Consider the following 72,089-nt stretch of genomic DNA (forward strand, 5'->3'; position numbering starts at 1 on the left):
AAAGGTCCAACATGCTGAATACTTTTGCCACTCCCAATAAAGACAACAACTCTGAAATATTTGGCAATGGTTGACAATCTACCTACATAGGTTTGTTTAGATCTCTAAGATCTGCACACATCCTTATGCATTTTTCCAAATCTTTAGGTGCCAAAACAACCAGAGCAAGACACTCTGAGGATCCAATATCTTCTATGACACCCTCTTCTATCAACCTGTTGATACCTTCCCTGAGAGGTTCTAGTATCAAATGAGGAGCCTTTCTGACTTTATAAACACATGGAATTACACTGTCCTGTGCTCAAATTCTTTCAAGAGAGCTGCTAAATCCTCATGGAATTTACCATACAGGTCTTTGTTCTAACCATCAACCAATACAATCATGACTTGTGCATCAATGGGATTAAAATAGTTCAAAAGTCTCACTGGTGTACCCACCCCAACAAATTATCACCACGTTTGGCTGTGTAGAATTTCCCATCCATTTTCTTATCTCCTGACTCAATTCTCATAACTAGGTAGCCAATCACATAAATCTTTTTCTCCTCCCTAACTCACAGGATTAATGTCAGGAGTTTGAAGTGTGATGCACTCATTAACAAAACCTCTTTCCCAATTTTTATCTCCCATCATTGTGTAGGGTGAACCCAAAATCCACTAAAACCCCCATCCAGCTGAATGCAACATTCGGGCATAATGACTGAACCAGCATTTACCTCACTCAAACTAGCTGTTAGATTGAATACAAATTTGTTTATACTCTTTGTGAGATTCTTACCATTTTGAGGTGTGTCATCTTTACAGACACAGGCATAGTGCCTTTTCTTCCCACATTTCCTATATGTAGCATTTCTCGCGTAACAGCTCACACTGTTTGAAGAGTGACCAGGATTACCACACCTATAACATATAAGTTTAGTGTCTTTAAACTCTCTGTTATGGCTGATGAGTTTACCTTCCTTGCTCACTTTACACACACCCTCTCTCACTTGTACTCTCAACATTCTTACAAGTAAGCTCGGCAACTGAGGCATCATATGCCACTATTACAGTGTCTCGCATCTCCCATCCCCACCAGCTGTGCTCTCCATACTCCCAATAATTGCAATAGCTTCCTTAAGATCAGTATCCTTCGCTAGCATCTGCTTTTGAACTTTAATAGTATTTAGGCACCTCACTAGTCGGTCCCCAATCATTTAGTCTGCTAGGAGACCAAAATCAAAAGTGTGTGCTAATGTTCTCAAACACACAACATATTTCCCAGTGCTCTCAATTTTTCCTTGGGTTCTTGAGAAGAATCTGTCATGAGTCAATACCCCATTTATCTTGGGGTCAAAATGTTTTTCCAGCATTAACAGAGACATGTAAAAAATTTCATTAGGTTCTCCTTCCCCATCGCAACAGGCGACAGTTCCAATACACACATATATATTGCGGCCTTCAACACCAACATTGTGTAAAAGGATTCCTTGCTTTCTGGCAGCAGAGACTTTTTACCCACCAATCAGCAACAAAGAGGAATCAAACAACTTTTTCCATCGTTTTCAAGGCAATAACTGCTCACCCCTATCTGAGAAAAAGGGTGGTGGTTGGGACATGCTAGCAACTGCCATAATTCTGAACATGCCAACACCAACAGATGAAATACCCATTAAAGTGACAATGATACGTGGCACTTGGTAGACTGTCTAATATTGCATAATCATATGCTGTAATACTCCTGATTGAGTACAAATCAAACAACACTATATTGACTTGGATAGTTTCTTTTGAAAATAAGTAGAATACTTACATTCACCCATTCATGAAAAGTACCTTGGTCTGGTAGATCACCTCAGTGCTCCACTGCACTTCTCCTCCAGTGAACTGCCACTTCCATGTTAAAATCTTCTTTCAGTATGTACACTCACAAGTTACAACAACAGATTGGAAAGGACCCTAATCCAAAATGGTGGCCACACGTTGGGCGTAGCACATGTATGATGCGTCACTTAACGTACCATGTGACACCTAGCAACCGGATGAGCTTCAGTGATATCACAATAGGAACCTTGCAAGCTTGCTTGCTAGTATGAGGCACATGCTCAGGCAGTCTCGCGCATATATGAAAGAAACCACGCGAGATAAGAGTAGCACATGCCAGCAGCGTTCACTTCATCCTTGACACCGTAAAATATCTTGGCTCCAGAAATGCTGGATTACCAACTATTCCTCATGACAATGGATGATGTGAAGTATCCTAGAAAACAGGAATCCAGTTGTCTGGAGTCATCGAGCTACTGTATATTTCTGTCTACATGCTCCTAAGCAGGGAACACCAGTGCCCCAGGGGATTAAGTCCTTGGGACATTTCACTCATTGAGCCCAGTTGGATGGAGTCCCCAGGGTGGTGAACGACTCAGGGAGTGGGGCCACATGCCCTCACCCCAAAATGTAAAACTCATAGTTGGGGGATGTGGTTCCAGGGGCCTTTATGAGGCTAGGGAAGAGGGGTGGACTCTCCCTCCACTAAATAAATTAATCAGCCCATGGGGATGGGCTCCTCAGGGGAGGTGCTGCACGCTCCTTCCCCTAAAATTAAAACTTAGCCTTGGGGGATGGAGTCCCCAGGGCCTTCTAAAGGCTCGCTATGGCTTATGCCTGCCCAATATCAGCCACAGGGGATGGGCCCCCATGGCCTCCAGAATTCTTGAGGAGAAGGCTGCACACACCCTTTCCAAAAATTACATTGCAGTGGGCGCACCTGGTGGGGCTTATTTTGAAAAAGCATGGTAGACTGCACTTTTATTTTTAAACTGGGCCATGGTCCAGTTTAAAAAAAAGTTATGCTTTTTGACTCTCTGACCACCCTCATCAAACATAGGGGCATAGGATATCCCTTCATGCCCCCCTATATATTTTATACTACTTTTCAGGACAGGGGACTGAGTCCCCTAGTCCTAATATGGCTACTGTCAAATCTTTGTTGATGTGGTGGCAGTCAGTCACATTTTATCATTAGATCTTTCGGCTCTACAAACCCTTTGCTGTATGATAAATATATACATGTTGAGTATATTTGCTCAAAAAATACTGACAGATTTACACCTAATCTCAAAAGCACACTTTTTGTACCAAGATCTAACTTTCTGCCCGGTTTTTTTGTACAATTTTTTTTTATTGAGAAGACATGGTTATGAAAAATCATCTCGATATAACAGAGAGGTAACATCATTGATAAAAACTAAATTGAATACAACTCCACAGTGGTGCTGATCGTAACAAACATTACTACAATGCAAAAGTATAACAATATTGGAGTCATGAGGAATGATGTAAGAGAAAACATTAGTACAAAGCAGATTTATCGACATGACCACCAAAAAAAAGAATAAATGATAACACCTGTGTACATGGGGATGGAAGTTATACAACTGTAATTTTTTTTTAAAAAAAGAGAAATGAAATGAGGAATCGGAGAGATGCAGGAGAAGAATGAGGGAAAATAGCTAGTTAATATTATCCCCAAAAAAGCATGAAACGGAAGAGTGAATAGTACAGGACAAAGAGGTAGGATACCATCATCCATTATCAGATATGGGACAGTATCTAGGCGTAGAGGGAACTACGATGGTTTCTACTCTTGTCAATTACATTCCACAGTTTCCTAGATGTTCAGAGGATATGGAATAGTTTGAAGCAAACTGTATCTGCACTTGTGATGAAGAAGACCCAAGGCCATCAAATGTGAGAGGAGATATTGATAGATCTTTTCCACTCAGAGAAAATCAGTTTGATACCAGTGGCCAAAAGTAAGTTGATAAGTTGAGTATCAGAGGGGGGGAAACTGGTATCTTGCGTCGAGGCATGTATAGCCAAAGTTCCATGGGGGCTTATATAGTTAACTGATTGTTAAAAGTCTTTTTGATTGTGTTTTCTATGTACTGCTAGAGGAGGAGACATAATTACAGATATAAAACATATGAGTGGTGTCTCTAGGAGCTAATTCACAGTTCCAACAAAGGTTCAAATCTAGTAACCCTAAACGGTGGAGTTTCAGAGCTGTCCAATAAACATTATGTATGGTCAATAATCACATTTGTGAGAGAGGTGACATAATTTTCACTATGAATGGAGAGCTCCAGATCCTTGTCAATGCTGAGAGAGAAACATAACAATTTGGAATAAAGTTAAAAATGGAAATCCATGATTTTTTGTAGGTATTTGTTTCAAATGTGTCTGGTGACTTGAGAAGGCTGTACATTCAGGAAGCGGCATGTCCTACCTTTCTGAAATTAGCCCAAATAAGTGAAAGAGAGGTGGTGAGTGGGTCCCAATTTTCTAATATCAGATTTTATTTTCAGAGAGGTACACATATCTAAATTAGATAACTTGTGTTTGTGTTGGAAGTCTGCAAAGGGAAGAGGATTTCTATCTGTACCAAGATCTTTAAGAAGGTCTTTCATCACCCAGTCCCACAAAAGACATCTTGTTCATCCATTCTGATCTGCTTATTAAACTACAGAGACACTAAGTCAGATTTGGGAAGTTGTTGTGAGATTTTCCTGCCTATGGAGTTTAGGGAATCGATGGTGGCACCTATGATTGCTAAAGAATGGGGTATATTAAGATAGGTGATATTTTGCATTGTCAAGAGGGCACATAATGGGAGAGGAGCAGGTGAATCACTTTCTATAGGTAGCCATGTAGGAACATTTGTAGCAGTGGTAGAAAACCAAGGCCTCTTGATATTTAGGGAAATCAGCAACTCTAATGACCCCTTCAGTTTTTTCCATTCTCAGTTTCTTTACTGAGAGCCTAGCTGTTTTGCTCTTCCATACAAAGTCCATCTGGGTGTTATCTAGTGCTTTGTAGAACTTGTCTGAAAATTTAAAGGGGAGAATTCTGATCGGGAAGTTGATAATGGGTGCTAACACCATTTTATTGGTTTCTAGTCTGTCCCACCAAGTGATACATTTCGGAGACCATTGCTTTATCAGTTCTTTGATTTTACTTTTTGAAAAACTTTTTATTATATTTGCATTCAAGGCACAAGCAAATCAGGTACATTATCCAAATATTTACAAACATTACATTTGCATTGTTCGACGTTATGGCACTTGGCGCTAGAGCCTCACAAATGTCTCGACAAATGAAACCCCTCCCCACATTACACTTCCAGCTCCCCTCATTTTCAGTGTCCGAGAACCCCTCCACTCTTATGTCTGGAGGTTCACAAATGTATCCCCTGTACTTATTCCAGGCCCCCCATACCCTGCTCCATTTCCTCGGGCAGCCACGATTGACAAACACTGCTTTTTCGGTCGCCATGGCAACATCAAGATCCCCACACCAGGCGGTAAGCGACAGTGTCTCTCTCGCACCCCATTTTTGTGCAATGTTGCGCTTTGCCACCATTATCCCCATTGTTGCCCATTCCTGTGCTGGGCGTGTAAGATCATTTGGCTCCCACACATTTAGTATACATCTCCTGGGCTCGGGAGCCAACGATACCTCCACCGTCTGTGATACGGTCCTCATCACTTTCACCCAGTATTCCATTATCTTGGGACATTCCCACAAAGTATGAAAGAAAGTACCTTCCTCCCCACAGCGCCTCAGGTAGTACGGGTGTGGTGCCGACCCTATTGTGTGAAGGAGAGATCTAGTGTAGTAAGTTCTATGCAAAATTTTGAGTTGCACTAGTTGAAGTCTAGACGGTATCCCCACCTCCTGCGGAGAGGCCAGCGCCTCCCGCCATTCAGAGTCGCCGAAATCGCCCACATCTCGGGACCATTTTCCCCTGAGTGCCACGTGGGGGTCTGGTAAATTGTTCACAAACTTTCGGTATGTGAAAGAAGTAGCCCGCTTATACATGCATTCTGTTAAAAACCTATCCTCTAAGGGGGTGGCCTCAGGGACCTCGGCGCCGGGTTGTAGGGCCGCCTGCAGCGCATTCCTGATCTGCAGGTATCTAAAGCTTTCAGAGGGCGCCAGGTCGTATTGCGCCCGAAGGTGCTCAAACGTGGCGATTCCTCTCTAATGCCACATATCGCCCACCGTCGATATTCCAATTGCATCCCGCTCGTACCACCCTTTGGTGAGTTTGCGCTGTGCGATGCGTGCAGGTTTGCTCCCCCACATTAGCCCAGAGACCTGAGCTGCAATGTGTTTAAAGTAGGTGGGTATTTCCGCCACCTCGTGACCCCGTTCCGCCCCGGCTTGTGCCGTTTGTGCAGAGGGTCAGCTCGAGGAGCGTCACTTCCTGTTCGCGACACCACTTCCGCCCTGCACGAAACCTTCGCAGGTTAGCGGTCTAGTGCTCCCTCGCTCTTAGCATAAAATGGCAGTATGGAGGAAGCGCAGCGGACGAGCGCAGCGGGAGCGCCGACTTCGCGCCGAAGTCGCGCACAAGTCAAGCCCGTCTGCGCCCGTCCGCGGCCGACCAGGCCCAGGGCCCTGCCATAATGCCCAATTTTATTCATATTCTTCCTCTGATCTCCTGAGACTCAAAACCTTAGGACCCATTCCTGCCCGCGCGGCAAGAGCGGCCCAGGCATGTGACATTCTTGTTCCCTCTAGCTGTCCGACACTCGATCCTCCCCTCAACCCCTCACTCCCTACACAGCAAACCACCACCTCTTTACTGATTTATTACCTTAATACCCGGTCACTCATTCGTAACCAGCTTGAGATCTTCCAGCTACTGCATCAGAGCACTATTGATATCCTACTTCTAGCAGAAACCTGGATCTCAGAAACTTCGGCCCCTGATATTCTTGCAGCAATCCCTATGGGATACTACATCATACACGCCAACCGGCCTGCAGGGAAGACCGGTGGTGGAGTGGCGGCGATTATCCGCTCGGTTCACATCTTTACCGAGATTACGGCAACCCTGATCCCCAAAACGGACTATTTAGTTCTAAAATTTTCTTCCCCTAAGTCGTCTTTCATTTGTATTCTTGTTTATAGACCTCCCGACCATATGCCCCTTTTTCCTAAACTTTTCAGCGATTCTATCGCCCAATTAGCAATCAGCCATGCTAATATCATGGTAATTGGCGATTTCAACTATTGGCCTTCGGATATCCATGAAAGCCAACTATCGCTGGAATTCACAGACCTCTTAAAAGGCATGAATCTCTCCCAACACATTCACACTCCCACCCACCAGAAAGGCCACATTCTTGACCAGGTCTGGACGTCCGACCTTCACATCTCACCTCCGTCAGTTTCTCCTTGCTCTTGGTCTGACCATTACTTTATCTCCTTTTTCCTGCACCTGCACACCCGGTGTCCCCCCCCCCCGTATTAAGAATCTCATGGCCCGAAACTGGAAAAGAGCGAATTTGTCTGAATTTCACGCCTCACTAGCCTCTACCGCACCCACCTCTTCGACCACACTTCAGGTTCAGGCCGATAATCTCGATAACTGGTTACGCCAGGCTAGTGACAAAGTAGCCCCTTTTAAGAAGATCAAAGCTAAGCGCCCCCATGACGCTCAACGCTGGTTCACGGACCAACTTAAAGGGGACAAACTCGCCCTGCGGCAAACTGAACGCCGCTGGCGTTGCCGCTACGACCCTCAGCTTAAACTAGTCTACACTGAGGCTCTGAAATCTTACAAACTATCGATCCTGGCAGCCAAAACGGCATATTTTTCTAAACTAATCTTGGACTCTAACAACAATTCGAAAACCATCTTTTCTATCGTAAATGAGCTATCCCTGCCGGATAGGGTTACCCCCCAGCCCCTGCCGACTCAATCCCTCTGTGATTCACTTAACTCTTATTTCACTGAGAAAATTACTACAATAAAGAACAATATCCCGACCCCGGCATCTCCCATCCCCCCTCCCCTTCCCCCAAAAAACACCAGCTCCCTGTCAAAGTTTCCCCCCATTTCGCCACAAGAATTCGCCTCACTCCTCCTTAAAGTCAAATCGGGTTCCCCTAATGACTGCTGCCCCCCGCAGATCCTGAGAGAAGCCTTCCTTACATGTCCAGGCCCCCCCCTTGCTCTTCTCAACAACTCTCTTGCCACGGGGGAGGTCCCTCTCTCCTTTAAGCAAGCAGCCATCGTTCCTATCTTAAAAAAACCCAACACCGATCCTTTAACACTCAGTAACTACAGACCTATTTCCCTCCTCCCTTACCTGGGAAAAATTCTAGAGACCTATGTCACCCGCTGCCTGAGCTCATTCATAGAGGAATCTTCCTTCTTGGACTCTCAGCAGGCGGGTTTCAGACCCCTCCACTCCACCGAGGCGGTCATAGTAGCAGTCATGGACACCCTTAGGAGGGGTGCCGACAATAACACTTCTCAGGCCCTTGTCCTTCTGGATCTCTCGGCGGCTTTTGACACGGTCGATCATACCATTTTGATCGACCGTGTCCATAATGCCGGAATCCAGGGAGTGGCCCTTGACTGGCTCAGATCCTTCCTTCACATGCGATCACAGTCCGTCCATCTCTCTTCCTTTTCTGCACCCTACACTTCCCTCCCTTGCGGCGTCCCACAGGGCTCTGCATTATCCCCTCTTCTTTTTAACTTGTACCTCCAACCCCTCCTAGTCTCCCTCCGCAACTCCCCAGTCACAATTTTTAACTATGCTGACGACCTTCAGTTAATCTTTTCTATAGATTCTTCTCCTTCCTCCCGTCTTAATTTCCAGTCTACTATGATGTCCATCTCGGAATGGATGTATCATAGTCACTTGAAGTTGAACCCTACCAAGACTGACCTTGTCTTGGTAGGTGGCTCCAATCACCCATGGAACTCCTCATTCTGGCCTTCATCTTTGGGGACCGCACCCGCTCCTGTGCGCTCAGTCAAAAGCCTGGGGGTGATCATCTCGGATGACCTTTCGATGAAGCCTCATATCAACTCGGTCACCTCAGCCTGTTTTTTCCATCTCAGGCGGATTCGTAAGATCAGTAGGTTTCTCACTAAAGAAGCCCTGACCCTTGTTGTTATGGCACTCATCACCTCCTGGCTCGACTACGCCAACATGCTGTACGCGGGCATCCCTGCCTGTCACCTTCACCGATTACAGCTGGTGCAGAATCAGGCTGCCCGCCTGATCTTCCACCAGCCCAAATATCGGCATGTTACTCCCCTCCTTCACAGTCTGCATTGGCTTCCTATTTCCAAGCGTTGCATTTTCAAATTGGCATGCTCTACCTTCAAGGCCCTTTCAGACGCAGCCCCGGTCTTTATTTCCTCAAGCCTGTCCCGTTACATCCCTCCTAGAGCTCTCCGATCTGCTTCTCTCAATCTCCTTGAGACCCCTAAGTATAAAAGGAAAAAACACGGTGGCCTATCCTTTTCTGTCCTGGCTCCCTCCACCTGGAACTCTCTTCCATCTTCACTTCGTATTTGCCCTAAGTACGACTGCTTCCGCAGACTTCTAAAGACCCTGCTTTTCCAATCTGCATACGACTAACTCTCTCATCCTGGCTCATTGTTACCTGTCATTCAGCGCCAAGAAACCGATGGTGAAAGTGCGCGGTATAAATATTTTAACATAACGTGGGTGGCATAATGATTGCTTTGTCTTAGTTAATTAAGAGGGTATCTTGCGTATTTTTCCTAAACCATATACCCATATATTTTACTGAGGATCTTTGCCATTTGAGGATAAAGGTTTGGATACAGGAAAGAAAACAATGTATGTTCATAGGGAAGACTTCATTCTTTTCTTTTTTAAGAGTGTATCCAGAGAACTTTGCATAATTCCATTTAATCTCTAGAAGTGACGAAATGGCCCTATCAGCTTCTTCTGCAAAGATTAAAATGTCATCAGCATACACCACAACTTTTTTCAGACCAAATGAAACGGGGATGCCCTTGATGCCGTTATCAGTCTTGATGAGTTCCATTGGAGGTTCAATGGAAAGAAGGAAAAAAGTGGGGTGAGGGGACAACCCTGATGTGTACCTTGTTTCAAGGAGAATTTATTGGATGAGCAGCTATTAATATGAACTGTTGCTTGCAGCTTGTAGTAGAGGGCATATGCCATCCTCATACAGTCTATAAAAACAATAGAGAAATCCTTATGGATTCATTAAAGTAATAACTTTTTATTTGAAGAGAGACATAAGTAAGGTTGAAAAAATGTATAGAAATTGTCAAGCTTCTTATATGCAATAATCCGCTTTAGTTCTATGCACACTGGGGTGATAAGTAGCAGAATATGAAGAAATAATGCTCAATAAAGCATTGGAAGATGTTTTGATTTATACGAAACCACTATAATAAAGCAGTGACATGTTCACAAATTAGAGGGAACAGAGAAAGCCAGCTTAATTCCTAGTTAGCTGAAAGGCAAACAAAGAAATAGAATGATAATCGTTTAACCTGGAAACAGATATTCATCATGAAGAACTCAATGCTCCACATCAGAGTGTTTGATGTTATTGAAGAAATTTCAGAATCTCAGCAGGATCCATGAAGAGTCTGGATTTATCATTAAGACAGTTTTGAACCTAGAGAGGCCTACGAAGAAGTGCTGGATGGAGAGAAATCTGAGTTGGTGCCTGAGGGCTACAAATCCCTTCCTGCGAACAATGGTTTCTTTGACATAATCCTGAGCGATGCCAATTTTTGCTCCATCCCAAGGGATATATTGGTGCCTTTTCATATATTTCAGAATCTCCTCCATGAGCTGATATCTTAAGGGTTTGAAGATCATAGTCCATTGGATGCTTTTTACTCCTAGAAGGGTTCAGTGGTTGTTTTCCTGGAGGAATCCTGTGATCTCTCGACTTCAAAATCTTTGGAAAAGGAAATTTTCAAAGTGTGAGGTATCAACGATTCAAGAAGTTCTACATAACAGTGGGCTGCATCCTCAGTGCCCTCCACCAAACCAAAAAGTTGCAAGTTCCCTCTTGCATTATGATTTTTAGATCTGTGACTTGCAGTGAAAGGGATTCCCGGTTAGAAAAAATTGATTTTGAAAGATTTGTGAGAACTTTCTGTCATCCTCCAGGCTAGTTATCTGGGATTCAGCTTCTGCAGTCCTGCTGGACAAGTCTATGAAATTATTCCTTAAGCCCTTAATGTCTGATTGAATCAAATCAGTGTTCTTTTTTATACTTTGTGTGGGATCACGTAAGGTGGTTAGTGATTGGAGAATGAGTTCTATATCCGTACATTGATACCATTTAGGTTTTAAAAGTGAATCTAAAAACTGTGGCGTGGACTGAGGTCTTTTCTTGCCTGTTTTAATTTCTTGAGAGTCTTTCAGTTTCTATTTTCAGCCATGGTGATGTGTATAAGTGGGGCACCCCAAATGTAAGGACTCTGATGCAAAATGGCACGTGGAGCAAAATAGAAAATGTTAATGAAAGGTGTGGTCCAGAAAATTAAAATCAGTGAGGTTGTGAAATAAGGCAAAGGATTATTGCATACAGCTTCCTGAACACCTGGTGAGCAGATTATAAAAGGCATATAAGTGAATATTTCAAGGTCCAGCAGAGTCTTAACAATGTCTAACACACCCTCAGAGTGATAAGCCACAGGTTTAATGAAAAAGCAAGTAAGAGTTTTGAATGGCGGCACTTTTGCCTCACCAGAAAGTGCCTGATTTTAACACTTGAACAAGAAGGAATTTGTAGTTTAGAAAGCAGAGTCACCACAGACAGAAGAAGGTAAATGGACAAAATATAAGTGGGAGACCCACTTTTCCAAAAAGTTTGGAAGTCACCCAGTAGATAATAAGGAATGCACAAAAAGCATGATGGCGGCCATATTGCTGCCTGACCTCGACGTCAAGTAAATCAGAGCTCCAATCTCACTAGAGTGAACTAGATGGGGAAAAAAGGTATTCACTGCTGTCAGATACTATGTGCAGTCAAGCGAAATTGAGGAATGCTCCTTTCCTCACTATCCAGTCCTATAATGAGGTGGAAATGCCCTTTATCATTTGGAGAGAGGGCTCAGGCAGCCATCTTGGTCACACTCTAGCCGCACCCACTCCTCAGGTTTCTGCCAAATTTGGTGTAATTCCGTTCAGCCATTTGCAGCATCACTGCTCAATTTTCTTATGGATAATTGCATGGGAAAATGTATTTTGGGCCCCATCCTAATCTCGGCCCCCTCTCGATGGGTCTCCCCGAGGACTTTCAGTAGGAGCTGAGGTGGATGAGACTTCTGTGGAAAGTTTCATGAGAATTCGTCAAACTGTGCCAAAGCTATTAACTAACCAAAAAATCAATTTTCTGTAGAAACGTGATCCTAGCCATAACTATACAGTAGTGACCTGCTGTGAGTAACATGTATTTGTTTATATATAGATAAAAATATATATAAATCAAAGTTCCAAGTAAAATGCACACACAGGGAAGATTATGTTCAATATATGAATTTACTTTCAGTTGCACGTTTTGAAAAGTCTTGAGCATAATCTTCCCTGAGTGTGCGTTTTACTTAGAACTTTGATTTCTGTAAATTGTCCAGCGCGCTCCGACGGCACAACGCACCAACTGTCCACTGGCCCCAGAGATCGGAAGGAGTTTTTTTGTAAGGGATAAATATATATATATATATAAATATATTATTATTTTTTTACTGAAAAAAACACAGATTGCAGGGACGCTATAGTTAGGAATTAACTTTTTTAAAACCTTCGAAATTCACAGAAAAAAACAAAGGTTACAGCAACTTTATAGTTAGGCGGGGGCCCAGAGGGCCCGCGGGGTAGGGTCATTGAACGGCATGTGCTGTCCTTCTCCTCCGGCTGGATCAGCTTACCCTTGAGGAGCGTACACTTCGCTTGTGCTGGATTCGGAGTCAGAAGCGAGCAGGCTTTGTAGCCCCGTATGCCCCGGAGATTCCGCTGGGCATGTGTACGGCCCTCCCTCATGGCGGGGATTGGTCGGCGTTGGCTGGCTGGGAAGAGCGGGGGGTCCACATGATAGGGGATTTATATAGGGATGGCGTATTGTTGCCGTTCCGGGAATTGCAAGGGGCGTATGACTTACCGAGGGGGGATTATCTTCTGCACACCACATTGGTGGCAGCGATCCAGAAACAGTGGAAGATGGGGCTGTCGGAGCCCCCGATTTCTTTGGGGTGTCAGTATGTCACCATGGCGGCGGGTACGTTCAAGGCTATCACCTGTCTATACAGGCGGCTGTCCACGGAGACGGTGCCACCTCTGGATGCCCTGAGGGGCAAATGGGAAGGGGATCTGGGTAGGCCAATTCCTGAGACGACGTGGGCGCAGATAGTGCGGCGGGCATGGAAGGGCACGCGCAATGCCGGATTCCAACTGGTCCAATTTTATACCTTACACAGGGCTTACTTAACTCCGGTCAAACTCCTGCAGTACTTCGGAGGCTCCCGATCACCGTGTCCTCGGTGCAGAGTGGAGGGTGCTGATTTTGGTCATATGTTTTGGTCTTGTGTGGGACTGGGCTCTTATTGGGCGGATGTGGTGGAGTGCCTGAACCAGGTGACGGAGCGAGAGCTGGAGGCAGAGATGGGAACTTGCCTGTTGTTGTGGTTTCCGCACACATCCAAAACCAAGATTACAAGCAAGTTTTGCGATCTAGGATTGATAATGGCGAAGAGGGAGCTCACTATGCATTGGAAGGCTCGATCTGGGCCGAGCTTTCGGAGATGGAAGGCGCCTGCAGATGGCCAGACGCGCGTCTAATGACAAAGCGCTGGAGGCGGCACGGGCTTGGGGGGCTCTGGTGGAAGGGCTTAGATCCTCGGAGGAGTTGCATGAGGAGGATAGGGATCCTGTGGACAGGGGTGGGTGTGTGGCGCCCGGGGTGGAGCCCCTTGGGGCGGCTGGGGAGTCCGCACTGAATAGAGCCACTTAGGTACATCTGGGGAGGTCTCAGCATTTGCACAATGTTTTGGTAACTGTCGAATAGTCGTGGTAGGTGGATGGGGTCTAGATGGGTGGTGGGGGGGTCTCCAGTATCTTGGGAACAGTGGACATGCCCTTGGGATTGCCTGGGGCTCGGACTTCCCGGACCCCTGGTCCCTCTCAGCAGAAGTGAAGAAGGGTTTGACGTGGGCGCACTGACAGGGGGGGGCGGGTGTAGAGTGGGTGGAGGGTTGGGGTCTAGGGGGGAAGCGTGGGAAGAACGGATTTCTCCTGATCTGTACACTGCGGATTGGGTCCTTTTATTTTTCTCTGTAATTGGCTTCATTGCGCTGATTGAAAACTTTAATAAAAAATATTTTTTAAAAAAACAACAACAAAAAACTTTATAGTTAGGCTGAAATTTCACTTGTACAAGACCAGAGAAATTCAGCAGTTATGGTTAGCTGAGCTAACTATAACTTGCGCCCCTGCAATGCACGGCTTATGACCTCACATATTACATCACTCATGACATGGTCAGTGACATCACTGATGACATCACTGATGACATCACTGATGACATCTCAAATGAAATGAAAAATTTTGGCAGGCTTCAAGGACCCACCCAAGAGGCCGAGGGGGCCAGGGTGTTTCTACTCTGCCCCCTTTTCTGTTTTTTTTTTTAATCTTTTTTCTTCTGACTCGGTTCAACCAACACTTCCTGGTTCAAAGTTTTGGCAGCCAATCAGATCTCAGGCACATGATCTCGAGGGTCTGCAGATCCACCACAGCCACAGTTGTATATCTGAGATCTCTTTAAATTTCCTAGCAACTACTGAACCGATTTACACCATTTAACAAAAAGAGTGCTTTGTGAACCAAGAGCTACCTTTCTGCCAAATTTGGTGTAATTCCGTTCAGCAGTTCGGGCTGTAGCCGTGTCTAAAGTTTCCTATGGAGATTAACGTAGGGAAAGAGCGTTTTGGGACACCCCCTTCTTCTCAGCCCCCGCTTGACAAATCACCCCAAAATTTTGAAGGCAGCAGCTGAAGTGACTGCACCGATAGTTTTGAAAATTTCACAAAGATTTGTCAAACGAGGCCAAAGATATTGGCAAATGAAAAAATGTTCTTCCTATGGAAGCTAGGTCCTAATTATCACTACATACTGGCGACCGCCAGTAAGTAATATATATATATGTGTATTCCACAAAGTTAAAGACTGTATCATGCAATTAGAGAGTTCCCTGGCCCCATTGACAAAGCTGGTCGGGGTGCAATGACAGGGCAGCAGGGGCTGTGCCATGGGTGTCTGGTCCCTTGGGGGGACCTTGGGTATTAAGAGAGAGACTGTTGCATGAGAGCTGTGCCAAACACTGAACAGGAGATGAGCTTCCACTCCATGTTTCTGTGTTTCACTGTCTGTGGAACACATATTTCTATGAAAGAAACTTCAGACATCAAAAAATTACCAAAGGTAATGAAGGGAAAGTGGAAATCTATAGGGTAGAAATACACTTGGTAGAACTTGTGGTGTCATGAAGGTGATCATTTTGTGATATTGTTGTGTGATAGAGATACTTTTAATGATTAATTAATGTATGCTTAACAACAGAAACTTTTATTTACAGAAAACAAGAAAGCTGCATTTTACATAACTGTGTGTTTTTTAAAATTGGCCAGACTAGGCTTAAACCAGGCTCAGCTCCATCTTGTGTTTCTGTGCATCCATGTTTTTGTTTCTCATTCTGACACCACACGCAGCTAAATGTGCAATGATGCTTTGTGATGACATGTTGTTCTTGAAGAACTCCGAGGGAAGTTTCCTTTCTCTTGTAAAAATTCATGGTCTCATCCTGTTCGATCATTGTAATCCTATTCATAAATCTAGTCTGTTATTGTTTTGTGTAACTCTATTTTTACTGACACATCATATTACTTTAGGACAGAATAGGGCATACAGATAATCAGTGCCGGTTCTGGTGGCTTAGTGGACTAATGCGTCCACTGTAGGGGCCTGTGTTCCCTCTAGCTCCACTCAGCCTTTAATTCTTCTGAGGTGGTTAAATAAGCACCATTGAGCTGGGTAGCAATAAACATCAGTATTTGCTGAGCCAAGATACACTTGGGTCAACACGCTCTTTAAAAATTCATGTTATGCTATTTAGGGGGATGTTGGTGTTAGATGATGCTATATTAATTCTGTATTCTGATTTGTCAATCTGAGTACAAATGTGATGACTTTATATCGACAGTGCGATTTCCATTGTGAATTTTGATATAAAAGACTTTGCCTCGACTATAGAGACAAGATACTAACTAGTCCGTCTCTTGCTGAGGTGGATCACTGACGAAATATCGAGAAGGAGAATATCGAATTGCCAAAATATCGAAGTAAAAATATAGAATGCCAAAATATCGAAGCCCTATCTACAAACAGATAAGTACAAAAATATAGAATCCAAAATATCGTTGTAAAAAATATAGTTAGTCAAAATATCAAATGTTTTAAATGTCTTAAAATTAATGTAAAATTAATTAAATAAAACATATAATTAACTGAAACATACTTAAAAATACTTAAATAACTTTAACATTATTAAATAATTATTGTAAGTAAAAAAAATAATAATAATACATATATATTAACGTAATATTAATTTAAAATATGCAATATTTTTTGCATAGGATAGCAGGCGGGTAAAATTTACTATTACCACTCCGGTAAGTGCAATAGTAGGGAAAGCGTTGGATAGCGGGAGGGTAAAAATTACTAGTCCCACTCCAGACAGTGCAATAATAGAGAAAGCATTGGATAGCGTAGGGGTAAAAATTAATATTCACACTACAGAGAGTGCAACAGTAGGGAAAGCGTTGGATAGCGGGAGGGTAAAATGTACCATTCCCACTCCAGTGAGTGCAACAGTAGGGAAAGCGTTCGATAGCGCAGGGGTAAAAAATTACTATTCCCACTCCAGAGAGTGCAACAGTAGGGAAAGCGTTGGTTAGCGGGAGGGTAAAATTTACTATTCCCACTCCAGTGAGTACAACTGTAGGGTAAGTGTTGGATACCGTAGGGGTAAAAATTATTATTCCCACTCCAGTGAGTGCAATAGTAGGGAAAGCGTTGGATAGCGTAGGGGTAAAAATTACTATTCCCTCTCCAGTGAGTGCAATAGTAAGGAAAATAATAATTTAATATTTGATTAAAAATAACTAAATTATTAATACCAAAAAAAGTATTAAAATTAATTACCAATCACACAATATTTGATAATTATTTAATTATAAAGACCAATATTTTTGTTATTAATTACCTATTAATAATTAACAGCCAATTAAGTGTCAATACCAAAAATTGATAAATAAAATTAATACCAATTAATAATTAAGAATAAATTCATTAGTAATATACAAAAAATATTTCAATAATTAATTATTTACAATTAAATTAATTCCCACCATATTCCCCTATAAACCCACAACCCGCTACAAATAAAAAATTAATACAATTAACATAATTAGCAATTAAACAATTAATAAAAATTAATTACCTATTAATACAAATTATTTACCAATTAATAATTAATAAACAACCAATTAATTTTCAATACCAATTAATAATTACCTAATAACAATTAAATTACTTCCTACCCTATTCCCCTATAAACCCACAACCCGCTACAGAAGTAAAACGCAAAATTAAATTAAAATTAATTAATAATTCCTAAAAATTATTATTTAATGTACTATAATTAAATTACTTCCCACCCTAATCCCCTATAAACCCACAACCCACTACGGAATTAAATTACACAAAAATTAAATAACATAAAATTCATTACTTTAAAAATATTCAAACATACATTCCAAAATTACTACATACTTTTAACACATATACTAACACTTAAAACACTATAAAAAAATCGATATTTTTAACAACTATATTATGACTGTCGATATTACTTACTTCTATATTATTTAAATCGATATTTCTTACCTTATTTTCGATATTCTTCACCACTATATTTTTGCAATTCGATATTCTGTCAATTCTATCTTAAAAACTCGATATTCTCTCCTGGAGATATTTTTAATTCGATATTATGTCTGTTTACCGGTTAGGTATTAGGATGTTTTGCTCTGTAACTTGACTCCATGTCAGACTCTTTGCTGCATGTCATTGACCCTTATGCTAATTACCTTTATCAACTAATATTTTGCCTTCTGTATTGCACTTTCAATATTGAACAAACCATCATGGTTTCTAACTTTTATACTAGTCTTGAGCTTATTCTTGAGACTTGAGGTTTGCTGATTGTTTTGATTATAATCTATTCTTGAGGTCAACACTGCCCCCATCCTGTGAAGACACGTTATCTATTATCTATCAGATTATCAAAGATGCATCAACATGTGCAACATAAAAAATCCTTCTGCCTGACTAACAATGGTACTGATGAACATAGTACACCCAGCAAGGTCAAGAAACCATGTAACCTGGGCTCCCGGGGCTTCGGAGAGGCTATCAGCAGACCAGCAGGGAGTCATGGTGAAATTTGCCGCTGGTCCATGAGCATGCAGAAGTTTTGCCTTGCATCTCCTGAGGGAGGGTGGGCTGAGGACACTACCTTCCTACAGTAAACAGATGGTTAATAGGAACAACAGCACGTAACCTTGGTCCGGGGACCCACTCTATGAGTGGAGTAGGAACAGGTTACCACCTGTGCAGTTACACTGTACTGTGCACAAGCAAATCAGAGCGTGGTGCTGCTGACATTTCTCCCATGCGATCATGCCACAATTGAATGCCCCAAGTGTAGCCAGTGGTCGAAGTGGGTGGGATATGAGGACCACGATGTGCCCATAGTTTTTTAATTTAAGGAAAAATAGTTTCCCTACTTTCTGTGAAAAGATAATTGTTCCGGGACAGTTAATTTAGAGAGCTGAAATGCTTCAGCGGCAGTGTAAGGCAGGGAGTCTCCTGTGCAGTGAAACAAAGCGGGCAGACAGCTTAACAAGCCTTCTTGCCAGGTTGCATGCTTACTTGAAAGACATGTAAATGTTCACAACGGGTCAATCTGCAAATATCACTTGATGCCTCCTGATGACACAGGTTTATTCTTTTTGTGTGGTATTGGAAATGAGTTACCCGCTGAACTGTGAAGCGTGGGCTCTTTAAAGGGGCTGCAGGAGCCTGTGTTGTGCTCCCAACTTTTCTCCACTGCTCCAACCAGAATTCAATTCCGTGGCTCTCTGGTTTCAGACACAGACCTCTGCAGTGGGTTTACTAATAGAGGTTTCATAAAGTATGATAGTGCATTTCCCACTGATTAACTTAACTTTTATTTATTTTACATTTAAGCTGTGTGTTATTTTAGAGATCAAAAGACCAGAAAAGTTACAGAATATATATATATTTTTTTACCACGCCTTTGACCCTGCTCCCATTGTCCATACATCATCACAGTTCCCTTACTTTTTTTAATGATGAGTGCACCACGCACATATAAGGCCAGGCCTGGGTGGACCATACATCAGAAGCAGCAGTGCAGAAGGATTCAATACTGAAACACTACTGAGGCTTGCTTGGCTTTGTGGGCAGTTGCGGACCAGCAGATTGGCCACCCGTGGGAGGAGCAAAGCAAGTGCTGCACCCTAAAACTAAGTGTGGGTGAGACCCAATGGCACCTATTAACCACCAGTAGTATATCTGAAGCATTAAATGCGTTTCACACTTTGTACATCGGATGCTTGAGTTGACTAACCTATAACCCTTTATGAATCTGACTCCTAATGGTACCTGAAAATAGCAAATATGGAGCTGATAGTAAGTGTTGTGTAGTGTCCTTTTTATTAGTAGGATGTTTGTATGGAATGTCCTGATGTCAGTAACTTGATGTAGGTGTGTTCTAGGTTGCTTAGTGACTGGGAAGAATGCTGTGGGTCACTTCGTGTTCTGTACTGACCGGTGCTGGAGGGTCTCTGTTATCCGCACTGGTGGGTTCATTTATATGCAACTTATGAATAAACAACTTGATCCAACAACGGTCTGAGACCCATTTTTACATTGGCGACGACTGGGATTTCACCCACCGTGAAGGAAGAAACTGAGATCTCCTCTGCACGATTTTTTTTTTTTTTATTTAAAAAAAAAAAAGGGAACACTGAAGGCATTGGAAGCTGATTTGAACCGCTTGGAGGTAGCTGAATCTTTTGAGTGAAAAGCGCTTCATCTTTGAAACATTTTAAACAGGTAAAGGTTACCTTGAAGCCCTGAGTGGCGGTTGATGAGTGGAGCCGTTTGTGCTCGAGCCTCCATTCTCCCTGTATGATGTCCGTCACATCTTCCCTGCTTACGTCGGCTGTTCACGCGGTGGAAACAAGACCCATCGCCTGATGAAAGCACAGACGTAGGGTGACGTTCGTGGCGGCCATTTTGAGTTGGGGAGTTTTATCGAGTGCTTCATTCAAGCAGCGATTTCGTGGCAGCTTGTAAAGACTTGAGGCTACTTTAAATGCCAGTTTATCATATCGGCATTAATTCTCCGGATTTCCTCAAGTTTGAAACCTGTTCAGGTACATTTTTCAACTGAATATTTTATTTTTTTTCTCTTTTGTCAAGATTTTTCTGAAAGGTACTGGTACAGTTCAATTTCATTATTATACATTTTATGTATAATTTACTGCTAGCGTGCATGCTCAACATTGAAGTGAACTTTTGAATTTTCGTCTTCATTTATTGGAGTTCGTTTTTTTTTGTTGTTTTTTTTTGTTCTTTTCACTGGAATACACTCTTTGGAACTTTAATCTTCCCACTATGGCATCTTCTCAAATGTGTAATCAACCATCAATATTTTTGAGTGCTCCAGGAAATCCCACTTTAACTTGGAAGAAATGGTATAAAACTTTTGAAAATTATATTGTTGCCATTGATGGAAAAAAGTTTCCGGCTGACAGAAAACATGTGCTTCTGTTTACTTATTTGGGTTCAGCTGCCATTGAGATTTTTGAAAATCTAACTCCTATCGCAGCACCTGCAGGAGCAGGTGATTCTTGGGACATTTTCAAAGAAGCTGTTGCTAGGTTGGAAAAACAGTTTATTGAAGAACCTAGCATTTTAATTGAACGTCATGCTTTTAATAAGAGGAAGCAATTTGCTGATGAGACAGTGGAACAGTATGTAGCGGCCTTAAGAGTCCTGGCTGCAAATTGTGATTTTGGTGCAAGTGTTGATATTTGCATAAGAGATCAGTTTGTTTTTAACTGTGAATCGAAAAAGATACAAGAGAGATTATTGGCTTGTCGTAATCCCACACTATGTGAGGTTATTGATATTGCCAAAGGTATCGAAAGATCTATACGATCATCTAAAGTATTATCTTCTGAAGAGAGTCCAGTCAATACTCCTGTGTGTGCCATTCAAGTTGGTAAAAAAGTGTTTAAGCCTAACATGGTGTCAAAGTCTAGTAAACCGTGTTGTTATAGGTGTGGATCCAAGTTTCATCTTGCTAATAGTTTGGAATGTCCAGCCATTAAAAGAAGATGCACTAAATGCAATAAGGTTGGTCACTTCCAAACTGTTTGCAAAAATGTAAGGAGTGGTTCCTCTAGCAGTAACAACAGTTTAACAGTAAACTCTGTAAATGAGGTGACAAATGATATTGAAAATATGATTATCACTTTGTATGATCCTCTTTTTGATGTTAATATGATTAATGTTGGTTTCAAAGCACCTCTAGGAGAAGTTCTTATCGGGGATGTCATTCTCGAGGTAATGGCTGATTCTGGCTCTCCCATTACTGTGCTATCTGATTCTACTTTTGAAGAAAAATGGACAGGTATACGACTTTGTGCCACGGATGTCAACCCAAAAGCATTTGGTAATTTTGATATTGAAATGTTGGGTTATTTTGAGGAAAACTTAATTTTCAGGGACGCTGCATTTTTACGAAAATTTATGTTGCGGTCAATGGTAAGAATATTGTTGGATGGTTTGATCTGGGCAAATTAGGGATAATGCTATGTCCAGGTACTGATACTCCTATTAGATTACGTGACATTGCTGTGAATCAGATTACTACACATGATTGTAACACTGATAGCATTTTATCTAAACATAATGCTGTCTTTGCTGATAAAGTTGGCCAGGTGAAAGGTTTCATGCATCACATTAAATTGAAAAAGAGTGCTATTCCTGTACAGCACAAAGTACGCATGGTACCTTTAGGGGTTCGTCAAAAACTCAAAGAGCATTTGGATAATCTTTTTTCTGAAGGCATTATTGAAACCACTAATAGTTCAGAGTGGATTTCGGCTATTGTGATCGCACTTAAAAAAAATGGTGATTTAAGGCTATGTATTGATTTGAGGTCACTCAATAAGAACATAATTATTGACAGTCATCCGCTTCCAAGGATTCAAGAATTACTCATGGCTGTCAATAATGCTAAATATTTTTCCATCATTGATCTCAAATCTGCGTATCATCAAGTAATGCTGGATGAGGATTCAAAAGACTTAACTGCTTTTGTAACCCCTTTTGGAGTCTATAGATTTTTGCGTATGCCATTCGGACTAGCGTCCGCTGCTAGTGTTTTTCAAAAACTAGTGGATGTATTGTTTCAAGATCTGGTAGGGGTACAGGCCTTTCAGGATGACATACTTATCTTTGCTAAGTCTCACGAAGAACACAATTCTATATTAGGCAATGTTCTGACCAAATTAGAAGAAAGAGGGATGACTGTTAGCAAAGAAAAGTGCAAATTTTTTGTGAAAGAAATTGATTATTTAGGACACAAAATTTCAGGGGAGGGTATTTCTCCTAAAGTTGATTTGATCAGTGCTCTCAACAACGCCATTAAGCCATATGATAAAGATTCTCTGAGGTCTTTTTTAGGACTTGGGGAGTATTATGCAAGATTTGTACAGGGATATGCTTTAGTTGTTGAGCCTTTGAGACAATTGCTTAGGAAAGGAGTGTCTTTTGTTTGGTCTGAAGAGCATGACAAGGCTTTTGTAAAGGTTAAAGAGCTCATTTCTAGAGCTCCTGCTTTAAAAACGTTTGATCCCTGTGGAGAATCAGTGGTAACTGTTGATGCCAGTTCTATTGGTTTAGGGGCTGTGTTCACCCAATTTGTAGATGGCAAGGAAAGAACCATTTCATTTATTTCTAGAGCGTTGAAAGGTGCTGAACTTCATTACAGTACGATTGAAAGAGAGGCGCTTGCTTGTGTGTGGGCTGTAGAAAAGTTCAAGAATGTTTTGTGGGGAAAATCCTTCAAGTTAATCACGGATCATAAACCTTTAGTGTTTATGATGGATGGTGTACGTTCTGGCAATGCTTCTTCTAGACTCATTAGGCTTATTGCTAGGTTACAAGAATTTAATTTTAAAATTGAGCATATTTCTGGAGGGAAGAACATCACTGCAGACTGTTTGTCTAGATTGCCCGTTGAAGATGTCACTGACGATTCCTTTGTGGATAATCATGAGTGTGTAGTTGCTTTGGTGGATGTGCTAAACAGTTGTGAAGGAAAAATTTCTGAAGCTGATTGGGTCAAATTTTACAGTGAAGACATTTTGATTAACAAAGTCAAAGAGTTTTTGATCCGAGGTTGGCCTCCCTTCAGGAATCTTGAAGCAGGACTACACAGTTTTGCACAAATTTCAGGTGAACTTAGTATTGAGAATGGATTTTTGGTCAGACATAGTGTGTTAGTTCCTCCTGTGGGTCTCAGGACTAAGCTTATAGAATTAGCTCATCTTGGTCATAATGGTGTATCCGGAACTAAAAGATCTCTTAGACAACATTACTGGTGGCCTGGTATGGATATTTCAGTGGAGAGATTTGTGGATGCTTGTGCTATTTGTGTTCGTTCTGATAAACATTACAAGGTTTCCACTGAGCCTATTGGTTTACAAGAAATTCCCAAGGGACCTTGGCAGAAGGTATCCATTGACTTTTCAGGTCCTTATGACATCTTAGGTAGGCAACACAGATTTCTTATTGTGTTAATTGACAATTTTTCCAAATGGATTTACCACACTTTTGTGGAACATCCCAACACTGATGAAGTGATCATGTTTTTAGAAAAAGTTTTTATTGTTGAAGGGTTTCCTAGGATTCTTATGTCAGACAATGGTGTCCAGTTTGTTTCATCTAAAATGGTTTCCTTCTTGAAAAAGTGTGGCATTAGAGCTGAGCGAGCTCCTTTATATTGTCCAAAAGCCAATGGTCAAGTGGAGAGGGCTAATAGATTTGTTAAGGATGGTATTCAATGTGCTTTGGAGAGTAAGAAGAATGTTTTTAACTTTCTTAATGAGAAGCTTTGGGCATATCATACCATGCCGCATTCAGTGACGGGAGTCTCTCCCTTTTATTTGATGAGAGGAAGAGGGTGTTGTACACTAGTGTCACCATCATTTGAGTTAGAAGTTCATAAGGATTTTGAGAAAACTCTTGATAAGGTGAAAGACAGTTTAGACGAAGCTGCATCTAAAAATAAGGTCTATCATGATGACATACACAGGACCAAGTTCAAAGACATTTGTGTTGGTGATTGGGTACGCATCATTAATCCGGGTCTGCCACGCAAAGGTTTGTCCAGATTTTCTGCTCCTGTGCAAGTTATTAAAGTCTCTGATACTGCTGTTTTTTTACATGAAAGCGGATGGTGGAATAAGATTTCTATAATTCTTCTTAAGCCTGGGCAAGAAAAGTTGTTTAATGCAATTGAAGCAGATGAGTCTTTTTTGGATATAGGATCTTCTAACGATAAAAGTGCATGTGATTCCAATCTTAGACACTCTATTGAAAGTACACATGTAGCTAGTTCTTCTTCTGATAATAGTTCCAAATTGTGTTCTGATGTGTCTGTTTCTAATACTGATGCTCACAATATCTCTTCCTCTGAGGAGTTAATTTCTGAGGGGGCTTCTTATGAGGTTCCTGTGAAAAGAATTGTGAAATTACCTAAAAAATTCGATGATTTGGTTTTAAAATGATTTGTTTTTTTTGTTTTGTTTTTTGTTTTCATAGGGATATGTTTAAAAAAAAAAAAAAAAAAAAAAAGCGGGACATGTTGTGTAGTGTCCTTTTTATTAGTAGGATGTTTGTATGGAATGTCCTGATGTCAGTAACTTGATGTAGGTGTGTTCTAGGTTGCTTAGTGACTGGGAAGAATGCTGGGGGTCACTTCGTGTTCTGTACTGACCGGTGCTGGAGGGTCTCTGTTATCCGCACTGGTGGGTTCATTTATATGCAACTTATGAATAAACAACTTGATCCAACAACGGTCTGAGACCCATTTTTACAGTAAGGCATGATACAGTTTTGGAATGTGGCAACACACTGGTGCTGCAATGCTGTTTATTGCAAAATTGGGAATAATGAGATTCAGTGGCAAAATCCACTCTACCTATTTACACTTGAGCCCCAGTTACGATTTGGGTGCAGCAAAACAGGATGGCCACAACCAGGGGAGGCTTCTCCGCTATGGGCAGGAGCATCGCCCCACTGCTTCTACCTATTAGAGTCAACAGTTAAAAAGAAAATGATAATAAAATAATTGTATTATCATTTTCTTTTTCACTATTGCCTCTTCTGAATATCAGAATTGCAGGGGTGGGCCATCCTCCTGAACTTCAATAGGAGGAGTTGTTGGCACTACTGAGTGACCATGACCGTTTGGCCGGCCGTTTTAGGCCTGTCAACCCAACTTGCGCACTTAGCATTTCTCCGCTCTGTTGTGTTGTACAGCTGGGTGGAGAAAAGCCACAGTCTACCACCAGGCACTGTCTGGTAGCCAAACCAGGCTGCTCAGACCAGGGCTGCTCTCATGCTGGGAATGCTATTCCCAGCATGAGGGCAGTGCTGAGATTTGCATCTGGGAGCCTGCGCAGTATGCGCCAGGCTAGGATGTGGCGAGGCGGAAGATAGAGCGGAAGCAGTGTCAGGTAAGTTATAATTTTATTTTTTATATATAATTTTTAATGTTTTTATGTCCCCCCTTGCCACCCTACTTATTCGCATCAAGAGCAGCCGCCACTAACCACAACTAACACTTCTGTTCGATATCTCAACTGCATCTATTATGTGTTAATCCCAGTGGAATGGAAAATAACTGTAGTGACCTGGTGGAATTCAGCATGACATTCCCGCTTTAATGCACACATTTACCACACGCATTGAGCAGGTAATTAATGTGAGCATTAATCTTGTGAGAAGGTGGGTGGGTAGTGAGGTACAGGAGAAAAAGTGTGGGGACGGTAGCAGAGAGAAAGAGGTGATGTAGCCTGGTAGGGGCGAGCAATACATATCACTCTGTACCTAAGAAGGTACGACTTGGGCCGAGCAGCAATGGTATTCCAACCCCAGATGATTCTGGATAGATTTTCTTCTGATAAAAATTGGGTGTGGTGTTCACACACTCAGAACATCTGGGTGCAAGATACACTGGGCCACACCTAATTGAGCAGACCTGTATCCTCTCCAGGAACACCACTCTCTTCAAGTTGTAATTTCGCTTTGGTGGTAAAACTAATATTTGTGGCATATGCATTACAGCACAAATTTCTCATTACAAAACACAGATATCACCCGCAATTAATTTAGGGCCTGATTACGATGTCGGGCAACACCATTGCTGATTGGAAACTACCCAACCATAGGTCGGCGGTTCCGACTGCACAATTGGGATGCAACTGCCCTATGGATGATTGGAAACGTCAATTTTTCAATGGCAGCTAGTGCGGCAGGCAGAAAAGGCCCGCAGCAAAAGCTGCCATTGAAAAATTGAGGTTTTTAAACATCCCTGCATCGTGTGGCAGGCACCATGCGGTGCCTGCCACACGATGTAGGGATGTTTAGAGGGGAGCCATAGGTGCTCCCCAGGCCCCATAGAGAAGGACCAGGGGCAATGGGGCACCACTAACGGCCTCCAAAGTCAGTTTCCAACAGCCTTTCAACGCCCGAAAGGCCGACATGGAAAGGCTGTCGGAAAGTGACATCATATTCCCAACGGCGGAGCCGAGGCTGACATCTGTTATTATTATGGGATTATATGTGTTTCCGACGCTCCGACGGGCTCCTTGAGCCTGTGAGAAGTGCATCGGACGGTCCCTCCGCCCGATGCCTCCGCCGCATCATAATGCAGTGGGTGGACCGCAAAGGCAGATGTCAGGTGGACCGCAACCGACGGTCTGTGGGTTGCCGTCTGTCCGACATCATAATAAGGCCCTATATGTGGTCAATGTGACACAAAGTGTCTGGCACTCGCCCAGAGGCATTATGCCTGTCAGTTCTCCCTTCATTCTAAGGGGCATATTAACAAGCCAGGCCATAAAATTATCGCCGCTTTAGCGGCAGAAAACTGCCGCTAAAACGGCGATAATAGGCTTGATAATATGCTCTATGGAATTCCAATTGAAGCCCATGTTAGATGTGAAGGACAAGGCTTCAATTGGAATTCCTTAGAGCATATTATCAAGCCCATTATCGCCGTTTTAGCGGCAGTTTTCTGCCGCTAAAGCGGCGATAATTTTATCGCCTGGCTTGTTAATATGCCCCAAAGTTTCCAAAGTATTTCAGGGAGTGCAAAGGCCCTGCTCTGTGCCTTCACCCAATTGCAAAAAAACAGCTATACGTTATAATATGAATCTGTTACTTTAATTGATTTACTGAGTGGATCCTCAACGTCCTACTTAGCCAATCACCTCATGAGGTATACGGAAATACATAAATTCCCTTACGGTTGAATTCCAGGTGTGTTTGACAACAACCACAGCATGACAAGAAGTGCTTTGATCTACAGAGGCGTATCACATTACTCTCATACCTGTTCATGTTTCACCTCCTTGTGCGATCGATGGTTACCATGTCAATAAATGGTCCTTTTTCGATGACAAAATGTAGCTAATTCTGTCAGAGGGAAACTGATGAAGCATCTGAGTCACCCGTGGTAACGATAACCATAAATAGCATTTTATAAACTTAGTGCCAACGGTTGTAAAAAATTATGACTCGCTGGAGAGCCACCATCTAGTTTTACAAGTTTGCTGCTGCTGTGTTTGCAGAGAGGGTGCACGGCCGACGTTCCCACGCCTAGAGGATTAGCGTAGGCTCAAGCTATGGCTCTGTTTCACGTTATCATGTGTATGAAGCTATAAGCTATATTTCTGGGCATTAAAATAAGAAATAAATATGCCTCGAGATGCAACCTAACAGTATCTGGGAATACCACCCGCGCAAGGGGTACATACTCTGTTATACTGTATCGCTTTTCTTTGTGAGGGGGCGAGCTAGAGACATGCGTAACCAGGAAGAACTACTGCCCGGAAGCAGTGGCGTAACGCAAAATGATTGCCCCCCCCCCCCCCTGTAAAATGCGACGAGGGCCCCCATAGTCTCCCATATCTCACAGGCATTGGCTTTGGGCTGAATGGGACCCCTCTTTAATATTTAGGGCCACTGGGGAGTTGGCCCCCCCTATGTGACGCAGGGGTCTTCTGTACGCCCTGAGCAGACGAGGTGCTTTGAGCAATTATTTGATTGGTAGCAGCAGTGCACGTGAGAAGAGCAGTTGCCAGAGCAACCGCAGTCTGGCATATTATAGGACAGGATTGACAACTTCCGTTCAGGCATTGTTGATGTTTCTGGTTTAGTAAAGTGCATCCCTGAATTCTGACCTCATGCTCACTCACAGAAGTTTTGCAATGGGAACAAGGATCCTCTGGGTCATAATAATACTCTAATTTAACATGTGCCCTGAAGCAGGCGCTCAACCCTCTGAGCTATTTTAATAGGACTGTAGAGTGTCCCACTTCTTGCAAACATTTTTCAGCCGTGAGGGCTTTAACCTGGGGGTTTTGGGCCAGATAACCTTTCTTATGTGATGTGGCTGCTTGCTGGCGTTCTCATTGGAAAGTAAGCAAGGGCGCATAGTTGCAAGGCAAAACAAGGGACAGGGCAGAACTGGAGCAGCGGGTAAGATTTATTATTGATTGTGCAAATATCTGCATGCACTGTGTATTCATGACTGATGGTGAAACGTGGTTATATAGTAAGGATTAGTGAGTGCAATGGATGACTAAATGTATCATAAGGTGCGAAGCAAGGAACGTGTTTTCCCCAGCCTTAAAGCTACAATCACAATCTGTTGCTCACATGAAAAAATGATGCAAAGTTGCAAACAGTGGACATTCAAGAAATTTCGGGAATTTTTCATAACGCAAAACTCAGGAATTCTGCAAATGTTGCCAGCGTAAATAAAATGTCTAATTGGTTTACTTTTGATTGATACTCTTTTTGCAATAATCCCTTCGCAGATTCACCTGGTACGATTTTCTCCTAAAGGTAAATAGTTGGTAGAGTGTATAGTCGCTGTGTACCTGTGTAGTAAGTGTAAATAAAGGGCTGTGCTAAGTACCTAAAGTGTGCTCTGGCATTGATGGTGTGAAGTTGGTGCTGTACTTATGCATGCATCTATGGCAAAGATGGGTAATGTATACAGAGTTGTGCTTTATTAATACGTACCTCCATCACATTGGCACTTGATGATCAGAACTTTATCATTCATACCCTTCATGCTTATGATGTTGGTGCTTCACAAGGCTGCAATTCTTCATAATACCATCTCTTGCACTTAGCAAATGCCGGTCTATAGAGCAGGTGTGAAATAGTCATGCCTTTATGGCTCTTGTTGCAATGCAAACATGGGTTAGTATTTATTATGCGCTTACTCTCCTTACTACACTAACCGTACTGGGCCTTTACAATTAGACAATCTGCAGCATTTCCATTTACGACCAAGGCAATGATCGTCTGATGAATCTTTCTCCACCAATCAGAGGGATGAAAATGTAGATTTTCCTAGTAATTTATGATGGAAAGTCTTAATTTTATTAAAGACACAGAGGCCAGTATTATGATTTTCGTATCTTGCTTTGTTCAATATCAGCCAAGATATACAGTAAAACTACAGTTCCCAGAAGGCCAAGCAACAGATTGACCAATGGGGAAACATAAAATCTAGAATTAATTACCAATGAACGGGCAGTCTCATGTATAACGCCTGTCCTGACTGCGAACAGCCCTCTTTTCTTCAGCGAGCAGATTTAGATACTGTCTGTAAACAAAGGGAAAATAGAGAGAACAATACCAAAGGCTAGAGTCCAAACAAAAAACTCCTAACTAAAGTCCAAAAAGGTCATTCTTGAAGCCGGAACGATGACCGAAGGATCAATGTTGAACGATGGAACAGGACGTTGTAGAACAGAATCCTTTTGCGGGCGATGGCACCGATCAGGAAGAAGCTGGTGGTAGAGCTGGAGTCGCTAAAGGGAGGTAGAAGAACACATATTGTAGTGAGGATATGGATTCACTGCGTACATTCCTAAGTTAGCATAAGTTAGTATATGCTTCACTGCCATATTGCCGCCTTTTGCACATGTTTCTACATGAATTTGTTTTCACAAATCCTCTGCATGTGCACGTTCACATGAGAACCGTCTACCTTTCACTTTTCTTGCTGCACTTTGAGGCTCTGTCTGCACAGCATGTTCAAGGTCGAAAAACAATGTGCTCCGTTAATCTGCGTTGGTCAGTCCCATGCATGTTAGACATAATACTGCCACAGGTGCACTACTGAAACTCGGGTGCTTTTAATATTGCATTGTAGGCATGTTAAGACACTTGAAGAAAATCCTTCTGAAGAGAAGAGCTGTGTTTGTCTGGAGATGTAAACCCTTGCATTTAAACCTGGAGGTATGGGGTTCCCGACAAAGCCAAGAGGTTTTCTATAGTTATAATAAACTAGTTTCTACCACGGGGAGGGTGACACGGCACATTAGACCTTTTTTTCCACTAGCTTTCTAAAATGATCTCCCCGTTCATATTCTATGGAATTGTAACAATGCTCACTATATTGAGTTTATGCATTTTGCTGCTAGTATTGGCTTGTGTACTGCATTAAAGAGCACGTTAGTTAAAATAAACATTTTAAACTATACTGTGTCTCTGATTACTCACGTTGTGGACAAGTATGAGTGAGTTGCTGAAAGAGTGTTCTTGCTCCCGCGATTACTGAGAGAGTCTGAGTTACATGTTCTAGGATGTCTAATCATTGGTAGCTTCGCTGTAGTATGGAGAACGAATGAGACACTATAGTTAGTCAGATAGGGGTTCCAGGCACTAAGTTGGGCGGTTGGTACACCACTGTACACCGAGGTCCTGGTTTCTTGCGCGTAGTTCTGTATATGTGCAGAATCCCTGCAACAATATTAAAAGGTGTTGGGGTGGAATAATACTCGCCTCCATGTGTTTTATAAAAATGAAGACTTTCCGTCATAAATTACTAGGAAAATCTACATTTTATGTCAAGACCGGAGGCTCCTTTTATGCATGTTCAAAGCATATCAACAACCAAAGAAGCGGCAGTAATAACAGGTTTACAATAAAACACATTGTCATTGGGCCAATCAGCTGATCTCAGAATGTCCTCCAATCTGGAGCCTGCCCAAAAAGCTTTGGAGGCCTTGTCTCCCCTGGCAAAATGAGCCCTGAAAACGGAGACATCAATACAAGCAAGGGACATGACCCAACGAACCCAATGGGCCAAAGTAACAGAAGAAACAGGATTATGGGGTTTACGGAAAGAAATGAGAAGTTGGGAATGGGAGGACAGTCTGAGATCAAAAGTCCGTTGTTCATACACCTTGAGGCATTGACCTACACATAATTTAGGTTGAGAAGGAAAATACGGATAAAAAACAGAATTAAAATTAGTTTTTGTACGTTTGTTAATGTGAAACATCTCCCCGGAAGGGGTAAATTGACGAGAGGAAACATTCATAGCTTTGACATCAGAAACACGTTTGATAGAAACCAAGCACAAAAGCATAGTAAATTTGTCTGAGAGCATTTTCAAAGAAGAGCTGCATTATCTGGCCACTCAGAAAAGAGCTTAAGTACCAAATTCACGTCCCATAACTTAGAGTACTTTGCTAAAGAAGGTATGGAAAACTTTACGCCTCTTAGGAGACGACAAACTGGGGGGTGTTCACCAACTGGTTTGCCTTCAACAGTATTATGATTAAGAGAAATGGCAGATCTGTACAGTTTAACCGTTCTGTAAGACTTACCTGAACTGGCTTCAGAAGCCAGAAAATTGACAATGTAATTTAAATGTGCTGAAAAGGGATCAATATGTTTTCCCAAACACCAGCTTTCCCATAAAGACCACACTGATTTGTAAGCTTTAATTGTTCCTGGAGCCCAGGCTCTGCTAATTAAGAGAGAAGCTTCTTGCGAAATGAAGAGGTCAGGGTGGCTGACCTGAAATCTTCCAAGCGGACAGAATCTAAGAGTTGTCCAGAATGAGGTTGTGCAGCTGACCCAACGGATCTAGCAGAAGATTGTTGCATGAGGGAAGGAGGCCCGGAAAATCCACAGCCATCTCTAGAAGAGATGGGAACCAAATATGTGATTGCCAGAAGGGGACCACTAACACCAGAGAGGCTAATTGGTATCTGGACTGGTCAAGGACTCTGTTGATCATGATAAAAGGAGGAAAGGCATAATTCAGATGAAGGGACCAATCTTGGAGGAAGGCGTCTGTGGCAAGAGCCAAAGGATCTGGACGCCAACTGAAGAAGTGTGGAAGTTGGGTACTGAGGCGAGAGGTAAAGAGATTGACCTGCAAAGGGTCCCATTTTTAGGTCTCGACCTTGCTATCGCGTAAGCGATCGCGAAGCGAGACTATAGAAAGCGGGTTTGAAAAGTGCTCTCAAAAAGTGGATTGCATGGCTAGCACGCGCACAATCACGCGCATCGTGCCGCCATGCATTCCGCCTTTTGGGAGCACTTCAAAGGGTCCGCCCGCCCCCAAGCGCGCGCGCGCCCCGCTCCGCCAGGCTTGTCTTGTTTTTCTTTTTTTTTTTACTTCAAGCGCGAGGCGCGCGTACGGCCAATGCTTGTCTTTCTCTAGTGCTGTATCTTCCTCTCTAGCCTACGTCCCCTGTTGCATTATTTCACTGTTCTTAAATTGTGTTTTGTTCTTTTTTCCGATATCCTTTTTCTTCCCCTTTCTACGTTATCTCCCCCCTCTTTCTGTCTCTCCCCTCTTCATTTCTTCGGTATCTACCCACGTCTGGTTGTTTCTTTCTCGCCCTCACTCTCTTAAACGAATCTCTCTCAAACTACCCTCTTCATTATTTTCTTCTTTCCAATAGCTGACCTAATTCATCTCTTACTCTTGCCGTCTTTCTCACCTTGACTCCGTTCTCTCTTTCTTTACAACTTGACTTGTCTGCCGTATCTCTACTATCACTCTTTCTGGCCCCACTTCTTCTCCGATGCGTTTTACCTTTGCCTATCTTCCTTCAAATAATGCCTGTTACTTCTTCACGATTTTTTTTTTTCTCGGACTTTCCTCTTTTTAGCTCCCTCGCTCATTCTATTTTGTCTGTCTTCTCTCTATTCTACGCCATCTCCGCTCTTTACTTTTCTCTTCTCGCTCTCAATACACTTAGCTTTTTCTACTGTTTCGCTCCTCACAAGTCACAACTGTCTTTTCATTTTGAATCGCGTTCTGTTGTCCGTTCCCCCTGCATGTTTCATTTGTCTCAGTGGGTTTTTCTCTCTCCCTCGCCTGTTTCTCCCTTCGCCTCTCCACGCCTTGCTCCCAACCTGGCTCTCTCCACCTGTTGGCTTCCCAGGCCAGGGCGTGGCGGGTGGAGGGGGGAGGGGAGTTGCCTCGGTCTGAGACAGGTGGACCGAGGTAGGCACACAACGGCCATTGGTATGGAAGGGCTTCGGTACCCACACCTACACCACCAACCCCTCCTCCCTCGAGTGCCTCAACTCGGGCAGTTGTAGCTTCCAGGACACACACAGTTCTGAAGCTGGAGTGAAAAAGCACTTCAACGCCTCCCCTGAGGTAGTAAGCGGTATAAACGTGTAATTACAATACAAGGTGTGTTGGTCTGCCTGGACATGTGGCCTCAATGGCAGCCTCCTACAAAGTATTTCCTACGTCATCCAGAAGTTGAGATGCATAACAAAAGACCTATGGAACTCTGATCCTGAGAGGAGTATTGGTGATGTGACTAAAAAAAGAACACAATATTCTGAAACTAGTTTGTTGACTTTCACCTAGAGGTACAAACATATAAAATATAATGCAAACACTTTAAATGAAGAATACATTTTAAAATAATACAATTCTTTTTAATTTAAGGTGAGCGCATTATATTCTATATGTAGAGTAAAACATGCACTCTTTTATGTTCTGAAAGATTAGTTGGTCAGTTTGGTCACTGTAGATGTATGTGAATGCAACTTGCCACAGAACTGAATTCTGCTTGTGTCACCAGTAGAATAGTGGCGTGCACTTATAGTTCCTCGAGGTCCTAGCCTGTGACTGAAAGCACTGTGAATGTGCACGTCATCTTTTAAAATTGTACTACACGCAGTAAAAGAAAGGCTGTCAGAAATGTGCGAGGAGACTTAGGGTCAGATTTACTAACTTTTCACACAAGGCAGCCCAGCATCCAAAATTGCTGTATTCGGCTGAGTGAATAGGAGAGAGCGGAACAACATCACATCTGCCTAGACATGGTGCTGTTGTCTCCCTGAGGTGGCACACTTTAGGTTGACATGCCAATTCCCACACCCTTTCGTCAGAGGGCATGGGTGTGTGTGCTGTTCAATCTGATGTTTTGTACTTGAAGGGTATTTTTCCAGTGCAATAAAAATGTGCTTAGATATAGATTCAACACTTTTCTCACGTTGTACATGTGCTGTACAGTGCAGCACAAAACATGGAAAGTTGGAGAAGTTTAAAGAAATAAAAAAAATTCTCCAATGTATAGTCAGCCAGTTCAACAGTTTGCACCGGCTTGCATCACTTTTGTTACCAGGTTCAGATTGTTAGTAATTCTGTCCCTATATACTTTATAAAGCTATAATTTTAGTAATACCCAATCATACTGGACCTATTGCCAACTTTTTAGGTCTCGCTGAGACAGCGAAAGCTGTCTTTTTGTTAGGTCTCGCTGAGACAGCGAAAGCTGTCTCTTTGAGACATTTTGTAAGTGGGCTTTCAAAAGTGCTACCCACATGGTTTTGCTGGCCTAGGGCTTGAGTGCACGATGGCGTGCACGTGCACAGCTGCTCCTCTGCTCCTTGCATTCCCCCCTCCCTTCTCACCCAGCCCTTTGATGCTCTGCTCGATTACTTTCCCTTTAGCCGCTTTGACCCTTGCATTCCCCCCTCCCTTCTCACCCAGCCCTTTGATGCTCTGCTCGATTACTTTCACTTTTGCCGCTTTGATGTTTGATCGCAAACGCGATCACTTCCGCTTGGCATAGCCTGTACTTGTTCACTTTGTCCTCACATATGCTCTTCCCTCTATGTTTTTCTCTCAGGTCTCACATGTGCTATTCCCTCTGTATTTTCACTCTGCCCTCACATGTGCTTTTCCCTCTCCATTTTTCTCTCTTTCCTCACACATGCTATTCCCTCTGTATTTGTCTCTCTTCCCTCACATGTACTCTTCCCTCTGCATTTTTTCTCTATGCTCTCACATGTGCTCTTCGCTCTGTATTTTTTTCGCTGCCCTCGCATGTGTTCTTCTTTCTATATTTTTCTCTCTGCTCTCACATGCTCTCTTCCCTCTATGTTTTTATCTCCGGTCTAACATGCGCCCTACCCTCTGTATTTTTCGCTTTGCTCTCACATGAGCTCTTCCCTCTCTATTTTTCTCTCCTCCCTCACATGGACTCTTCCCTCTGTATTTTTCTCTCTGCCCTCACGTGCTTTTCCCTTTGTATTTTTCTCTCTGCCCTCACATACTCTTCCCTGTATGTTTTCCTCTTTGCCCTCAAGTGCACTCTTCCCTCTGATCACATGCATACACAACTATGCACACATACAAACACACACATGCATTGACACACACATATGAACATATACAAACACACACAGACATGCATAAACATATGCATATACATGCACACCAACACACCAACCCCACATACACATATAAACAAGCACGCACACCAACATACTCAAACACATATACATACACACAAACATGCATACACAGACATAGGTATACACACAAACATATGTATACACATCCATGAAGACAAATGAACACAATGACACACACATACTTGCACACCAACACACACATGCATACACAAACATATACACATACAAACACACACACATGCATACACACACAGATATATACATATAGACACACACACTATGCACACACACACATCTCCCGTAAAGTCTCAGGGGAAGAGTCGGTGTCAGCTGTCTCCTAGAGTGAGATCTTGCATGAGACAGTAAGACTCAGAGACATGTGGCGGTGGGGAGAGACAGACATGCCTCCCTTTAATTGTGTTGTTGCAAGATGGTGACTATCTTCTGCCACTGGTGCATTCAGATAAGCGGCAGGAAGTTCGTCGGACACATGCACTGGTTTCAATTTCGAGAAAGTGGGGTGAACGTTTCACAGATCGGGAGTGTGTGTCAACACGTGTTTCTCCTTCACGGCAAGGCCAATCAGTACGTTTTGTTTAACCGTGTGGTCATGAATCCTTTAATTGCATAAGTGAGCAGGTATGGATGTAAACAAAATTGTAACACTAATACCACATTTTCTGTCACTCTTGTGAACAGGTTTGCTGTGAATGTATGAATGAGAATGGCGTTTTAGAATACGTTGCATGGAAAAGGGTCAACATGGTTTATACGTGTTTTTGGGTGTTTTTTTTAATTTATTTTTTATTGCATGGTTAACGTCATGATATACCGGATTCGGATGCTTCATTGCAGGTCAGTTGTTTGGCCCGTGGTTATTTACGAGTTTTGAAAATACTTTTGTATTGTTTCGATTCTTTTTGTCTCTGCCCTATCTCTTGGCTGCGTCCTTACTCTCTCCCATCTTCTCTCTCCACCTCTTTGCTACATGTTCTCTCGTAATGTTTTCATTTTCACAAACTCTCCTCTTTACTCTCTCTAATTCTTTTTTTGCTCCTTTTCTGTCTCTGTCCCTTCCCTCCTCTTTCTCTCCCCACCTGTCCCTTCTCCAACCCCACTCCTCTTCCTCTGCCCGCCCCCCATCCCTCTCTCTCGCAGTACTGCAGCATAGGCAGCACCAGGTCTCTGATGCCTTCTCAGTGTTGGCCCTGGGGGTGGAGGAGGTAAGTCAACCCCCCAAGTGAATCCCATTATCAACAGATAGTGAACCTCTATTTACCAACAAGTACGGAGCGGTCTCGGGTGATGGCTGATGTGAACAGTGATCTGCTCTCGGCCCCGGCAGGGCCTGTGGGGTGGGGGCATTACCTTACACTAGGAGAGGAAGTAAAAGTGATATCCTCCCCTCCCCCCCACTCCACCACTGTCTCTCCTCACCCTCCACCTCTCTCTCTCCTCCACTTCTGATTCCCTTCCAACTCGGTCTCTCCTTACCCTCCACCTCGGTCTCTCCTTACCCTCCACCTCGGTCTCTCCTTACCCTCCACCTCGGTCTCTCCTCACCCTCCGTCTCTCCTCACTCTCCACCTCGGTCTCTCCTCACCCTCCACCTCCGTCTCTCCTCACCCTCCACCTCCGTCTCTCCTCACCCTCCACCTCGGTCTCTCCTCACCCTCCACCTCCATCTCTCCTCACCCTCCACCTCCGTCTCTCCTCACCCTCCACCTCCGTCTCTCCTCACCCTCCAACTCTGTTTCTCCTCACCCTCCACCTCACGCTCCACGTGTCTCTCCTCACCCTCCACCTCACCTTCCTCACCCTCCACGTGTTTCTCCTCACCCTCCACGTCTCTCCTCACCCTACACGTGTCTCTCCTCACCCTCCACACGTGTCTCTCCTCACCCTCCACGTGTCTCTCCTCACCCTCCACACGTCTCTCCTCACCCTCCACACGTGTCTCTCCTCACCCTCCAACGTGTCTCTCCTCACCCTCCACACGTGTCTCTCCTCACCCTCCACACATGTCTCTCCTCACCCTCCACACGTGTCTCTGCTCACCCTCCACATGTGTCTCTGCTCACCCTCCACGTGTCTCTCCTCACCCTCCACACGTCTCTCCTCACCCTCCACATGTCTCTCCTCACCCTCCGCACGTCTCTCCTCACCCTCCACACGTCTCTCTCCTCACCCTCCACCTCACCCTCCACACGTGTCTCTCCTCACCCTCCGTGTCTCTCCTCACCCTCCACGTGTCTCTCCTCACCCTCCACGTGTCTCTCCTCACCCTCCACGTGTCCCTCCTCACCCTCCACGTGTCTCTCCTCACCCTCCATGTCTCTCCTCACCCTCCACGTGTCTTTCCTCACCCTGCACGTGTCTCTCCTCACCCTCCACACGTCTCTCCTCACCCTCCACACGTGTCTCTCCTCACCCTCCACACGTGTCTCTCCTCACCCTCCACACGTGTCTCTCCTCACCCTCCACGTCTCTCCTCACCCTCCACACGTGTCTCTCCTCACCCTTCACACATGTCTCTCCACACTCTCCACACATGTCTCCTCACCCACCGCCTCACCCTCCACATGTGTCTCCTCCTCACCCTCCACATGTGTCGCCTCCTCACCCTCCACAGGTGTCTCCTCCTCATGCTCCACATGTGTCTCTCCTCACCCTCCACACGTGTCTCTCCTCACCCTCCACACGTGTCTCTCCTCACCCTACACGTGTCTCTCCTCACCCTCCACGTATCTCTCCTCATCCTCCACGTGTCTCTGCTGCACGCCTCACACTGCTGCACGCCACACACTGCTGCACGCCTCACACTGCTGCACGCCTCACACTGCTGCACGCCACACACTGCTGCATGCCGCTGCACGCCACACTTGTCTTTCCCCCGCCTCTCACAATAGCACTGTTGTGTTGAGATCTGCACTCCTAGACCTGGGTGCCCCCTCCAGGACAGTGCACTGCCTCTTCTTCTGTCTGACCTACTATAGTTTAATCAGGTGCACTTTATTCTGCGGCTTCACTGATCTAGCAAACATCAAGACCATTTTGTCATCTGATGTGTGGGGCCAATCATAAGATTGTTACAGACTCGCTAACTTTAAACAAACTTTCACTGCATGAGAGGGGGATGGCGCCTTGGAGAGGAGGGGGCTTTGTTTCAAGACAGGGTCAGACTGGGGTGGGAAATAGGACAGGGCACAAAATTGCATAACCCCTCCATCAGTAAATTAGAAAGCTAAAAAAGTGGCTCATGTTTGAAAATTGGGGCAGTTTTGAACTAGTACAGACACACTGTATAAGTGTTTTGCAAGGTATGGAAGACTGCGATCTGTTGTGCTTGCTGCAGGCATTGTTTGTTTTAATATTACTGAAAGGAGCAGTAAAAATCTTCTTAGCAGACCATAAAAAATGCCCACAAACAGCCAAAGAAAACAACCCACACATTGACCAGTCAGATCAGCCCTTTGGGCCCTGCCTGATTGCCACATAGGCCAGTCCGACCCTGTTTCAAGAACTGCTTGAGTGGCACTTGTGTCCCCTTCCTCACCAATTTCCCCACCACCTAAAATGAAAAGAAAGCTGCCATTGATGCCCTAAGCCCTAATAGACGTCAGCTGTTTAGAGCCTTCAAAGACGAGCAGGGAATCCACTCAGCATAGGGCTTCCCAGCTGTCTTTCCCTTCCAGCATTTAACATTGGATCTTCACTATGCAACCCTGTGAAAGGGGCCAGTTTCGTGTCACACAGGGCCGGCTCCTCCACTAGGGCGGAGGATCGTTGCCCCACTGCTTTCTCGCAGTGAGAGTAGCAGAAACAAAAAATGGTAATAACTACTATTTTATGTTTCTGCTTCTCGCAATGTGAGAAAACAGAAGCGTTTGGTTGAGGACAGGCGGGTGGGCGGGGCTTCTCTGTGAGCAGGGCTGGGCAGGGGAGGAGTAGTCCACTCCTAAGTGAGCATGACTGGTGTGGACGGCCGTCTGAGGCCGCCCAAACCAGTAATGGCTACTCTGCCCCTTCTACACGCATTCTGCAATTTAGCCTACATGGAGGAAATGGCCTCCTCGTAATCCTCTGGCTGGGAAGAGTCCCCACCAATCACAACGCTGCCATTGCAGCGTAGTGATTAGCTTAGGGGAGGGGAGTGAGGCTGCCTGCTTCCTGTTCCTGCCAGAGGCAGGAGAGCAGAAGCTGTGAAAACGCAGGACCTGGCCGTTGGACAGGTATGTTTTCTTTAAATTAATTATTACATTTACACGCACCCCCTTCCCGCGTGACCACATGCACCCCCACCCGCAATTAGTGCCGGCCGCGACTGGTGTCACAAGGTGGCCCTTTATCAGTCGTCAGATCTCTTGTTCACTTTCCTTGCAGAATGGCAAAAGGAGAAGAAAAATCAATTTTCATCAAACGGATTTTCCATTGAAAACGGAAGCGTGGACCCTCTGTGAAGGAGCAGAGTAGGTTCATAAACACTGTGATATTAGCAGTCGCTGGACCTGCAGTAGATTTACTCACATGACAACATGGGCCAGATGTGCGACGCATTTTAGCGTGCGCAAACGGGTCTTAGACCCGTTTGCTCACCCTACAATGCATGGGCCCATGGACAAACAATATTTTGCGACTCGCAAATAAATTGCGATTCGCAAAATTCTGTCTTGCGACTCACTATTAGGAAGTGGCGTTCCCTTCCTAATAGTGACCGCAAAGCTATGTACACATGTTTTGTGACCGCAACTGCGGTCGCAAAAAAATGGCAAATTACCACCTACTTCAAGTAGGATGTAATGCATTCGCAAATGGAAAGGGGTCCCCAGGGGACCCCTTCTCCTTTGCAAATACATCCAATGTTATTTTTAAGAGCAGCAGTGGTCCCAGGGTCCACTGCCCGCCCTTAAAAAATGAAACAAAAACATTTCATTTAAAAAAAAAAAAAAGAAAATGCATCCCGTTTTCCTTTAGGGCCACCATCCCTGGGAGGGCCTGTTATTCCCAATGGTTTCGCAAATTGCGAGAGGCTCATTAATATTCATGAGCCTCGCAATTTGCAACCCCATTGGGAATCACAAACAGTGTTAAACACACTGTTGTACATTCCAAATTGTGACTCACAATTTGCGACTTGCGATTGAGCGCAAATTGCAAGTCGCAATTCGCAATAGTCGTACATCTGGCCCCATATCATGATTGGCTCCACTGGGTCAATGCAAAGCAGAGAACCTGTTTTTATAACCCTACAGAATGTGAAATGAATTCATTTCTCTGTGTTAAATATTGATTTCAGCCAGTACAGTTCAGAAACAGTGAGCAGGATTTACCTCTTTCTGTTTCTGGGCTATGCTGCCTAAAATAAAGCACTAACTGAGAAAATATTGGGAGGGGTAGCCTGAAGCCCTGGTTCTTTTTCTTTCCTTTCTGAGATTTGTTGACCTACTTGTCCTATTATAAAATGTATACTACTCTGATTAGACAAGGCGAAACTCATACAATTTCATTTGTGGAAATGATGCAGTGTCAAACACCTATGATCCAGCACAGTGCGTTCAAAATAGACGTGAGAAGACACTTCATAATAATAAACTTAGACAAAATTGTGCATGATGTAAACACTAGCCTCTCAGGTTCGTTTTTTTTGCATCATTCACTCGATGTGGTTTTTACCTGAACTAAATCTTGTTCACGTGACATGGCATAATGATGTAGCATTTGGCGTAACACTTAACAATCATACCATGAAATGTAGGAAATTATGAAGGATTAGGCCGGCGTTACATTTTGCCAGGGTTCATTTCTAATACCCAGACAGGAGAAACTTTAAAACTCTGCAAACAAACAGGAGGAGGCTCCTGAGGGATGCAGTTATGAATGCTGCACTGGCAAATGCTGCAGTGACAGGAGAAGAGTTGACTCGTGGGGTCTGTGATGAGCAAATTTCGATTGGGTTGCACTGGGGTGAATAGGCCAGTTACAACGTTTGAATGCAGGATCTTTCATTCTGCAAACCATGATTGGAAATATGAAGCTGCTGACCGAATGGGGACAAGTTCAACAAACCTGCATTTTCAGGGACAGGGCCTCAGTTAGATGAGCCTTGTGCGACAATTGTTTTTGGCGCCCCAATCTACCCCACAACCTCCTTCTCCACAGATTCCCCACTACCACCTTCCAACAGTGCCACTCATTTCACCACAGCCCCTCTCGCCCATACATTTCATTTGTTTACAGCGTTACTCATCCCAACTCTTCAGTGTCAGAGCACTTAACATCACACAACACGCTATACAGAGGCAATGATTCATACATATGTAAATCAATCTATAGGAAATGTTACACAAAACCATGAGGCATACCGTTCTGTGATCTGCATGTACACGTTCTTTGCAGCAGGTATATTAACCCTCTGTGCTACTTTATGATGAGTCAAAACTACCACTAGACACACGTTCCATCTCTCTCCTGCAGAAACATTAATCACCTGGTTATCTTGACATTTTTATTATTAACAATGCGGCGATAACAAATTATCGCCGCTTTTGCGGCCGTTTTCGGCCGAAAAGCGGCGATAATTTTATCGCCTTATCAGCAAAGACACGCTATCGCGTGTTTTGCTGATTTTGCTCCCGTTTCCAGCACGCCTAACTTTGCATCGCTAATGAGATGCAAAGTAGGCGTGTCTGTGGAAACAACATGGGTAAATATCACGAAGGCAGCTTCGTGATATTTACAATGCGGGGAAGCGATTAATTAAATCGCGCTAAGTATGACTTAACGCAGGAATTTAACATCTGTTAAATTCCTGACTAAGGCATACTTAACATGGGGGGTGGATTGTGTGGCTAAGACCACAGGCCCCTATTATCAAGGGTATCGCCGTTTTCCATGGAACATCGCTGTAAAACCAGCGATGTTCCATGGAAAACGTCGCTATTGCTAGGATAATTATCGCCATTGCGCTGAGCGTTATTAATACAGCGCTAGCATGGCGATAATTATCTGCGATAGCCGGCGTTAAACATTTTAACGCTAAGAGCGGCCAGCGATAATTATCGCTGGCCGTTGATGATATGCCCCCAAATAATTTCTGAACACAGCACCTCTCCCGAGGTCAGCACCAGCTGAACCGATCGCACCATCCGAAAGCCGGCCCTGTTCATGGATATATGACCCTGTCTATGTCCCTGCATGGATGCTAAACAGGATCATAATACTCCACAATAGTTGAAGTAGGCCTAAGAGATCTGCTCCCCCCGCCCTTGAAATATGGGTACTTGTACTCAAACAGGCCCTGTACCAATGTCAGATGGTCTGCCTCATACTGCTGTTTTTTAATAGTAGCAGAGAGAAAGGCCATCTCTTAATAAAACACTCCACACTATCATTTGGGGGTCAGTCATCATCTATAGGGGGGATAATTAACACAAATGTTCACCTCTGTGCTTCACAGTGTACTTTTATCTGAGTACAAAGTGAGAGAATTTTGTAAAAGTGATCTAGGTGGCAATCCTGCTGGGTACAGGAAACAAAAGCAAAAGCTGTAATGTCAATTTTGTCTGATATACAGCAACATTTAAATATTGGTATATGAACTAAACAAGTTTGAAAATATATCTGCAATAAGGAAATCACAAATGAAGCACTTTTTTGTAATTCGGAAGTATGATGGAATAAAACAATTTAATAGGGTCAAAACAAATCAAGACACTACTTGTTAATGAGCAAATGATAAATTTTACCTGAAAACCGAATCCCACACCTCATTGTTTTTGTGCTACATAGTTTTACCAGTAAAACTGCATGTCTGGGCACATTTAGTGGGCATTTCAACAGAAAATGTGCTGTTGGTAAATGACTGCATGCTACCACACCAGTGTGCCAAAATGCACCCTAAGCTACATCCCACACCCTTACCACTCTCCTGCTGAATTGGTGTGTAACATTTTTCTACATTTGTTTTTTCAGAATGATACTTGGATGTTTCACTTTCCCTATGACTTCAGGGATATAAGCTGGTAAATAAACAAGTAATCAACTACCTCGAGTCTAATGAACTCCTGGATATCACCCAAACCGGCTTTTGAGCTAATAATAGCACTGAGACAACTCTGTTGGCAGTATTAGACAACATCAGGTGTGTGGTCGACCAGGGTAGAGCCGCCACCCTGATCCTGCTGGACTTGTTGGCGGCTTTCGATACCGTCCCACAAAATCACCTGCTGAAAGCTCTGCTCCTTTCTGAAAAATCGAACACAAACCATACAGTTGAGCGCCTTTTCCTCAACCCCAGTACCAATCAAGTACCGCAGGGAACTTCCTTGAGCCCTACCCTCTTTAATGTTTACGTATCCTCACTAGCTAAAATCAGCAAAAAATGGGGCATCAGTATCTGCTCTTACGCAGACGACACACAACTGATGATTGCTCTTGATGGACACAATGACACAAGGATCAGACTCACTAGCTGTCCTACAGCAATGGCAGCCTGGATGTCTGACCACTATCTGAAGTTAAATGCAAACAAGATTCTCCTTTTCAGAGGAGCATATTTAGTTTGGAATGCAACCTGGTGGCCCTTCTCATTGGGCAATGCCCCCGACCCAAAAAAGTTGCAAACAATCTGGGCATTCTTGTCACTATGCCTGCTGGTCCAGAATGCAGCTGCCAAATTGGTATGCAACAAGCGTAAATACAGCTCAACATCTGAGTGTATGAGGACACTCCATTGGCTCCAAGTTAGACAAAGGGCCAAATTTAAGCTGCTGAGTCATGCATATAAGGTCTTACATCATCTTGGACCCAGAATTCTCCAAGACGGAGTTGAATTCTGTGCACCCACTTGAAAACTGAGGTCACGCCATCAGGCGCGGGCAGTAACCAAATGTATCAAAAAGTCCAGAGTGGGGGGTTGTTCCTTCTCTCATCTTGCGGCAACACTTTGGAACGAACTTCGTCTTGAACTTCGGCTCACGGACAACTACACGGCGTTTAGGAAAAACAAAAAACACATCTTTTTCCCAAGGACTAATAACTAAAAATGCTTCTTCTTCCCAAGGACTGACTCATCACCTAGGAACCCTCCCTAGAACCCCCTCATTTAGAATGTGCTCTCCTTAGCACCTTGATATCCTTATGGAGGAATGTTGCCTTTATAAATAAATAAATAACATTAATGGAGGCACCCCCAGTCTAAACATTGTTCCAGCACGACTGCCGGTGCTGCCCTCTCCTACAACTCGGCTACACATCAGTTAGTTGTAGCTGGAGTGTCTAGACACAGACAGCAAGGCGTTATCATCATTCTTCACTTTGTAAAAGAATGAGTGCCGGTGCCCAATGCTCTGGTCTGGAGGTGCTATTAACCATGGGCATGCCGAACACCAAGGCTACATGTGCCTTTGTGGTAGAATGTTTTACCCAAAATTACTCTTAATTACACAAGTAGGCATAATTACGTTATTATGGGTAATTCGGCATCAAAGATTAACATAGAATTGCAATATTTACTCTGATTTCTCAAGCGTAATAAAAACTACTCCCAGCCCTAGTTTTATTTCATCTATGTGTAATCATAAGGGAAACAGCCACCACTGTGGCCATGTTTGGCAGCACCTTCCGCCTGGAAACTCACTCTAAGAGGCTAGGTCTACCGCCAGCAGAGGTAGGCCGTGTTTGCCAAAATGTCGTCTAGACGTTACTGAGGTTGCAATTTGAGAGCAATCGATATTTTTGGCAAATTTACTTCTGACGTCAAGTTAGTTGTCTTCCTTATTTTGTTGGGACACAACTTTATCAAGCATAGATTGTATCTCCCAAAATAACCCTTAAATCCATCTTCTGAAACCCCGTGGCTTCCCTGGACTTACCAGTAAACAATACCCATCGCTATTAACCACTCCACTTCCACAAACCAACCAGTGACTGGACAAGAGAACCAAAGGCAGGTTACATGCCATATCATTTTTAAAGAGGCTGTTAGCATGGCAATACTTTTCTCCCCCATCCACCCAGCTTCCAATCTGGTAACCAAAGGCAGGCGTGGCAAGAACAGGGCTTGGCAGGAGTGATGAGTCAATGAAATTCCACAATACGAAAGTTTCACATGCATTTCGAACCTCTTCCTAAAATAGAAAGAACTATAAAACAACAGTTACACAAGACAGATCATATCATAGCTTTCAGAAACAGAATCAATAATCCCACTACAAAAAACACATCGAGCACTTATAAAAAAAACACGAAGTGATTATGACATATAGTTACTTAACACATATATTTAAACTTCATCAGAAATTGTGCAACAAAAAACATAAAGATTCAATTAACAGGTTACAACAGGCCCAGATGTTCAGGAGCCATGGCTTCGCAGGCAAAATCAGAACATTCCTGACTCACAAAGGCAATTGTACAGTTAATTGGTATTCATCTAAAGAGAGAACCCACAGTAAACAAGTACCCCCCCACACACACAGGTTCATCTAAAGAGATATCCCCATACACACACACACAAACACACACTCATATCCGTCATCTAGAGAGAACCCACAGTAAACACGTACCCACACACACACACACAGACATGTTCATCTAAAGAGATATCCCCATATACACACACACACACAGACAAACACATACACGTCCGTCATCTAAAGAGAGAACCCACAGTTAACAAGTACTCACAAACACACACACACGTTCATCTAAAGAGATATCCCCATTCACACACGCGCGCACACACACACACACACTCACATCCGTTCATCTAAAGAGAGAACCCACAATAAGTACACATCTCTGCGCACGTCCATTACTTACACACGTTTCCTTATGACTGATAGAAAAGTTTAATTCCATTGCCCCATCAAGCCCTTATTTGTTTTTCAGAACGCTCTGCACAGAAGCAAGCAGCTCAATGTTGAGGTTCTCTCCCATTTTAAATTGTGACGCTTCAGGGAATTAGTTCCAAATGTGAAAGAAAAAGATGATAGAGCTTCAGCAAGGCTTCAGGAGATTTGTGCACCAGATCAACCTCCAAGTATTGTACTCCCTCACCAGAAAATTCTGTGTAGAGACGAGGCTGGGCTGGAGAGGTATGGGGGCATGTTTAGGAGAAAATGTTGGAGAGCAAAGCTGCGCCAAATTTGGCAGCGCAGCGCTCCGACATTTTCAAGATTCTGGAATGCCCCATATTCCCAAGAATACAGCACACCCCTGTGTTTCCCCTAGAGCTGGCATAAAAAAAGCTGCTTAGCGCCAGCGCAGGCACCCTGCTGCCAAGTTACAAGGGTGCCTGCGCTGCAGGCAGTGGTGGCTGGTGACATTTGAAAGTGGTGAGGCGTAAATGTTGGGGCTGAGTGGCCTGTGGCAAGCGAGCGTAGCAAGCGAGCCCTACGAGCATAAGGAGGATTCCACCTTATGAAACTTTCGAAAAACCAGTTGGGAAATGGTGCATTTTTAAGCAAATTTGAGAAAGCAACAAGGTTAATAAAGCACCTCAGCGTTTCTCTCCTCCACCTTCAAGTCTTGGCTATCCCTCAGCCTCTCTCTCCTCCTCCTCCAAGCCTCTGCTCTCTCTCCTTCACCTCCAAGTTTCAGCTATCCCTCGGCCTCTAAGGCTCTGCATTCTCTCAGTCTCTCTTTCCAACTCAAAGGCATTCTCTCATTCTCTCCCTTCTCCACCTTCAAGTTTCTGCTCTCCCTCACCCTCTCTCTCTTTCACCTCCAAGTTTCTGCTCTCCCTCACCCTCTCTCTCTTTCACCTCCGAGTTTCTGCTCTCCCTCACCCTCTCTCTCTTTCACCTCCGAGTTTCTGCTCTCCCTCAGCCTTTCTCTCCTCCAACTCCAAGCCCCCACTCTACCTCAGTCTCTCGTTCCCAGGATCCTGCTGTTCCACATACCAGGCAAGAAAATGTATACTGTAGTGTACACATGCCCTTTACACACACACACACAAATTCCCTTCTGTTACTTTAGGGCTGCTTGCTCTCCTCCCTCTCCGCAAGTAGAAAATACACCCACAAGCCGCCTGTACTGCCTGCTGGTTTCCTCTTGCTCCTAGCCCTTTACAACAGACAACCAGAAACCATGCGTAATGAGGGGGCACTTCTATTGTGCTTAAGTAACTTATTCTGAAGTGCATCTTGCCTTGTCTGCGAGCCTTATCTTTGTGCTCATAATCAAGGGGTGTGTGTGTGTGTGTGTGTGTGTGTGCGTGAGAGAGAGAGAGAGAGAGAGAGAGATTGGTGCTGTTTTGTGTGTGGTTGCAGCCGATGGGGGTGTGCGCATGATTGGACCTTGTGTATGTAACCAGAGCCGAAGTATGTAATCTGTAGTTTGGTTGTGTGTAGGTAATTGGAGCCCTTGTCTGTCATCCGACAGATATGTGTCATGTGAGCATGACTTGAGTGCCTGATCAGAGCTGACTCACAATTCGGGCCCGTTAGGCGATTTGCATCGTGTCCGCAGTGAGGAGTAAAGCCCCTGCTGTTGTGATCTCAGCCACGACCGTCTCTTAATGTTTGCTTCACAGAGCAGGCTGCGGCCTCTGCTGAGTCACATACAGCCAGTGAGGTGATGGGAGTACGGCATGTGCGTGTCCCCATTGTTCTTCCGCAAGTTCACGCATGCAAGCATTAGACTTTCGCAGCAGCTGATAGACGTAAGCTGAATGCTGCAGACTATATGATGGAACATCAAATGTTTCTATGTGCATCACTGTGCAGGTGTGTGCAAATGAGTAACCGACGCTGTCGCCGCCACGTGATTAAAGTGGCTGAACCCTGTTTAGGTCCCGCTGTCTCGCTACCGACAGCTTTTTACTGTGTGTTTTTGGAATCGGTGTCATGGAGGTAACACACATAACCTGAGCCACAATGCACAGCAGTGGCCTGTTTGGGTATCACAGGGTCTCCCTAATAGACAGTCACATTAAAGCAGTACGGTCCGCCAATTTGAACAACACGATGTCAGTGCTGCCTTAATTAGCCGCTGCCTCTCAAAACGCAGCACTACAATACGTGTCTGAAATAACTGGGGTCCATACAGTCGCGGCTCGCAATACTGGAGGGGGAGTTTTAAAAAATAAAGTAAGAAAACTTACCTGACCCGCACCGCCTCTGCTGCTGGGGTACCGCGTTGGCACCTTCAACGTCTTCTGCGTCACTGGAGTGGCTGGACACCCCTCTCAGCTAATCCAGATGCTGGTACAGCAGAGCCAGGATTGACTTGAGCAGGGATACTCCCCGCCCATTAGGAGACTGGGGGCTGCAGCATGAAGCAACCCTCGCTCTCCTAAGGGGAAGGCTAGTGCGCATGTTCGGGCTGGTCGTAAAAATGACTAGCCCAAAACCGAACATTCGCACTATTGCTGTCCAGTGCACTGTCACTCAAACCCTGAGTGCTGCCACAGCCCCACCCCCTTCAGCGTCCCTTGTTCTACTTCTGACGCTGACTTCTGATTGGAATTAGCGCCAGAAGTAGAAAGAAGAATTTGTGTTTGTTATTCGTAATTTATTAAAATGATCGATGGATGGGGCCGTGGCATTAGTGGGGCAATGCCCCAACGCCCCAATGGACGCACCGCCACTGACAGCAGGAGCATGAGCAGGAAGGAACACCTTCACATAAACAATAAATAATGGCGATTTGCACCTTCTATGTGGGAACAAAAAACTTGGAGAAATTAATAATTTCTGTTCGTTGCACGTTTCTAACACGTGGCATTCCATGGCATTAGATTTTGGCGTAACCTAAGCCTTGTAAATCTGGGACAGCGTCAAAAAGCAATGGCTGTAGCGGTGGAACATACACAGCAACACTCATTGTACGCCCTGGTACCGCAGAGGACTGTGGCAGAAAGACGCATATTTACAAAGTGGCTTTAAGTCATGCAAAGTGACTTGGTGGCACCTTGTAAATATGGAAAATAGCGCTGCGTCACTTGAGCGTCAAAAAAAGTGACGCTCTGGTGGCGCTGAGGGCTTGTAAATATGCCCCAAAAGTGAGACGGTTAGAAAGTTTGACAGCTCATAAGAGCTTCTTCAGAAGAACACTCAAATTCTTACCTTTTATGGACACATAATGGAATTAATCTCACTGACAGAACTAGATGCTATTGTGGGGGTTCCCAATGTAGTGTAGGTTGCATTATTTCAGCGCACATACAAGTTGATATTCCTCAGTGGTCTAAGAGTAAATTAAGTCACGGTGCCTAGTAGGAATGGTAAGACAGGTAGGCTATACAGAAAGATCCTGCTGGGTCCAAAAGGGCACAATGGCAATCAACATCCACATTTTTAAAGCAGATCAGTCACTTCTGGGTTTATGTGTTACAGTAGAACTCATTGTGAGAGGGGGATGATTCAGTGAGGTTTCCAAGAAAAGTGTGGAAGGTAAGCCTATTGAAAGCGGGTGGAGAGGAATCTAATGCGGAAGCTGGCAACATGGCAAAGGAGGAGATTATAAAGTTCAACTAAAATAGGCACAAATGATTTTGACTTTGCATGTTACAAGTTTAAAAATAAATATATTGCAGCTGGTATTCCACAATATTTACCACACTTTAGTACAGCCCAACATATAAGCAAGGGCCCCTCCAGATGAGAATACAAACAACTTCACATCATTTTTGGCTTACTTAGGCTTTATCGGTGAGGTATTGCTTGAGTCCTGCGGAGAGGTGAGTTCGGGACCATGTCTGGACACAACTGGCGCACTTAGGGAGTTGCCTGCAAAACCAGAGTGATGACTGGAATGCTTGTATGTATCTCAGCCACTGACAATCACTCAGGACCATATTCTAGTCCATCATTTTTCTTGCAATATGCCAATCTAGACACAGACCAGCCATATGCAAGCCAGTCTTGGTCTTGGGCGCTGGCCCAACAAAATTGCCAGGGACTGCTTTGGGTTCCCAGTCAGACCCTAATCTCAGCACCAGATGAGCCATTTAAAAGCAGGCGCAATGTAGACAAATTTAAGCTACTGAGGATGTCTTGAGAGGAAGCTGAATTCCATCTGGCTGATCAATGAACAATGGTTTCCTCAGTAGGTTATTTGCAGTCATGTGCCAATGAATATCCTAATTCTTTCCAATCACTGTTTGGGATCATGTGGAGAAAAACCTAAATATGTTAATTAATAACTTTAAATGCCATAACAAAAAAATAACATGATCAGTTATTACTGATGCCAAATATAAAAATGGTAACCCTCTATAATAACAGGTCAATAGTATGTATAGCGTGACAATACACAGCACCAGTTGTGACTGGTTGTTGTAGCTAGTTTATGCCAATTCCTGAGCCTTGGTTTAGTTCACTGCATAGGTAGAAAGTAGGAGGGTGAGAAACATAACAATTACTGCCAAAGGGAGAATGAATTGATGAAAAAGAACCTACAATAGTGAGATTAAGATTATAGGCAATGAACGGTGCAGGAAGAAATAGTCATGGAATCTGTACTAAGCTGCCCTGGTATGTGGCAAACCTGGTGCTAGACCTGGCTTTTCCAGCTGGTTTATCCCCAGACTTTTTGCTTTTTGTCCTCCCGTTTTGGACCCTGTTTTGTTGGTTGTATGACTCTGGGCACTCTACCACTGCTGATCAGTGCTAAAGTGTGTAGGCTCTCCATGTAAATTGTATTTATGGATTGGGGATTCCCTGATTGGCATATTTGATTTACTGGTAAGTTCCTAGTACAGGGCCTGTAAATCAAATGCTGCTAGTGGGCCTGCAGCACTGATTGTGCCACCCGCATGAGCAGCCTGTAAATGTAACTATGACCTACCACTGCAGTGTATGTGTGCAGTTTGGTAAATGCCATGTCGACCTGTTAAGTACACCCACTTGCCAGGCCCTAACCTTCCCTTTTCTTGCATGTGAGTCACCCCTGAGGTAGGCCCAAGGTTCCCCTGTAGACAGGGTGCAGTGTATGTGAAAAGTAGGACATGCCTTGATGTGTGTGGCACGCCCTGATAGTGAAATACTGCCAATTTCGTTTTTCACTGTTAAAAGGCTATGTGTCCCGTAGGATAGAATGGGAGTTTATTTATAACAACTTATAAATATAACTTACCATTGGGACAGGATAGGAATATAAAGTTCAGTATGCCTGAACTCAGAATATAAAGATGCATATTTTAGTAAGGATGATTTTTACATTCTGTGTTTGAAAATACCACTTTTAGAAAGTAGGTATTTTCTTGCTTAGCCATCTTGTGTGCCTCTGCTGGTTTGTGTATTGGCTGTCTGGCTTCGGAGTGACAGGGGCTGGGGATGTGCATTCTCTCAGATAACCACTGGGGGTGGGGGTTTGATATGTGTCCTGCCTTTCCTGCATAAAGTCAGGGCTGGGCTGAATAGACCGGGCTGCATTTAGAGTAGGGGGTGGAGATTTCCTTTCACCTGTATGGGCCTGGTCTGCCCTACACAATGCTGTCTCCACTCCTGCCAGGCAGATGCACAAGAGAGGACAGAACTGGTGTAGAATGAGCACAGGGCTTCTCTGCCACCTGAGAACAAAGGATCTTGTGTTATAAAAAGTGGGGCCCAGACTCCAGACTTTTAGATTGCTTCTGGAATTCAAGAGGAAACTTTGCCAAGGAGAAGAGCTGGAGAAACTGAGGAGAAGCACTTCCCCTTTGCTGTGTAATGTCCAGGGTTGGCCTGCAGTGTCTGGCAAGGAAAGGACAAGGACTTTGCTGTGTGCTGTGTTCCCTGCTTGAGGAAGATCTCCAAGGACTTGAAGTAGAGCTTGCCTCCTGTTTTTGAAGTCTCAAGGATACAAAGACTTCACCCCAAGCTCCCCTGAACACCCTTGCTGAGAGTTCTGAGCTGCCAAGTGGTGCCTGCTACTGTTCTGGGCCTCTGGAGGTTGGTCTTGCTGTTGGGAGCTGGAAAAGTAACGCATGAGGAGATGCGCGATGCATCCATACCTGTTACCGATGGATCGCTGAAGAAACCGATGCAGCGCCTGCCAGCGGCTCGAGAAATCGCCACACGCCGCATCGAGTGCACGATATATGAAGGCTGAGATCACCGCACCGATTCTGATACAGGCCCTGCTTTTCGGATGCAAGAACCAATGCATCATGGGACCACGACTGAAAAAATCAAATCAGCACTGTTGCTGCCGCCGCATCGAAGACCGACGCATCCCTAATCCTCACGCATCGCACCATGGTGCCAAATCTACATGGACACCGTGGCCACAGCAAGACACCAACACCACACCTCCCCGCACAGTAAGAAACCGTTGCATCACCTACCCTTCAGTAAGGAGCAAACGCATCACCTCCCCCGCTTGGCAGTATGGAACCGATGCATCACGTCCCCTGGAGTAAGGAACTGATTCATCACCTTCCCTGCGCGAAAGGAACCGACGCATCACCTTCCCTGTGGCTGTTCTTGTTTTTGATTTTGACGTATCCAAGGTACTTTGTGTTGAAAGTGTTGCATCTATAATATGCTATGAACAGAACTGTTTCTACCTTTTGAAAGTCATATTTTTATTACTGTATTGTGGATTTTTGTCATTTTTGGCATTTGTAGTCTTGTTTGGTTTAAATAAAGAATACTTATTTTTCTAAACTGGTGTGGTGTCCATTTGTAGTGTTTTTACTGTATTACTGTATGTGTGCACACATGCTTTACACACTGCCTCTGAGATAAGCCTGTCTGCTTGTGCCAAGCTACCACAGGGATGAGCAGAGGTTATTTTAGAAGTGTAGCCCCCTTACCCTGACTAGGAAGAACTTGGACAACGGTGCAAACCATTGCCAATTAGAAGCCCCTATTTCTAACACCTGGCATCTGCCAGTGCCAGATTAAAAAAAAAATTGGGCCTTTGCACTTTTTAGAAAGAAATGAAGTGCCTCTTCACTCAGAACTTTGAGTCTAACCCTATTAAAGAACATCGGAAATTTAAATGTACCTAAAATGCAGGGCTATGGAGACCTCTGAGATGAATGATTTGAACTGCATGCATCTCATGCAATGATCTTAAGAATCAAATATTGCGAACAGGGCCAGCTTCAGCGCTGGTGGCACCTGGTGCAACATTCTTTTTCTCCAATCCCCCATGACTTTCTTCTCCACGGATTCCCTCCCTACCACCCTCCTACAGTGGCCCTCATCTCTCCCTCGCCCCTATCGCAAATGCATTTAATTTGCTTTATATAGCTATTTATATCAGTGTAGGATGTCAGAGCACCTTGCATCACACATAAACTATACAGAGACAACAAATCATATGTTGGTAAATCAATCTATAGGAAATGTTACATAAAACAATGAGGATTTACAAGGAGTACGAATCACGTAACCCATAATAGTAGGCAGTATATTTTAAGTGTGTTTGGTATGAATTAGAACAAATTTAGGATTTAAAACATAGTACAGTGGCTCCAGTTGGCTTTACTAATAAGAATGTATTTCTATACAAACCAATGCTTTTTTAGCAACATTAGTGTAATGAAAGACTGCTAAAAAGCATAACTTTCTAACATTTGCCATGCAGTTTTCATGCAGCTCTTTGACATTTCAAAGGTCAATGTGCTCTATTAGGATTGTAACCTATGAACTGCAAGTAACAAAAGGCTCTCTGTGACAAATGTAGTAACCCACTGAGCTATCCACATAAATACAGTTCTGTGATCTGCATGGTACAGGTTATTTGCAGCAGGCATATCATCCGGCTGTGCTACTTTATGGTGAATCAAAAGTGCCACACAAGACAAAACTCGTTGCCTCTCCAGCAGTAACATTAATCACCAGGCTTACCCTGACATGTTTATTATTACCTGAAACCTGCTGGACACAAAAACAACGCATCAATCTAAAAGCACCTTCGGCAAAGTTATTTCCTATCACACCCCCTCCCACCCCAAATCAGGACCACGAACTCAGCGCCAGGTGGAGCTGCACTGGCGGCTCTCATGGCGAATGTTGAGTCTACTGCCATACTCCAAAGTTTGTAACTTTATGCTGTCTGCTTTAACCTTGATGTGAAGCATAAATGCCTTAAAACCTGTGCACCTGGTAGAGTTCAAGAATCTAGGCCTGTGCATAAGACCCTTCGTGGCCAAACACCTTCTGAACTTAGGAAATCTGCTAATCAAATGTGTATGTTCAGATGGCCAAAACAACAGTGGATTCTGCTGACAATTCAAGAGGAGATCTTGGCCTCCCTGAGTCTTTGAAAGGGGATAGCTGTAAAGGAAGTATCTGGGGTAGTGCAGAACAGCAGGATGCTTCATATACTGCTCACATATAACATATTTACATAAAATTAATCAGAATGAGAATTATTTAGATGGTGAATAATTATGCTTAAAATTGGCATGGACCAAAGTGGGACGGCCTAGTGCGAGTAAGTAAGTAGTAAGGCCGCTGATAGATGGTCTGAAACGTCGATGCAGAGGCAGAAGAGAGAGAGAGAAGTAGGGCAGTGGGAGGAGTTAATGTATCCCCACACACATTAAAAAATACTTTTATATGAGTGTTCATTTCACCTCAGTATGTCACTGTGAAAAGAGTATCCAAGAACCACTTAAGTCAGACAGTGGAAAGAAAGGTCATCAACCACAATGACACCACTAATAGAAGCCACAAAACCTCACCTGTGCTTCTGCCGCTTTCAAGGCATTGCAAGACAAAATAATTATGCAGGTTGGTGACAGCACCTGGAATAAATGTATGATGAAATGATCTCAACTAAAATGATGTGTATGCGTCGAAAAATAAAATAAGCTTAAACCTCAGTGTTTAAAACCAAAGTAGTATGCTTCTTTAAACAGCAAGACCACAAGTCAGTGAATCTAGAACTATAAATATAACAAGTCTGTTTGGTCGCTCTATTATCTATAGCAGGAACTAGCTTTCAAAGTTAAACATGCATTGACAAAGCCAATAGGTCTCGCCTAATCAAGAGCTATTGGCTTTCCCAATATATTTTAGTCATGTTCTACACCAGCGTGGATGCTGTTCAGCGTTGCTAAAAGTTAGTGGGGTAAAGGAGAATGGAGTGTCATAAAATGGAGTAGAGTGGAGTGATATGGAGTGGTGGAGAGAGTCATTGAGTAGAGTGGCATAGAGTGGTGAAGGGTAGAGTTGAGTAGCATGGAGTGTAATGGAGTGGCATAGAGTGTTGTGGAGTGCTGTGGTGGAGGTGAAGTAACATACAATGGAAGGGCATAGAGTGGAGTTGAGCTGAGTTACGTGGAGTAGAGCTGAGTGGCATAGAGTGGAGTAGAGTAGAGGGCCAGAGTACAGCAGAGTACTGTAGAGTGGAGTGACGTAGAAGGGAGTAGATTGTTGTAGAGTGGTGTGGCAGAGAATGGAGTAATGTAGGAGAGTGGAATGGCTTAGAGATGAGTAAAGTGTTGTAGAATGGAGTGGCATAGAGTGGAGTGGCATAGAGTGTCAGAGAGGAGTGGCATACAGTGGCCTGACATAGAGTGAAGCAGTGGAGCAGAGTAGAGTGGAGTAGTGTGCTATAGAATAGAGTTGAGTATAGTGCCTTGGAGTGGCATAGAGGGAGTTTCATAGAGCGTCATAGAGTGGAGTTATCTCGTAGAGTGGCATAGAGTGGATTAGAGTATTGCAGAGTGGATTAAAGTGTCAGAGTGGAGTTGAGTTTAAGGGTGTAGAGCATAAAAGAGTGGACTATCATGGAGTAGAGTGCTGTAGAGTGGAGTGTTATAGAGTGGAGTATAGTACAGTGGCGTAAACTACATTGGTTCAGAGTATATTGGCATATAGAGCTTTGACTTTGAGGTGATGTGGTGCAAAGTCCATTGGCACATAGTGCAGTTATGTAGGGTAGAGTGGTGCAGAGTAGATTGCAATGGTGTAGAGTGCAATGGTGTACAGTGGAGTGGCGCAAGGTAGAATGGCATCAAGTGTAGTGGCGTACAGTGCTCTTATATAGAAATTAGTAGAGTGGCGTAAAGTTCAGTAGTGCATATTACAGTGGGGTAGAGTGCATTTGCACAGACTAGAGTGGTGCAGAGTAGAGTAGAGAGCCATAGAGTCAAGTTGCGTAAAATGCAATGCTATAGAGTGCAGTAGTACACAGTAAATTAGAGTGGCATAGAGTAGATTGGCGTAGAATGTAGTGGCATACAGTATAGTGGTGTAGAGTACTGTGGAGTAGAGTGCATTGGTGTAGAGTGGGGTAGAGTAGAGAGTCGCAAAGTAGAGTGACATGGAGTTCAGTGACAGAGAGTGCACTGTTGTAGAGCAGAGTGTCATAGAGTTCAATGGTGTAGAGTGCAGTGGTGTAGAGTGGTGCAGAGTAAAGTGATGTAGATTGCAAGTATGTACAGTAGAGTGGCATAGAGTAGAGTGTTGCAGAGTAGAGTACAGTGCGGTAGTGCAGAGTAGGTTGGCTTAGAGTACAGTGGCGTACAGTGTCATGGCTTCAAGTGAAGTGACGTAGAGTGCAGTGTCGTAGAGTGCAGTGTCATAGAATGCAGTGGCATAGAGTGCAGTGGCGTACAGTGCAGTGGCGTAGAGTGTAGTGCACAGGGTAGAGTGGCAAAGAGTGCAGTGGGGTAGAGAGGAGTGAAGTGGTGCAGGTTAGATTGAAGTGGCATAGAGTGGAGTGGCTTCGAGTGGAATGGTGAAGAGTGGAAAAGAGTTGTGTAGAGTAGAGTGAAGTGGCGTAGAGTCTAGTGGTGCTCAGTACATTAGAGTGGCGTAGATTGCAGTGGTGAAATAGTGCAGCAGTCCATAGTAGTATAGTTTGGGGTAGAGTGCATTGATCTAGAGTAGGGTGGTGTAAAAGAGAGAGGTATTGAATGAAGTGGCATAGAGTGGAGTGGTGCAGAGTATAGTGCAATGATGCAGTGTGGAGTGGAGTGGCATGGTGTGGAGTAGTGCAGGGTAGAGTGCAATGTTGTGGAGCTGAGTAGGGTGGAGTGGAGTTCGGTAAATTAGAATATGCATGGAATGGCAGCGCACTGCCATTACAGACAACACATTTTCAATTGAAATGTCCTTTACATTTGCACAGACATACAGTTTGGCTGATAAACGTATATAGCACACAAACAATAATGTGTTGAAATGTTATCTCCTAGAGTGCTGATTTTCTTTGACCACATTAATATATTTCTTTCCAGGCCACCTGTGCTTTCCATATGCTGAAATATATGAACAGTTTATTTACAGACAATTAAATTTTGTTTTGTGCTAGAAAACAAAAACATCGTACAGTTCATTCAAAGTAGCCAGCTAGAAAAAATAACATCCTGCAGCCTTTCAGTCTCAGCAGGATTGTCACGTTGAAGTCATGGATAGAAAAGTAAACACCAAGCTCCCTGGAAGACAGAGCCTGATATTTGACCTCTGTCTTTGAATGTACAGTTAATAGGGTTTGGGCAACGTAAGGGATGAACTCAAACTGGGCAGCCTAAAATAAATAAAGCTAGCAAATAGAAAGTAAGCAATGTGAGTTTAAAAAATGCAAAGTCAATGGTAAGCAATAGGCAAAATGCATTCCTAGATAAGCTTTCTGCTTGTCCACAAGATGACGATAGCAAACCAGACAGCTGCGCTGTCTGGTAGGCATCGACATAAAAAATAAGCTCTAAAAAGTAGTCCAAGTATTCTAAGAAAAAGAGCACTGAGCGCAAGATACTGCATGGGAGCCCTTTTATGACAATAAGAGGAAACAAATTAGACTTTAGTTGGGAATGGGTGCAAGGCTAATGGTATGTTTCAAAAATTGGACAGTGGAAGGGTTGTGAATACAGACCCACAGAGAAGTTGGCTAAAAAAATACATGAATGGGTGCAAATTTAGACACAACTCTGCCCAAAAACGTTAGACAATGAGATAGTGTGCATGATTCCATCTGCTAAAGTTAATAGTATATGCAGTTAATGAACCATGTGAGAGTTTTGTTCACAGAGACACAGTGACATTGGTTTGACGAAAATGAGAAGCAATAATGAGAAAAACATGCATGGCTGAGATATTAGAGAATGCACTGATCAACCAAATTAGACACTCAAGTCGTAAGCATGAATCCTTCTGCTTCAATAAGCCAATTGAATGCAGCCACATAGAAAATGAAAAAACTAGGAGAAATAAAGATCCCCAAGGGGAGGCATAGGTTTTTGGCACTGCCTCAGAGTTTCGATTTCTCATAAATCTGGGGCAGTATCTAAAAGCCATGGATTTCAGAAAAACGAACAGTAGGTTGTAGTGTTCCCTAAAAGGGAAAATACCCCACAATCAATCTATTGTATATTGTAGATTATAATAAGTATAAGTGTGAAACAGTTTAGTTCTAGAGGTCAGTCAGGGTGCTAGGTTAGCTTGAAACACCTACTCCTAAAAAGGCATCTATTAGCATATTAGAACCTAACATGAATATTCATGAGACAAAGGACAAAGCTAGTACAGCACACCCTTAATAGTTACTAATAATCCAAATACAGTATTGGATAAGTCATACATAAATCAATGTTATGATCCAGAGGTCAACACCAGTTCATACGAGCAATCTAGTGAGGTGCCTGGCATACAAAGAGTAATCCAAAATGGTCATCTGTTGATTTGTCAAGTTCTTTTTATTGTTTCTCTAAAGCAGTTTTCCCAGCGCACAGACTTGCCGACACATGTTTCGTCTATCTTAGACTTTATCAAGGCGAATTGGGAAAATATTTGCAGCGTAGTCCAATGCAAATGAATCACAAGTCAATATTCAATTTTTAATATTAAAAGACCAATATCATATAGATAACACGAAAGTCGTAATGAAAAACGAAAAAATAACAAATCCAAATGGGTCTTCCGAAAGTGTTCGTACTCATGTGCAGCCCAATGGGTGCGAAATATCGAACAACAGCAAAACAGTCAATTCAATATGGCGGCACGTTCAGGAGTACTGGGAGCTACAACACGCGTGACTTCGTTTGATAAATTTTGGTTGTTCGAGGTGGCATACTTATCATGGACATGCCGCCATATACGATTCATTTGCATTGGACTACGCCACAACTATTTTCCCAATTCGCCTTGATAAAGTCTAAGATAGACGAAACACCTGTCGGCAAGTCTGTGCGATGGGAAAACTGTTTCAGAGAAACAATAAAAATAACTTTATATTATAGTTTTATTTTTCAAATTTGGAGGCGGTTGCGGAGGAGACGCCGCTGGTGCTAGGGAAATTGAAATGTAGTTAGTTGTGCTTCCAATGGGCTTTAATCCTTGATATCAACATTGGGCGTTAAGTATGGCACAAGTACATATTAATTTGCAAATATTTAAAGAATTGTGTGTTTTCTAGACCAAAGTCTATTGCATACCCTCAAAGGACTTCATGGTGTTAGAAGTGGTTACATTTCCGAAGGTCAATGTGCCTAGGTAGTCTCATTACATGAAGACCTTTAGTGTGTTTGCCTGCAAGAGGCAATTGCCAATCCATGGGAGGGGGGGTCCTGTTTTATCCTTCTCTCCTTTTATTTGTTTAACTGAAGTCTTCTGCACATTTATGATTGTTGGGGTTGCTGGGGCAACCTCAAGATAGGTTACCTACATATAGCATTGGTGGGATTGTTACTCATTGCCCACAATTCCACTCTGTACACAGGGTCTTCTGTGGGACCATATAAACAATATCTAATCATCCATGACTGTGCTGCCCTGCAGTATGCTGTAGTATGCTGGTCCATCATGTCCAATCTCCTATCATGTAGATTTGCAGCATAGTGCAAAGGCCACTGTGGGGTGCCACAAAAATCCTTGTAGCAGTGGTTTTAGATTCAGGAAATAGTATTAGATAAGAGAAGCAGATAATGTTGGAGTACATATATTATTTTGGGATGATTAATAATTTTGGTAACAGCAATGCTTACCTGTATCACTACTGGAAGTATGCACCAATGAAGTATATCTTTTTGTTTTTGTTACATTAGTGGAATTATGTTTTGAGCTCTAGCTAAGATCTCATTTGCTACAGTTTTGATCCCCAGATATCAGTCATTGTTGCTTACAAATTAGTTTAAAGGTTGTATAATCATGGGGCCAGAAATCACAGGGTTACTTATATCGATGAGGAGATCATCAACATAGGGAGATATTTGATCCGTTTGAACCATCTGAACCCTGAAATAGGGACATCCTTTCTAAATAGTCCAACCAGACACTCAACTGTGTTAATGAGCATCCCTTTCATCTGCCTACATTTAATTTAAAAGGCTCTGAAAAAATTGCCTAGGTTTGTATATCTGTGGATGGTGCTATATAGAGTAGCTCAATGTATGTGATGTAGTTTGGTGGAAGCACAGAAATGTTAACTGAGAAAAGAGGTAATTCCAATATAGGCTATACTCTTAAAGCCTTTTCAAAATCTGTGAGCGATATGCCAATGGTGTATGCAATCTGTCTGTCACTGTGGTGGCATTTTATAGCCTTCTGATGGAGTTTCTAATTGATCTATTGAGCATGAACCCCTTTTGAACTATGTGAATCAAGTCAGCAGTAATTTCAGAAAATTGTTTTGCTAGGACCTTGGTCAAAATTATGTTTTTTTGCCATTAGGGAAATGAGGCACACTGAAGAATTTACTGGGCTTTCGGATGATAATTATTTGAGCATTGTCAAGATTCTTCAGTAAATATCCTGTTTTTATGGTGTTTGAGTATAGATATAGAAAAACACCAGTATATTGAAGAGTCCCTCAGGGCATAATTGGGTGCTCTTCCAGGAGCAGTAAATTCAGAATAAGCAACTCTCCTGCTGTGCCTTTCTATGATTAGTTAGGCTGGGGGTTATGTTGGAGGCCTGAAATTCAGTGTTCTGTGAGCTCTTTTGTTTATAAAGCATGGTAATAGTTCTTCCTCCGCGGCTATTGTCATTAGTAATTACTTCATGAAATGTTCTCGGTCCCAAACATTGGCTACTATGGGAAAGCCACCAAAGCACAGGTTATTCCACCTTGAATGAAGACCATTCTGAATGACAAGAGTCAACATTCTAGACCTTTATGAACACACAAGTCGCAGGAAGCAGGGGGAAATAAGTCTATGTCTGATGTTCATGTCCTCACAGATTTCTATGACAGCACCATCGCTCGCATCCTGGACAAAATTGCCCTTCTACAACAAAAAAATGCCTCCACCAAAATCTCCAAACCTTGGTTCAACGACAACCTAAACTCTGAATGCCCCAACCTAAGGTTAGCTGAAAGATCCTGGAGATCGGTACCATTCACTGAACATCTAATTCACTTTAGATCGGTCAGGGAAACTTATCACAAACAAATCAGAACTGCAAAGGCTGACTTCTTCAGAACCCAACTCAATCAAGCCAAAAACCGACCTAAGAAACTGTTTGAAATTAATAATCAACAATCGGGCAAGACACTCAAAGATCTGACCTTGGCGATGGCCTTCCATCATGCGACGAATTGGCGGCCTTCTTCATTAAGAAAACAAAAAGCATCAGTATCGCCCTGGAAGCAAAGAGGGCTATTCTCCCAAATCAGGCAGGCTGCTCCAGTTCACCATGAGTGGCTCATTCTCTCCAGTATTGGCACCAATAAGGACGCCTCTTGGATCTCCTTTACTCCCCTCAGTGAAATAGATATTTTTAATGCTCTGTGTGTGATCAACCAATCTAATAATTTTCACCGACCTGCTGCCACCACCCATCTTCAAAGATATCAAGGATACCATCCTTCCCCTAGGAACAAAGATTGTCAAAGCATCGCTATCGCAATGCAGATCCCCGACTGCTTAAAAGTAGAGCAGGTCTCCCCCATTCTACAAAAACCTAATGCAGACAGATCTGATCTCAATAACTTCTGTCCTATCTCCACCATCTCCACGCTGGCTAAACTGCTGGAAAAATGCATGCAGGTGCAACTTTGTACACACATGGAGTACTGCCAACTTCTGGACCAACATCAATCCAGACATCTTAATCATGCTAGACCACAACAAAGCAAGCCTCCTGATTCTCCTTGACCTTTCTTCAGTTAACCATGGCAATCTCTTATCCAGAGGATGGGCTTTTCAGGTCCGGTATTGAAATGGTTTACTTCCTTCCTCCAAAATAGATTACAAAAACTCAAGATAAATCAATTCCTATCCCAGCCCTCCTCAGTTTCTATGGGAGTTCCACAGGGGTCGGCACTATCACCAATGCTCTTCAATGTATTCCTAGAATCTTTGGCAAATGCTCTGAACTCTGCAAACAGCCTCTTCCATAGGCATGCGGATGACACTCAACTTGTTCTGAAAATCACCTCCCCTGAAGACTTCATTTCACTCAACTCTACCCTTATGGATACTCAAAACTGGCTAATTGACTACCACTTCATGCTCAACACCTCCAAAATGGAATTCCTTCTCTTTGCTCTGCCTAATCACACCCCCAAGATCGACCACTGGCTGAAACATCTCACGGCCTTCAACTGCACTCCCCCCAATATCGACTCAGAATCACACTTGATAAGCACTTGAACATGCAGAATCATATCAGCAATTTAAGCAAGGGTGCTAAACACCAAATGCACACATTAAGGACCCTAAAACCATTCATGCCACAAGAGGACTTCAAGATGGCGGTTCAAGCTCTGGTACTGCCTAGGCTCGACTATGGTAGCTCCATGCTCTGTAGACTTCCTAAATAAAACTTGTCCCCATTAAAAGCATCCAATAATGCAGCAGCTAGACTGATCACGGGTTCAAAAAGAAACGAGCACATCTCGCCAGCCCTCAAATCCCTAAACTGGCTCCCATATGAAGCTAGAAGTCAGCTAAAGATAGACTGCATTGCTCATAAAGCCCTACATTTCAAGACTCCTATGTATCTGGCTCAACAACTAGTACTATCTGGTATTGCAGACAGTCAAGAAGTGGAAGTTCATTGCTCTTAAAACCACAAATCAGGGCGTGGCCAAGATGGTGGCCGAGTAGGACGTGCCTTTTTGCTTCTCCGCTCCGCCATCTAGGCCCCACTGCTTTGATATCGCTAAGCCCCGGGAGCATCTCTGGATTCTGCTCACCCCATGTCTACCAGCACTGCAGAGCGGACCGGGCCGGGAAAAGGGCCTGGGAGGCACGGCTGGACGTGCTGTGAAGGGTTGCGGCATCCTCGCACCACTTTCCTGCCGCAACTGTGCCGTGAGAGAGGGGAGGCCCGGGAGCGAGGGGTCTGCCAAGGGGTGAGCGTGCCTGCGTCGGCTGGACCCGATGATTGGCTCCCACCTACCGACTTTGCAGCATTGGAGGCTCTCGACGGAAGGAGGCTCAGCTGAGCACCTTCCAGTGTGGGGGTGGAGGAGAATACACAGCGCAGATCCACAAGGTGGTGAGTCGTGCTGCTGGGGCTCATCTAGTGGAGTGGGGGGCCCCGGTCGGGACAGCAAGTGGTGAAGCCAGGCTGAGATTGCTGGGCAGGCCCCCCCTCACCCCTGGCTTCACATTGAGGTAGCATCAGGCCTCACAGAGACTAGGCCCCTTGATCTATGCTGGGGCTGCAATCGGGGTGACGCCTCTATACCTGACTGAGTGGCGTTGGATTCTTGATCTGGGCCCAGATGCAGCGGAAGAGCCTCCCTTGGGGCCGGCCTTGGCAGCGGCGGTCGGGCCTACTGTCGCGGCCTGATTTAGAGCTGGTGGGGCTGGGATGGACCAACCCCCAGATTGAGGACTAGCCTGACCGAGGGGGGCTGAGATAAAGAGGCACCAGTGAGGGGAGCGCTGAATACCTTGCCTCCTCTTCTCACTGAAACCTGACGACGTATGGCAACGAGACAAAGGAAAGGGGTGTCATCTGTTTCCTGCGGGGCCTGCGGCTCCCTTTACCGGTCCCCCTGGTCGGCACCTGACGCCCCGAGGGGGTGCATCCAGAACATACGGGGCTATCCTTCACGCTGCCATTTGTGATGCCTAGGATCGTGCTGATACTCCCCAGCCGGCAGTGAAAGGAACCGGTCATATACGGGGGTGAATCTTGAAACTGTGTGCTGGTTGCGGAGCACCACATACTTCTGAGGGACAGAGGCTCTGGAGTGCTGGTGGCAGTGAAGTAAAAGTGTAAAACAGTGGACACTCCTCAAGGCAGGTGGGGCTTTGCAGTGACTCTTCCTAGTGCAGTGAGCAGCGCCAAACGGGATGGCCTCAGCTAAAACGAAGAAGGACAGGTCGTTCAAGGACCTTCTCCGATCTGGTGCTGGAGGTGCCGAGATCCACCCTTTTATCGGCTGGAGCTCCGGCAGACACTGAAGCGGAGGAGGGGGATAGTCCCATCACACGAGCCTTCTTGGAGTCCCTATTTGCTTCTCCGAAAGAGGATATTCATACAATGAAAAAAGAGATGACTCAGGAGTTGCAAGAGACAAGGAGGGACCTGGATTCGCTAGTCAAGAGGGTTGACACATTGGAGACGCAGGCTACAACGTGGGACGAGGAGATAGAACAGCTCCAACAGGAGGTGATTGACTTGCAAGCCCTACATTTCAAGACTGCTTTGTATCTGGCTCAAAAACTAGTACTATCTGGTGATTGCAGACAGTCAAGAAGTGGAAGTTCATTGCTCTTAAAACCACAAATCGGGGCTTGGCCAAGATGGTGGCCGAGTAGGACGTGCCTTTTTGCTTCTCCGCTCCGCCATCTAGGCCCCGCTGCTTTGATATCGCTGAGCCCCGGGAGCATCTCTGGATTCTGCTCACCCCATGTCTACCAGCACCGCAGAGCGGACCGGGCCGGGTAAAGGGCCTCGGAGGCGCGGCTGGACCTGCTGTGAAGGGTTGTGGCATCTGCGCACCACTTTCCTGCTACAACTGTGCCGTAAGAGAGGGGAGGCCCAGGAGCGAGGGGCTTGCCAAGCGGTGAGCGTGCCTTCGGCGGCTGGATCCGATGATTGCCTCCTTCCAACCAACTTTGCAGCATTGGAGGCTCTCGACGGGAGGAGGCTCAGCTGAGCACCTTCCAGTGTGGGGGTGGATGAGAATACACAGCGCAGATCCACGAGGTGGTGAGTCGTGCTGCTGGGGCCCATCTAGTGGAGTGGGGGGCCCCGGTCGGGACAGCAAGTGGTGAAGCCAGGCTGAGATTGCTGGGCAGGCCCTCCCTCACCCCTGGCTTCACATTGAGGTAGCATCAGGCCTCACAGAGACTAGGCCCCTTGATCTACGCTGGGGCTGCAATCGGGGTGACGCCTCTATACCTGACCGAGTTGCGTTGGATTCTAGATCTGGGCCCAGATGCAGCGGAAGAGCCTTCCTTGGGGCCGGCGTTGGCAGCGGGAGTCGGGCTTACTGTCGCGGCCTGATTTAGAGCTGGTGGGGCTGAGATGGACCAACCCCCAGATTGAGGACTAGCTCTACCAAGGGGGGCTGAGATAAAGAGGCACCAGTGAGGGGAGCGCTGAATACCTTGCCTCCTCTTCTCACTGCAACCTGACGACGTGTGGCAACGAGACCCAGGAAAGGGTTGTCCTTTGTTTCCTGCAGGGCCTGCGGCTCCCTGTACCGGTCCCACTGGTTGGCACCTGACGCCCCGAGGGGGTGCAGCCAGAACGTACGGGGCTATCCTTCGCGCTGCAATTTGCGATGCCTGGGATTGTGCTGATACTCCCCGGCCGGCAGTGAAAGGAACCGGTCATATATGGGGGTGAATCTTGGCGCTGTGTGCTGGTGCGGAGCACCATATACTTCATAGAGCCAGAGGCTCTGGAGTGCTGGTGGCAGTGAAGTAAAAGTGTAAAACAGTGGACACTCCTCAAGGCCGGCGGGGCTTTGCTGTGACCCTTCCTAGTGCAGAGAGTAGCGCCAAACGGGATGGCCTCTGCTAAAACGAAGAAGGACAGGTCGTTCAAGGACCTTCTCCGATCTGGTGCTGGAGGCGCTGAGACCCACCCTTTTATCGGCTGGAGCTCTGGCAGACACTGAAGTGGAGGAGGGGGATAGTCTCATCACACCAGCCTTCTTGGAGTCCCTATTTGCTTCTCCGAAAGAGGATATTCATACAATGAAAAAAGAGATGACTCAGGAGTTGCAAGAGACAAGGAGGGACCTGGATTCGCTAGGCAAGAGGGTTGACACATTGGAGACGCAGGCTACAACGTGGGACGAGGAGATAGAACAGCTCCAACAGGAGGTGATTCACTTGCAAGAGCAACAGCTGGATCTTCAGGCCCACGCTGGAGATCTCGAAAACCGTTCCCGGAGGAACAACATACGGATCCGCTCCGTTCCACAGGGGTCCGAAGGGCAGGATATTGAAGGTTTTGTGGAAGAGCTCTTCCATTTCATCTTGGGTTCCGCTCAAGAGCAACGGATCAAGCTAGACAGGACCCATAGGTTGGGCCTGAAAAGAGCAGCAATGGCTCCCCCGCCTGACATACTTACGTGTGTGCATGACTTTCAACCTAAGGAAAGGATCATCCGTGAAGCCTGAGCCAGGAACCCCATAGAATTCAGAGCTACGAAACCCCTGCTCTTCCAAGACCTTGCAGCATCTACTATGCAAATAAGGAAAGAGTTTGGGCCTATCACCTCCCACTTGCACTCTAAGGATATATCCTATTCATGGGGTCATCCCTTTCTCTTAATCTTCAGGTGGGAAGGTTCATTGGTCCAGACTCGCTCTCTGCAGGATGCCAAGAAGCTGCTTGGCCTATCTGATGCAGATCTGAATGTGCCTACGCAATCAGGGTCCAGACGGCGTCAACCTCGATCTGATGGCTGGACAAGAATCGGTCGCTCCACATCTTGACTCCGGCTGGACACTGAGACCATCGCCAAGGAGAGAAAGGCAGTCATCGTCTCTCTGGGAGAAGAGACTGCTCATGCGGACTAAGAAGGGTTTGGCCACGCTGAAATTAAGGGAGGGACAGCTGCGACAGCTTGTAACTGAATGCTCCTGAGTCGAATTGCATGGGGCCTGGGCGGGGCAGAGCGGCAGGATGGATCCTGCTGACATCTCACGCCTTTCCATGGGGTTGATCACCCAGGACTTTGAAAATGTTTGAGGTTATATGTTTCCTTGTGGGGTTTTATCTTTGTCTTGGGGTTATGCTGGATCTCTCCTCCCTCCACCACCAGTCATCTGTACCGAGGTTACCACATTGGGAATGACCCCCGCTTGTTGGACAGGCTTCTACCCTCCAGTGGCCATTACCCCTGTACCGACCATGGTTGCACACTCACGATAGGTGCCCCCATGTACTTTCTCAATTACTACGCACCTTGAAATAATCTCCCTTAATGTAAAAGGTCTTAACAGCCCTTCCAAGAGGAGAGCCGTCCTATCCTTGCTTGAACACTCGGATGCACACATATGCCTCCTACAGGAGACACACTTACTGCCCCGAGACACTTACACTTACGTTTCCTCATCAGTTATTCTCTTCCTATTCGGCCAAAACTGCAGGATTCACAACATGGATAGATCGGCCCAGAGATATTGCACTTTCTGAAAAAGGGAGACAGATGCTACTGGAGATGGGACTGACAGATATCTGGGGGGCCCGACATCAGACATCAAGGGAGTGCAGGTTTTATTTTCATCCCACAAGATGTACACAAGAATAGATTACATACTGACCACTGACGCAGTCTCCCAACAAACCCAACAGGTCGAGATTTTTCCGTGCGGGCTGTGAGACCACTCTGCAGTGCGCATATCTATGGCCCCATCTTGTCTGCGCCCTACCCATCGGCTGTGGAGGTTAAGAGAGACGATGCTACAACGCCCCACGGTAGTTCAGTGTATTACAGGGACTATAGAGGACTATCTGTCCAGTAATGCCTCGCATGACACCCCCATTGTCATGTGGTGGGACGCATTGAAGGCGGTAGTTAGGGGGGAGTTTCTAGCAATTTCAGCGCAGGATAACAAGGCTCGGAGGGAAAAAAGGGAGCAACTCTTGGATGCAGTGGTGGAACTGGAGCATATACACCAATGGATTGGCGCTCCCAGGGTCTGGAAACAATTAACAGCGGCGAGAGCTCAGATTGCAAGCCTGGATATTGATCGGGCTGAACACACTGCACTAAGGCTTCAACATGCCTTTTACTCAAAGGGAGATAGGTGTGGGCGGCTGTTGGCCAACAAATTATGGTCGCAGCGGCAGTTGGGCAATGTCCCACTGATTATAGACCACTCTGGGCAGGAGCAGGCCACAGATCAAGGCATTGCAGATAGATTTCGACAATTCTACACATCCCTGCAAAAGGCAGAGGATCTTCCTGAAACGGCTCCTATGCAATATCTGCGGGATCTTAATACCGCCAGGCTAGTCCCTATCCAGGTGAAGGACCTTGAAGTGCCGTTTACGCTTGAAGAAGTTATCTCTGTCATATCACGACTAAAACCACTACTTAAAGCTCTGGGCCCGAATGGGTTCTCCTCTCTCTTCTACAAGACATTCTGTACTATCCTGGCCCCACTGCTAAAGAGGATGTTCAACTCGATTGGTACATCCTCTTCCATTTTGCCCTCGATGTTAGAGGTGCTAGTCACAGTCATAACCAGGGAATGATAAGCAGTACTGCGCGTCCTATCATCCTATCTCTCTCCTTAACGTTGACCTCAAAATATTTACAGGGATTCTGGTGCAGAGACTCTCTTCTTGCCTCCCTGGTCTACTCGACCCGGATCAGTCGGGCTATGTATGGTTCTCTCAGTAGACGGCGAAAATGCATTTGATAGGGAGCACGGGTCCTATCTCAAAGTCACCCTGTAGCACTTTGGTCTGCCTGAGCACTTTGTCAGTTGGGTCTTCGCTAGTTATACCATCCCTACCATGTCGGCTCGGGTAAATGGAGTGGTCTTGGCCCCTTTTCCGATCCAACAAGGGACGAGACAGGGGTACCCTTAAATCTCTGGAGTAAAGTTTGGTGGAGAGGATCACAAAATCAGCATGCTGACGATGTGGTAGCCACCCTGGAGCAACCGGTACAATCAATGCCTGCTCTGCTGGCAGAGCTTGAACGCTTCTCACACACATCGGGATTCAAGATGAACGTTAGTAAGTCCCTGGCTCTGGGTCTGACTCTCAGACCCGCTACGTTAGACTCCCTTAAACACTCTCAACGCCTTCAGTGGGCCTCGAATTCTATCCCATACCTGGGTCTGCAACTGGCGAGCAACACCCAAAGTACTGTCTCCTTGGATTACACGGCACTGCTGCAGCAGATTTGCAACTGTCTTCGTCGATGGCGACCATACTCGCTGTCCTGGTTGGGTCGGGTTGCAGCCATTAAAATGACAGTACTTCCTCAAATCATAAATGTATTCCAGGCCCACCCGGTGGCCCCTCCCTGAGGTGTGCTGCGGTCACTGCAGACAGACATAGAACGCTTCATCTGGCATGATCAACGGCCCAGGATGCACAGAGACTTAAGCTACAGAGCTCCAACAGAGGGGGGACTGGCGATCCCAAATCTGCAGGAGTACTACTGGGCAGTGCAATTGTGGGCTCTGGTCGAATGATCTCGGCCGGAGTCCAAGAAACACTAGCTGTTCATGGACAGGGTGCTGGCTAAGCAATCACTGTGGGGGGTTCCATTCCTGTCTAAAGCAGCTAAGCCGTGTAATCTGTACCTATCTGAGGTGACGCATTTCACCATGGCGGCTTGGGACAGTGTGGCCGTCTCACGAGTGCTTACAACATTCCTGTCCCCAATCACGCCATTAGTCAACAATGCCAACTTCTCTCCGGGACTGGATGAAACTAGCTTTAAGCAGTGGTCGCAAACAGACTGTCGCTAGGTAGGCCACTTCTTTGATGTAGACAGGCCGTCGTCTTTTAGTGACCTACGGGCTCAGCACAATCTTTCTGAGACTGAACGCTACCGTTACCACCAGATTAGACACTGGGCATTGCAGCCAGAGGTACGTAAGGGGGCAGAAAGACAGCTCATGACTTTTGAAAAATGGCTACTAACTAGACACATGGTTGCTCGGTTGACCACGGATCTTTACAAACTAATCTGTGGAGTTCCTAATTCCGAGAAAACACCTAGTCAGCAGAGATGGGAAGGGGAATTGGGCAGGACGTTCACACAGAAGGAATGGCAGGACATCTATTTCGGGGCACGCCATTCTGCACACAGTGTCGCTAATATAGAGGCTGCAACGAAAATAGTAACATTCTGGTACCTGACACCGCCACGGCTTCACAGAGGCAACCCAGCACATAGCCCCTTATACTGGAGGGCCTGTGGCTCGGTGGGCACTTTGACACACCTACTGTGGGACTGCCCCCAACTTTCCCACTACTGGCAACAGGTTGTGGATGACATTGACTCCCACTTCCAGACTCAAATGCCTTGCTTCCTATCTTGCACTCTCTTAGGCCTGCTCAACCCCATTACCTTCCCATTGAAATCAAGAAGGGGGAAACGGATGGAATTCGCAATGGGGGCGGCTCTACAAAACATCCTATCTAACTGGGGGAAAACAACTACGCCCACTTATGTGGGATGGCTGCATAGATTGCGGGGGATACTCGGAATGGAGAAAATCTCTCTCTCACTGACTAACCCAGGGGCCTCCTTTCATGACTTGTGGGGACCTATTCTTTCGCTATTGACTTCCGCATTCAATCGACTCACATGCTCCAAATACCTGAGGCTTCTATGTTTAGCAGATCCACCTCAGAGTGCATATTCAACCGAGAGGTCAACACAGAACACACATGGTTAGGCGATCTATATTGCGGGGGGAGGGGAGCTGGGTTGCACCTTTGAGATGCACCTTAAGTCTCCAAGTGGCGGGTAGGGAGGAACTGGGGGAGGGGGAAGTTCTGTTGTTTATTATGTATATGTCGTTTGATTATGGCTACTTTCTTAGCTTCTGACTCGCAGATCCTATTGTAGGGTTAATGGAATGTATGCCATTCTTATGTGTGATATGTCTATCTTAGAATCAATAAAGAAATTTAAACAAAAAAAAACCCACAGATCTTCCACAAAATGAGAACGAGTCACAGAGCCTTCTCAGACGCTGCTCCAAAGATTTGTATTATGAGAACGAGTCACAGAGCCTTCTCATGTGCTGCTCCAAAGATTTGTATTTGTATTTGTAGAGTGCTACATTCATTCCGAGGAACATTACGGCGCTAGGAGAGCATACATTTGTGGCGTGAAGGTGAGAGTGCCTAGTTTCATAGTGTGGTGTTCTTAAATGAAGGCTGACCAACTTAGTATTCGGGAAACAACAAACAAGACGGTTTTTAGTTTCTTTCTGAAAAGCAGATATTCTTCTGTTAGTCGTAGATCAAGCGGAAGGTCATTCCACTGGACAGCAGCCAATTTAGA

This window comes from Triturus cristatus, chromosome 3_1, assembly GCF_964204655.1.
Source record: "Triturus cristatus chromosome 3_1, aTriCri1.1, whole genome shotgun sequence".
NCBI lineage: Eukaryota > Metazoa > Chordata > Amphibia > Caudata > Salamandridae > Triturus > Triturus cristatus.